General features: G+C 39.7%; 2 protein-coding genes across 2 annotated transcripts in view; one reads left to right on the forward strand and one right to left on the reverse strand.

The window, feature by feature from the left end:
• Window positions 1-16,914: 16,914 nt before the first annotated feature.
• On the forward strand, window positions 16,915-59,235 carry atp8b3 (ATPase phospholipid transporting 8B3). The gene is made up of 28 exons (XM_047373803.1): window positions 16,915-17,284; window positions 17,768-17,833; window positions 18,229-18,320; window positions 18,425-18,538; window positions 19,141-19,239; window positions 19,833-19,894; window positions 24,950-25,022; window positions 25,268-25,338; window positions 27,097-27,188; window positions 27,281-27,439; window positions 31,039-31,127; window positions 31,217-31,410; window positions 33,025-33,233; window positions 33,903-33,934; window positions 42,686-42,842; window positions 43,187-43,375; window positions 43,465-43,577; window positions 46,940-47,107; window positions 47,298-47,409; window positions 47,535-47,610; window positions 47,717-47,840; window positions 51,118-51,304; window positions 51,408-51,631; window positions 51,733-51,816; window positions 51,900-52,124; window positions 54,495-54,633; window positions 54,886-55,016; window positions 58,022-59,235. The coding sequence occupies exons 2-28, from the start codon at window positions 17,806-17,808 to the stop codon at window positions 58,214-58,216; spliced, it is 3,438 nt and encodes a 1,145-aa protein (XP_047229759.1). The 5' UTR covers window positions 16,915-17,284; window positions 17,768-17,805; the 3' UTR covers window positions 58,217-59,235.
• A 6,537-nt stretch (window positions 59,236-65,772) lies between these two features.
• The window catches only part of onecut3a (one cut homeobox 3a), a 20,860-nt gene continuing 14,543 nt past the window's right edge, over window positions 65,773-72,089 (reverse strand). Inside the window, exon 2 of the mRNA XM_047375522.1 lies at window positions 65,773-67,289. Coding sequence (XP_047231478.1) covers window positions 66,997-67,289 — 293 coding nt within the window. The 3' untranslated portion in view covers window positions 65,773-66,996. The remainder of the gene's footprint in view (window positions 67,290-72,089) is intronic.

The following is a 72,089-nucleotide window of genomic DNA, read 5'->3' on the forward strand; positions in this document are numbered from 1 at the left end:
ATATTTTGAGAAGGACCTGTAGTCTCCTAGCTTCACCTGTATTTATACTCCTCTGTTCTGTTCATTCCTCACTGGATCATTGTCTGTATTACTGTCACCCATGTCAAGTTTGTCTAAGGTTGTTGCTACACCAAGGCCTTGGTTTCATGTTCAGCCCTCCTCATGTCTGCCTGTAAGTTTTTTATATTTATTAAACCTTTTAGTTTTACCGATCTGCTCCTGCCTGTCTTCATTTGGGCCCTACTCCTGAAACCACTCCAGCAGCAGTTTTCCATAGTCCTTGTAGGGTGACAGCAACCATGTGGTAGAAGCCGCCGTGGTCAGAAGAGACAACAGCAGCAACAGTTTTGTCTATGTACAAAAAGCTATCTGTGGTGGAAAACTAGTACACACTGAACACAACCTCCTCATGGTGAAAGCATCATGCTTTGGGGATGCTGCTGGTAACCTCTTAAGCCCAAAGAGGTTTTGTGAAGTTTGAGCTCAAAATAACGTGCGAATTTAACTGAATTTTTCTGAGAACTGACATACGCTATCTAAACAATCATTATGTTAATAATTATATTTTTTAAATTGGAGTGATAATTCTGGCCTTCCTTTGCTGCTGGTTGAGTAAAACCTGAGTGGATTGCGACAAAATGTATGTTTTGGAATCTGTGAGCTCTCTGCTTACAGCAGACATGCTGGTTGTGTGTGTAAAAGCCGTGTGGCGAACAGCTGAGACCGAGTTTTGTGGTTACGTCATTTTGTGGAGTTTGTTTATTTTCTGAATTGCCTTTAGTTTCAACTGTTTTTGGTGTTTGTAGAAATGGCTTTTAGCCAAGATTCTTCTATTTTTGTGGATACCACATATGTTTATGTTTAACTAATTGAACTCTGCATAATCCAATTGGCAAAGAAGAATGAGCAAAAACTAAATGGCAAAGCTCTAAATGTGCAAAGCTGGTAGAGACATATCAAACAAGACTTGCAGATGTCAGTGGGAGTGACAAGTGATTCTATAATGTATTCACTCATAGTGGGCTGAATGCAAATGCACCACACATTTTTCCAGTTTTTATTTAGACATTTTGGAAAATCTTCTAACTTTTTCATTCAGTTTCACAAGTAGACATTGTCTTTGTCTATCAAGTGAAATCCAAATTAAATATACTATAGACTGTGGCTGAAAAGTGGAAACTTGTCCATGCAACTGTTTTATGCCAACATATAAAGCTGTTTTAAGCCAACATCCTCCAATGATTGCTTTCCAACAGTGTGTTCGGGTTCTTTATTGTCTGCATGGTAAAGATGATTCTCGATCAATCACTTGCAAAGCGCTTTCATCTTCTGGTACAGGGTCCATCACTTCATCACTTGCATCCCTCATAGCTTCTCATCATTTCTTGTGTAGAGTTCCACTTTGCCAAAACAACAAATTAACGCATTTTGAAGAGCATTCTTTAACATTTTAAAAATGTTAAATGCTGTTTTTCTTCCTTCACCTCTGGCATAACAGACTTTTCTCCCAAGTGACATAACCGGACTAAACAAAGCCACCGAAATGGAAAACCACAGTGCATCGTACCAGCTCCTTGTGCAGTTTACACAGTGCATCTTGTGGTTCAGAGCTTGGGGGCTGTCCAGATCAACGGAGGGGTACGGGGAGGGGTTGGGGGGGTGTTGTATCAGGTCTGTGTTTATAGAAAACTCCAGCAGATTTTTCAGTCTGACTCACTGTAACCACACAGGCCACATTCAGCCTTGTTTCAACAGTCAGGTTTTGTCTTTTACTCAGAAAAGACGTCCCTTAGATTTTTAAAGAGGCAGTCCCAAAGGAGGCTTGATGACATGAGTTTGTGGGAAAATTACAAAACAAGAGCAGACTGTGATTGAAGATATAACATCAAGTCCAGCTCTTAACAATAGAAATGTGTCGTTCTACTGCGGCCCTCAAGTAGTTAATACTACGGTGAACATGGAATAAATATCTATACTTTAACAGTGATTCAGGAGTACTTTACTACATTACTCCGGGCTGAGTTGAATCCATTCTATTTCAGGATGTTTAATGACAATGTTTACAAAAAAAAAAAAACCTGTTCAGAAACCTTTGTGGTAGTGGGTCTGCATGCAACACCCACATCCTGGCTGCATGTTGCACGTGATATCTTTAACTGGATGACTGATCAGGAGCTCTATATGTTTTAATAGCTTTATTAAAACATATTACTAAGAAAATCACCAGTTATTCTCTACAGATAAATATAGCCAGGTGTTTTTAATCTTTTTAACATTCAGACACTCGTTAAGCTAAAGGCCTTCTCACTGTAACTGAGGAATCAAAAGATAAATCCTGGTTCAATCAGTGTTACTTATTTTATATTTATATGTAAAAGTTTGCAATTGCATGAAATGCCATTAAGACAGTGAAAGTACAACAGCATGGAACTCTTACTGCAAGTACTGCATTAAGAATTTATGTCAGTAAAGGCAGCAAACTTTGCAGAAAATGCAGAATAAGCCACAGTGCTGGACATTACAGTGAAGTAGCCTGCGATTTAATCCTGTTCCTTGAAGAAAAAACTGCTCCAGCATCTTTAAAGTTCATTGTTTCAACAGTTGCCTTTCAGCATTTGTTAAACCACTGCAGTATACTACTCAGATTCATCATCTCGCTGACAGGTAAACCACATTTTCTTTATAATTGCCTTTCACCATTCCTTCCGTCAAAATTAGAATTTTGACTAATTTCCTGCCATTATAAATCATCCAAACAGTTTGTAGTTCCCGCTTCATTCTCCAACACTCAAAACATTAAACCTGTTCATGTACTGCTGAGCCCCTCAGAACTCTTCATAAACAAATGCCCAGAAAGAAGACATAGCAACACTGAATGGAGGCTAAAAGGCAAATTCCTTCACAACAGCATGAGAACCTGATCAGCTTGTCGAGAAATTATTTCAAGTCACTGCGTATGCAGAAAATCCAGACTCTGTCTCCACAAGAGAACTTCACAGATTGTCTTCTCAGTTGGCTGCATTTGGGTTTCAAGTCTCCTCTTGCTACCTGTGAACGAACCTGGCTCACCTTCCACCGTGCTTCCCTCCAAGATCATCCACCTGGTGCCACCTCCACCTCAAGTGCAAGTAAAACAGAATTACCTGGACCTTTCACTTACCCGACACACTCCCGGAGTATCCATCATCTACCTTCTCCTCCCCCCTGGCGGATCTCCTAATCACCCTCTGTAAGCAAAACATATCAAGATCAACAACCCAGAATTTTACCTGTCACTTACCACTGATCCCCTCTCCACACAGCGGCGAGTTCCTGTTTCTCCAGCAGTCGAAATATTTCTTAATACATTTGTTAAAACCTTTCCTGTTTTCCTGAGTGTATTTCTGCATGTGGGTCAAAGCAGATAGAAAAACGCTGACAGAACACTCAGGCCAATCTGACCCAGCAGATACACTCAGGAGGACTCTTTCAGATCATAGCCTCCAGATCCAGTCCCACGGAAACTCATTTCAATCACTCCTGGAACAACAACGCCACACAAACCAACACCTTGAACAGATGTCCTCTTTACTCCAGCATGGTCTGAGCAGTCTTAGCCCCGCTGCACCAGGGGGCGCCGCTGAGTCCACCGTCTCACAGCAACGTCCTCATTTCCGTGACGTCATTTTCCCCAGTCCGGAGAAGTTTTCCGGTGAGGTTGGTAGTTGTGGAGATTTCCTCCTACAGTGCTCCCAAGAGTTTAATTGCTCTCCACAATCTTTTCTCCATGACGTTAAAATCTCTTTTATTTCAGGACTCTTTTCTGGAAAGGCACTAAGATGGGCTGAGGCTTGCTTTACCGATCACTTATAATGATTTTATAAGTGAATTCAAGCAGATTTTTAAAACTGAGTTACACCAGACCAATACAGTCCGCCGCTTGTGGGCGTTAAAACAAAGAAATAAACCAATTTCTGAGTTTTCTATAGAATGTTGTACACTAGCTGCAGCTTCAGGTTGGGATACCTGCACTCTTAAAGCTGCCTTTTTCCAGTCCCTTGACGAATCTTTGAAGGATGAGTTAGTTTTGCTAGATGAACCCAAGACTCTAAATGAATTCATAGCTCTAGCTACTCGAGTTGATAATAGAGAGATAGAAGAAAGTCATGTTTTGAAAGGTTTGCTGTGAGATCACAGGCACCTCAGAGCTCAGCTGCAGCACCTCGCCCTGAACCACGTACACCTTCTCCAGAACCTATGCAAATTGGTCGAACTCGGCTCTTCCCGGAGGAATGTCAACGAAGAATGGAATCCAAACAGTGTTTATACTGTGGCACACACGGACACTTCATCGCCTCTTGTCCAGTGCAACCAAAAGAGAGGGTCCGCCAGTTGTAAAGGGAACCTGACGGACCACCATTTCACCCCTACCAATAACCAATTCACCATACCGGCAACCATCTTGTTCTCCAAAGACTCACTCCATTTATCAGGTCTCATTGACTCAGGAAGTGAGCAAAATTTAATCACCCAACGTCTGGTGGAACAGGCTCAGAGGGACACTGAACTCCTTCCTATCCCTCACTCATGGAGTTTTGACGAAAATTCAGAATGAAAGACTCACCTTCACCGCCTCCACCTTCCAGTGACTCTTCGGTGCGTCTCCCAGCCTTCCAATCAGCATCCTGTCTGTCTGATTCTCCATCCAATCACCTTCCAACGCCTTGCTTTTAAAGGAGCTTCTACAGTGTTCATCTTCGCTTGTCAACTGAGCTCATCCCTCCTCCACCTCACCTCCACCATCTTCCTTTACATCTACTCCTGGCTTCCTCACTCCCTGGGCGCCAATCCACCACAATGTCGGATCAGGGGGAAGACATATTTAAATCTAAGCCTTACAAATGATCATCTTAGCTCATATCGTTCTCATCATTCATGTCTTCCTCCCAGGTCAGAGCGCCAAAGAAATAACTATGTAATTTCACATCAATAAAACTTTTCTAATTGCCATCCCTTTTCTTTGTGAGTCTTCGTACTCATACTCGTCATCTTCCGCTTTATCCGGGACCGGGTCGCGGGGGCAGCAGACTCAGCAGAGACGCCCAGACGTCCCTCTCCCCAGACACCTCCTCCAGCTCCTCCGGGGGGAGCCCAAGGCGTTCCCAGGCCAGCCGAGAGACATAGTCCCTCTTTGGGAGTCTTTTCAGATTGAATTGTTTGTTGCATTGTCTCCTTTTTTCAGTAGTTCTGCTATGGTAACCTTTCAAGGTTGGGACAGTGTTATGTCATCAGTTCACACAAATCTGTCCAAGAACAAGCAGCCAATAGTGAAATATAATGTGTCAACCATTGATTTAAACAAATAAAGCAGTCATTTTGTCAATGTAAATTAAAAATACAAACAATAATCTCTCATTTAAGATGTTTTGACCCTCCAGGAAAGTGGTTCTAAAATATGGTGGCACTCAGAGATTTCCAGTTTCTCAAGTTGTTTTAATTTTCCTGCATTTAGAAGCAAGGGCAAAACACTTTACACATTTAGAATGATCTGCCTATTCATACAACAAAGATTAATACTTTTTTGGCTTTCATTGTCTGCCATACATTTTGCACAGTCCAGCCATGCTCTGGATTCAATATCTACAGGTTCATTTAGGTTACAAAACAAAATCATCAGAAAAAAAGATACATGAAAGAAACCTGGAATCGGTCAATTTCAGCTTCAAAAACGAATGCGACATACATAAGTGCTGCCGGGATGACAACCCTCTTTATGGTGGATGTCACTAAGGAGTGAAGAGGACCCAAAAGCCTCTTTCACAAACAATTTCTGTCGTAAACCTGCAAAGAGTAGACGCCTCTAAATTCCCTCTGGCACTTTAATAAATTTCAAGTGGAGATGGCAAAATCCCACAGAGCTGTCAGTTTCAAAAATACAAAGCCGGCAGTACAGGACAAGAGCTGTCGTGCGATGTTGACATAAAAACTGTGTAAAACATCGGTGCCATGCATTTCCCCATATAATTCTTCAAATTTAAACTTTATGTCTTTCTTACTCATGTCATCAATGTTAATTTGGAGTCTTGTTTATGCTTTTAAATCCTTAGCTGGCTTGTCACACAAACCAAATCTCTACATCACTCCCTTGACCTGCAAAGCTGGCCTGAACACTCAAAAAAGTGGACCAGGGCAGTTGTCCACTTTATGTTACATTTCATTTCCTGTTAACACATAAATAATGTGCTTATTAGGTTAAATTGATGTATTCTAGTAATTATAATGTCATATAGTAAGATTAACTCATCTTTTTTGGTTTAAACTAACTAAATACAGTTATGTGGAACCTTTTATGTGTAATCTGTTTCATAAAATTTTTTAAGTGAAGCTCAATGCTGTAAGAGAGTCTCATATTTTGGTAGTGAAGGACTCACTTGCAGAACAGAACAGAAATCTGGTACTTGTACTTGTCGTCTTCCACTTCATCCAGGACCGGGTCGCAGGGGCAGCAGACTCAGTAGAGACACCCAGATGTTCCTCTCACCAGACACCTCCTCCAGCTCCTCCAGGGGGAGCCCAAGGTGTTCCCAGGCCAGCCGAGAGACATAGTCCCTCCAACGTGTCCTGGGCTGTCCCCTAGGTCTCCTCCCCATGGGATGTTCCTGGAACACCTCCCGAGGAAGGCGTCCAGGAGGCATCCGGTATAGATGCCCGAGCTACCTCAACTGGCACTTCTCGATGTGGAGGAGCAGCGGCTCTACTCCGAGCTCCTCCCGGAATACCCAAGCTCCTCACCCTGTTTCTAAGGGAGTGCCCAGCCACCCTATGGAGGAAGCTTATTTCAGCCGCTTGTTTCCAGGATCTCGTTCTTTCAGTCATGACCCAAATTTCAGGGCCATAGGTGAGGGTAGGCACGTAGACCGAATGGTACATCTTTTCGGCTCAGCTCTCTCTTCACCACAATGGACCGGCACAGCATCCCCATTACTGCGACAGCCGCACCGATCTGTCTGTCAATCTCCCGCTCCATTCTCCCCTCACTCATGAACAAGACCCCAACATACTTGAACTCCTCCTCTTGAGGCAGGAACTCCCCTCCAACCTGAAGAGGACAAGCCACCCTTTTCCGGTCGAGAACCATGGCCTCGGACTTGGAGGAGCTGATCTTCATCGCAGCCGCATTACACTTGGCTGCGAACCACCCAGTGCATGCTGTAGGTCTTGGCTAGAAGGGGCCAACATGACCACGTCATCTGCAAAAAGAAGAGACGAAATAAAACAAGACCCCTTCCGGCCTTTGGCTGAGCCTAGAAACCCTGTCCATAAATGTTATGAACAGGACCAGTGACAAAGGGCAGTACTGCTGGAGTCCAACATGCACTGGGAACAGGTCCGACTTAGTGCCGGCAATGCGGACCAAATTCCTGCAACGCTTGTAGAGACACCGGATGGCCACCACTAAAGGGTAGACCTTACGGGCAGCAGCGTCGACAATAGATGCAAAGAACATGGTCCACTTGGACTCTATGTCTCTTACCTCCCCCGGAATCTGGTCAAAGCTATCCCAGAGGTGGGAGTTGAATACATCCCTGGCCAAGGGCTCCTCCAGACGTTCCCAGCAGACACTTACTTTGTGCTTGGGCCCACCAAGTCTGTCCGTCTTTCTCCTCTTCCAGCGGATCCAACTCACCGCCAGGTGGTGATCAGTGGACAGCTCAGCCCCTCTCTTCACCCGAGTGTCCAAAACATGCAGCCAAAGGTCTGAAAACACGAAAACAAAGTTGATTATCGACTTCTTGCCTAGGATGTCCTGGTGCCAAGTGCACTGATGAACACCCTTATGCTTGAACATGTTGTTCATTATGGACAATCTGTGAATAGCACAGAAGTCCAATAACGAAACACCACTCGAATTCAGATCGGGGAGGCCATTCCATCCCGCTCACACCCCTCCAGGTGTCACTGTTGTTTCCCATGTGGGCGCTGAAGTCCCCCAGCAGAAAAATGGAGTCCCCGGGAGAGCAACAAGAAAACCCACCCCAGCTTGTCACCTCTCCCCGTAGGCTACTCCAGAGTAGAAGAGAGTCCAGCCCCTCTTAAGGAGATGGGTTCCAGAGCCCACGCGGTGCGTGGAGGCAAGCCAGACTATTTATAGGCGATATCTCTTGACCTCTAGCACAAGTTCAGCCCCCCAGCGAGGTGACAATCCACAGAAATCTGGTTCAATACTTCAATAGTAAAAATAAGAAAAACTTCAAAACAGCAGTCTTTCACAAAGAGGTGAAACAGGCAGCACTGGAAGCACAGAGGACAATGAAGCTACAGCATGAAGTAAACAGAAGGAACCAGTGAAGAACAAAAAAACCAGTAAGTAAATATACTGAGGCATGGGTTAGAGATTGGCAAACCAGTTGAACTAATTACAGGGAATGAGTTGCAGCTGAGGCAGAAAGAAGGCAGAGCAATCAGTGGAAATATGGAGCAACTGGGGCATAAGAAAAGAGCAGAGCAGAAACACAAGAGACCTAGGGAATTATCTAACAGAAAATTCCAAATGTGTAAAAAAACAGATTATAAGGGTAAACTAATGTGACACGATAACAACAATAAACACAGAGAAAACAGGAAAGTTATCAAAACATAAACATAATAGAAAACCAAAACACAGATGCTCAAACATCATGACAAGAAGCTGTTTAAAAGGAAGCTTTATTTTCTGTGATATCTAAAGATATGTCCGCAGTTCACTTGGGCTACGAGAGAGAAAGAGAAAGTAAATATGAGTATGGGTGAACAGAGTACAGCAAAGTTGCAAGCTTTTGAGGTTTAGTTATCTATCTGTTATGGATTAAGCTGGATTTAGAAAAGCTGGCAGCTTTTGGGAATGCCAAGAGAATCCCCAAAGACTGATGATTTTGTAATGCCAGTCGCACTAACTGAGCAAATCTCTAATATGCTAAAAACACAGCAGAGGTGATGAAAAATTAAGGCAATTAAAAAATTATTTTTAATTATTATTTTTCCTTATATAAACAATGACAGGCCCCAGCAGCAAGGCTGGATAAAAAGGTTTTGTATGCTGTTCTTACATTGTAGATCCTAAAAAGAATCAGCATATCAAAACTGTGCAAAATCTGGTGATTGGAAATCAACCACACCATTGCACCTATTGTTAATAAACTATCTAAGTTTATCCTATTCCCCTCATTTTCACATAGATTCCACACTTAGTCATAAACGCACAGCAGGGCCTCGAAACTGATTTCTTAATTCTAACTTGTTTATGTTCACCCACAAACTTCACTTAAGAAACCTTCACCAGCAGGTGACTCATCAAGGGTGTTTAGTCAGATCACTTTGTTCCTGTAAATTTTGATCTTGTGTTACCCACACTCCTCACACAAAAAAACTCCCACCTTACCTATGATCTACTTTGTACAAACAGCCCTTTGCTTTCATTTGCCTTCATCTTAACCTATTTAAGTGTGTTTGCCATATTAAAGCAGGTTCTTCTGTGAGCCCTTTGAAGAAGGTCATTAGGGAGGACTAATTCCCTTTCCGTAGCTTGCAGCTCAGCTGCTAACCACTTTTTACAGGAAGCTAAGCCTCAGACACCATGGAGGATATTGCTTCTTTGCTCACAAGTGCAGTGATACCTTTGTACACAGTCACATCACATGCTTACAGTAGCAATGTATGTAGGCCCCGAGAAGCTGGAGCATTGTGTAACTTCCAATAGACAGGGCCTTCTCACACTCATTGCATCCAAGAAACAGCTTCTCTGAAGGTCCTCCTGTGAGATCTAAAATATGCCATCTTGCATACCAACATCAGGTGTGTATGTGTATTTGTCATAGATCTGAGCCACCTTGAATAAAAACGGTTCAGTTTTGAGAAGTCACTGAGAACAGTGTTTACTACTCAAAACTTTTTGTTTAGGAAGATGAGTCAGATCTCTTATTTTTGTCATGTTAAGTAATGTTACTCACCACAAAGCTGTTTTCTTATTCAGTAGAAAAAAACCTTGAAAAGAATTGACATGTCTTAGACTGCGTCAAAACGTTTGCTAAACAAATGACTATGAATAAACAACGACAAAATACATGTATTTGCTGATAACACATTGGCTGACTTAATTCTTATTATAATACAATCAAACAAGTAGCATCCTGGTTACTGTAGAAGACAATGTAATCTTAAAGCCACATTATAGGGTATTTTCATTAGAAAATGGAAGTTAAACATGACACCTCTTGTGTTTCTCACTTTATCTTAATGAGGCAGCAGAAGTGTGAATCATAACTAGATACAAATAAAAAAGTTTGAATTGTGTCCGCATGTGTAAAATGACATCCTTGCTAATTTGGGACTTCTAAGAATTTGTGAGGCGTCAATGTAAATAGACTTCTTTAGTGTTTGCAACACCAAGGTTCTATTCACAGCTGGCACATGAACTGGTTTCAATGATTCCTATGCAATTTAGGCATCTGAAAGTGATTTATATTTAGTGCTCATGTGGTACCAAAGATTGTTTTTTGTATGACTGCTTAAATTATAATACACCAGGCTAGTTCTATCTTCCATTTGAGGAAAGTGTTGCCCAATCCAGCAATATGACTGTTTTATTATCTTTAATTATTCAATATCAAACCTCACATTCTTTAAGGTTTAGATCAAGACAAAGGCACTGGCACCTAATACAGACTACACAATAACCTGACATTGATTACAAAACCAATATACTGCAAAAGAATCCAAATATCTAGTACAATCAACTAATCTTAAAATTACAGACCTGGTGTGTAATTTAATCTCAAAGTGACTTTAGCTGTTCTGTGAAAGCGAACAAACATCACAAAGACCAAGAAAAATACCAGACAAGTTAAAGATAAAGTTGTGGCATTTAAAGTTGGGTTAGGATGTACAAAAATTAGCACCATCTCTTAACATTTCTTGAATCACTTTTCAATCATGTAGAAAAAGAATTAGTATGGTACAACCATAAACCTGCCGAGACATGCCAATCCAACTTAAGTGAATGGCTAGCCAAGGAGAACATTAATCAGAGAAGCACTCTAAAGATCCAAGGTAACTCTGGAGAATCTGTCCAGGTGTACCCTGGACAGATGGTCAGTCCATCACAGGCACTCAGTGCAAACATTTTAAATATAAATATTTAAAAAGAGAATCAGAAATAAAAGTTTTTTTGTATATATTTATATAAACGCTGTTTTTACAAAAAAGGTAAAAGACTAAAGTCTGTTTCTGCAGATTTAACTCTTTCTTATAGTTTGGACCTGTCCTGTTTTGTGGATGAGCCAAACCACACACTGATGGACGAACACAGGACAGACTGAATAATGGCAGTGTAGAAGATGACCAGCAACTCCTGTGGAAGGTTGTACTTCTTGAGTTGCCAAAGGAAGTACTGTCTCTCCACTGTGTTGAGCGGGTTAAGCTCTAGGTGGCTCCAGGTGGTTCTGACCGCTAGAGTGGAGCAGCTGATCAACCTCCTGTTTGTATGGATCAGACCAATAACAGTGTCGTCATCTGCAAAATTCAGGAATTTCACAGACGGGTCCGCTGAGGTGCAGTCATTTGCATCCAGAAACAACAGGACTGGGGAGAGAACACACCCCTCGGGGGCACCAGTGGTGATGGTTCTTGTGCAGGAGAAGATGTTCCCCAGCCTCTCCTACTGCTGCCAGTCAATCAGGAATATGGTAATCCACTTACAGGTGGAGGCCGGCACTGTGAGCTGTGTGAACTTCTGATGGAGGATGTCTGGGTTGATGGTGTTGAAGACCGAGCTGAAGTCTATGAAAAAGATCAGGGTGTGCATCCCTGGGTGGTCGAGGTAGTGCAGGACAAGGTGTAGTCCCAAACTGACTGCACCATCTGCTAATCTGTTTGCCTGGTAAGCAAGCTGCTGGGGGTCCAACAGAGGTCCTGTGATATCCTTCAGATGCTTCAACATCAGTTGGTTAAAGGATTTCATGACCACAGATGTCAGGGCGTTGAGTTTGTAGCCATTTAACCCTGTGATGGTGCGTTTCTTGGGGACTGAGATGGTTAATACCTGACACCACATATATCTTATATTAGTTCATAGGTTTTTTTGAAATCTCACTTAACAGAAATTTTTTACTGTGGTAGCTCAATGCTTATGTGTCCAATAGAGCAATAATAATAACAAATTAGTTTTAGGGAAGTGTGTTTTACAGGAATTTACAAGAATTAAATCAGAGGGTGTTGTCATTTTATGCATTTTACAGAGAAATCCAGCTTAAAGATTTCTGACCCAGAGTGAATTACAAATGAGTTTTGTTTTGTTTTTACCTTGCAGAGTCATCTCATTATCTTTCCAGACATTTGTTATAAAGGATCTGTTTTTTGTGCGGATAGAGATTTTTGACATGTGGGTCTATTTTTTCAGGATTGTTTTTTTTTGTCATAATACGTTAATTGGGACAAACAGTGCCATGCAAAAGTATTCATTCCTTTATTTTTTTCACACTTCATCACAGTTAAGCCTGTGTGAAAAAAAAATAAAAAACGGTTTTCTATTTTTTTTCCAACTAAAAATCTGAAATGTGTGTCATGCATTTATATTCAGCCGCTTGAGTCAGTACTTTGTAAAATCACATTTCAGTTGCAAGTCTTTAGAGAATGTTTCTGTTTAACTCAGTTTAATTAAGTTTTTTTGTATAAAAGCAATTCAAAACAAACTTCGTCTCAAGGCACTTTACAAACAAACAAATCTAAATTGTTTATACGGAAATATTCAGTCCATTAAGAGACAGATTCGGCATCAATTACATACATTCCAATTCAAACTTAGTTATTAAACAATGAATGAAAGTTTGGTTTATTGTTTTAATTGGTAAGAAGTTTTCCATCTAAGGAAACCCAGCTGATTGCATTGAGTCACTGACTCAGACACTGAACGAGCACATGGCAACACTGGATTGTTGATTGCATGGTGCTGTTAACTTTGCATCTATCTCTCATACTGAGCGTGTACAGGTCCTTCTCAAAATATTAGCATATTGTGATAAAGTTCATTATTTTCCATAATGTTATGATGAAAATTCAACATTCATATATTTTAGATGCATTGCACACTAACTGAAATATTTCAGGTCTTTTATTGTCTTAATACGGATGATTTTGGCATACAGCTCATGAAAACCCAAAATTCCTATCTCACAAAATTAGCATATCATTAAAAGGGTCTCTAAACGAGCTATGAACCTAATCATCTGAATCAACGAGTTAACTCTAAACACCTGCAAAAGATTCCTGAGGCCTTTAAAACTCCCAGCCTGGTTCATCACTCAAACCCCAATCATGGGTAAGACTGCCGACCTGACTGCTGTCCAGAAGGCCACTATTGACACCCTCAAGCAAGAGGGTAAGACACAGAAAGACATTTCTGAACAAATAGGCTGTTCCCAGAGTGCTGTATCAAGGCACCTCAGTGGGAAGTCTGTGGGAAGGAAAAGGTGTGGCAGAAAACGCTGCACAACGAGAAGAGGTGACCGGACCCTGAGGAAGATTGTGGAGAAGGGCCGATTCCAGACCTTGGGGGACTTGCGGAAGCAGTGGACTGAGTCTGGAGTAGAAACATCCAGAGCCACCGTGCACAGGCGTGTGCAGGAAATGGGCTACAGGTGCCGCATTCCCCAGGTCAAGCCACTTTTGAACCAGAAACAGCGGCAGAAGCGCCTGACCTGGGCTACAGAGAAGCAGCACTGGACTGTTGCTCAGTGGTCCAAAGTACTTTTTTCGGATGAAAGCAAATTCTGCATGTCATTCCGAAATCAAGGTGCCAGAGTCTGGAGGAAGACTGGTGAGAAGGAAATGCCAAAATGCCAGAAGTCCAGTGTCAAGTACCCACAGTCAGTGATGGTCTGGGGTGCCGTGTCAGCTGCTGGTGTTGGTCCACTGTGTTTTATCAAGGACAGGGTCAATGCAGCTAGCTATCAGGAGATTTTGGAGCACTTCATGCTTCCATCTGCTGAAAAGCTTTATAGAGATGAAGATTTCATTTTTCAGCACAACCTGGCACCTGCTCACAGTGCCAAAACCACTGGTAAATGGTTTACTGACCATGGTATCACTGTGCTCAATTGGCCTGCCAACTCTCCTGACCTGAACCCCATAGAGAATCTGTGGGATATTGTGAAGAGAACATTGAGAGACTCAAGACCCAACACTCTGGATGAGCTAAAGGCCGCTATCGAAGCATCCTGGGCCTCCATAAGACCTCAGCAGTGCCACAGGCTGATTGCCTCCATGCCACGCTGCATTGAAGCAGTCATTTCTGCAAAAGGATTCCCGACCAAGTATTGAGTGCATAACTGTACATGATTATTTGAAGGTTGACGTTTTTTGTATTAAAAACACTTTTCTTTTATTGGTCGGATGAAATATGCTAATTTTGTGAGATAGGAATTTTGGGTTTTCATGAGCTGTATGCCAAAATCATCCGTATTAAGACAATAAAAGACCTAAAATATTTCAGTTAGCGTGCAATGAATCTAAAATATATGAATGTTAAATTTTCATCATGACATTATGGAAAATAATGAACTTTATCACAATATGCTAATATTTTGAGAAGGACCTGTATGTAATGACTGTGGAAAGGAGAACGGCGTTACTCTACTAGCTTTGCAAATCTACTGATTAAAGTTTTTACCTCTTATTTACAAAAATAGCTCAAACTCAGACTGGATGAAGATCATCTCAGACCAGAAATTGTTTGGTTCAAAATTTAATTGCTGCCACAGTTTCTCAGGTGGATAAAGAGCTACACTTTGACAGGATCATTCCAGCACATGATCAGGTTTTGGTGTAAGACATTCCATGGTAGCTCTACCTGTATGTTTAGGGTCATTGTCCTGTGGGAAGGTGAAGCTCCTTCCAAATCTCAAGTGGTTTAAAGCCTCTAGCGGTTTTTTTTTCCAGAACCTATCCTGTATTTTGCTGTATCTTTCCATAAACTCTGACCAGTTTCCCCCATTGAAAATAGCAACCACACATCATGATGCCGCCATGACCATGTTTTGTTATTGAGATGGTGTGTTTAGGGTGATGTGCCATTTCATATTTCTGTCAGTTGTTTTGCATGTAGGCCAAAAAGTTACTTTTGGTCCTATCTGATCAAAACACCTTTTCCACATGTTTGCTGTACACTGCAAGACTTGTTGAAAACTGTAAGCATGACTTCTTGTAAAAGTTTTAAAAATGCCTTTCCTCCTGTCACTTATCTATAACTGCCAGAATGATTGAGTGCAGACCCACACTTTTCCTGGGAACAGATTCTATGTAAGACTTTCAAAGCTTGGGATATTTTCTTATAACCTAACCCTGCTTTAACCCCCTCCAAAACCTTATCCCTGATCTGTCTGGTCTGTTATCTTGATGCTGTTTGCTCACTTATGATCTCCAACAAACTTCTGAAAAACTTCTGTATTTATACTATAAAATGCACACAGTTGAACTCTGATTACCAGTTAGGTGGTTGCATTTGATTTTATTTAGGGGCATCAGAGTGAAGTGGACTGACTACATACACATTTTCATTACCGAAAATTTTGAAAACAATCTATCCTTTTCATTCTATAGTTTCACAATTATACACTAATTAGCATTGCTTTGTTAAATAAAAAGAAACAACAAAATACATTGACATTTGTGGCTGTAAAGTGACAAAATGTAAAATATTCAAGAGGTTTGAAGGATTTTCCAAGGCAATGCATACATTAGAAATGTGATTCTCTGAGTCCTACCAAGTAACGGCATGGCTATGATACTGTAACCTATATAGACAGCAGGTATTACTTTAAATAGACTTCAATTTACTGCAACCCCTCCTTTCCTCCAAGTTCCATCTGCCCACATTGTTGCCACTGTACAGTTCACACCTTGTCCATCAGTTGTGGGGTTTGGCTGTTGAGTCGGGCGACAGTTAAACTGTGTAGGGGGGGGGAAGTTTGGCCTATCGACTCTCATTTGTTTGCGAAGGCCTGAGAGCACCAGTGCCACACCACTAGCACGTTACCCTAACCACTCTGCTGCAAAACCCAGCTGTAAAAATAGATAGGAAAAGATTGCCCTAGATATGCACGCGCATTCACCTGCAGACACATATAACACGCAAGATGCACACACATTCAGGTGTTGGTGTGTGGCCTTTGTGGGGTGCAACCTCAGTCAGGGAAAAGAAATGAGACAAAGAGATATGAAACCACAAATACTACATTTAACTGACATTTAGTGCGCATAAATTCAGCAAACAGCTTTTTAGTTCGCCGTTGTCATTGTTTACATTTTTACCCTTTTTGACCCCACTTTGATAGTTGAACTGCAGTTTGTGCTTACCTCCACCAGGTGGCATTAGATTCATGAAGAAATCAAAATGTTTACTTTGAGTGTCTAACAGGCATTTCATTTCAGAAAATAAATTGAGCTTTTTAAATAAGAAATATTGCACCTGTGAAACATACTATACCAAACAAAATAGATTAAAATCTTGTGTTTTTCCAGCTGTTTATTCTGTTTTATTGCTTTTATGTGAAAATATATAGTGACAAGGAGTCAATAAGACTTTTCCTATTCAAACCACACTGTGTTTAGTCTAAAAACCCAGGCAATAAACTATAACTAATCCAGGTTAAGATTTCTATGTTCTTTTTATAGTTTGTACTGATTTTGATGAGATGTTAGGACCAGGTTAATGTACAGTTTACTGTAAATATACAACAACAAATGGTAAAATCTGTAAGCAGGAGCAAGGGTTTGCCATATTACAAACTTTCACAGCTTTCACATACCTGTAAACCAATACTTCCAGTGCTTCTACTATACAAAAGCACCATTATCGCAGTGCCAGAAAAACTGTCAGGGACATTTCAGAGATTTAGGTAAGTTAATAGTCACTGATTGTGCTTTAAAAACGTGATTCTTTCAAACATGCAGTTGGTTCCCAGTTAATTTAACATGTCTCCTGTTGCATTAAAAAGTTGCATCAAACTAAACAACACTGTGATATCTGATAGGTTAACAGTCCCCGGGCTCCTCCTCGTTTAGCCCGCCTTTCCTCAGGTGAATGGAAAGTACATTATGTAATCCTGAAGTGTGCACCTAGAAGGACACAACAAAGGTTTGGTGAACATGATGTTGAGAAAAGAAAATGATTTGTATTAAGCAAAAGAAGATTGAGGATTGTTATGACAAGAATTGTGTTAATCTCTCTCACCCTGCAACCGGAGTGGAACAAGGAATTTAGCAAACACTCCAGGTAAATTATCTCATATTATCTGTCTTATAAAACAACAAAGTTACAATAACATCTGTAAACAGATCGTTGTTATGTATAAACCTACTGCAATTTTTCATGTAAATAATTCACACGTTTTGTGCTGATTGATCTGTCTTTAGTTCACAGGTTAGATTTTAATGCCTGACGCTGAGCTGCTTTTTTCTTACATTTCTTTCATGTCCTTTGAGTTGAGATTGAAGGAGAAGGCTTCTGTATTTCTCTGTAGTCTAACATAGAGAGGGCAAACACAGGTAAGTCTTTAGTTTAGCATAGTAACGTTATGTTTTCCAAGTAAGTCAACCAAGGAGCTACAGTCACTGCTGGAAATGGAACTCAGTGGCACCATCCTTCTGTTTAATATGCTATAGTATAGGTAATAATGTTAAACAGATGGAATGAGGTACAAAACCTCAAAAGCATCCCAGATTAGAGGAAATTTAATCAGTTTTCTACTCAATGCAGCATTACCAGAGTGGAGTAAAGGTCTGACTCTGCAGAGCATGATGGCCAAAGAAGATACTGAATCAGGTACGTCTAGTTTGATCTCAAAACTGAGTTGTTTCATGTTTCACACGACCTTTGACTGTTTTCTTTTTCGCTAAATTAAAGTATTGTGCGTTGACAATGAAAAGTCTAGGTTGGTTTATTCAAACCGATTGAATTGTTTACTTGTAGGGGTTCGTATTTCTGCAGCATTTATTTGCATATCAGCCATGCCTTTATGAAAACAAAGGCTCAGTTAAACAGATGAAAGTCTTTATGGAGTCTTTATACTTCTTGTGATTTAAGAGTTCCTTAAAACATATGATTGTGCATGTTATTTTTCAAAAGAATTACATGCATTTATATGATGCTTATGAACATCAGACTTAAAGAGACAGTATAAAAATGTCTCTGAGCTGAAAAGAATATCCATCCAACAGGCTTCACGTGGGAGGTGAAGGCAAACTGCCGTCACCACCACAAACACAAACAGAAGAAATCCTTCCTGTGCTTCACCTGGGGACAATACTCAGTAAGTCTCTGTTTCCACTAGGCCACTGGACACACTGTTCCATGTATTCTGATTCATGTTCTTTGCTGTCTAACCCTGTGTTGTTCTTCTTTTTCTGTTGCCAGGACAATGTGGTGCGCAGCCACAAGTACTCCCCCCTGACTTTCTTGCCCCTGACACTGTTTGAGCAGTTCCAGCGAGCTGCTAATGTCTACTTCCTCCTCATGGTGGTGTTGCAGGTCAGATGAAGCCTCTGCTGTTCTCTATCACTCCATTTTGAATCTAAATGAAACATTCTGTTGTGAGCTGGGCTTCAGACTTGAATGGACGGTAATATTCTTTACATTACATGTGATGGTAATTTACAGTGCCTTGCAAAAGTACTCAAACCCCTTCAAGTTTATATTAAATATTATAATAGTACAATCACAAAATTCATAGTATTTTATTAGAGGTTTTTGTGAAAGATCACCACATAATAAATTATAATTGTTTCAAAACGTTTTGTGATAAAAAGTCCACTCATCTTTTTGTTTTAGTCAACTCTGGGTGGTTTCCCTGTCCCTGTTGCAGAAAAGCATTTAAACAGCTTGAAACTGCCACTATTCACTTTCCATCATACATAGTCCTTTCCATGCAAGTTAAAAAAGTTCTGTTTTAGTTTTGCTGTCTTTCACGTTTGTTGTTTTCCCTGCATGGCTGTTTTCAAACATTACACAGCTCTTTGGTTTTTTTTAATTTATAAACCACGTATAATTTCCCTTACATTGCAATAATTATAACAGAATTATATGTGTGGATTTCTTCTTTATGACTGCTCATGCTCTACTGTTGTTCCCAGTGTGTCCCTCTCATCTCCTCCATACCTTGGTACATCACCATCATTCCACTCTTTATTGTTCTCTCTGTGAGAGGACTCAAAGATCTAGCCAGTGACATGGTGAGATGAACAATCGACCCTCAATCCTTAGTTGAATGTTTCTGGTCCAAAAATAATGCTAGTGATTGACAAAGAACACTGCACTGTATTCTCGATCAGCCTCATGCATCTATTCTCTTGATACTCAAGCTTGCGTGTCCTCCTTTTTCTCTCCTTCAGTGTCCTCATTGACTCCTTGTCCTCTCCTCATTGACAAAAGCAGTCATCCTTGTGACATTAATTTTCTTTCCTTTCATTAAGGCTTTTTCTTTTAAATGCAGGCGAGATGTTTTGCATGGAGAATTCTCTGGTTAAGTGCATCACTGAGTTACGGTCGTTAACAGCTCTGGGTGAAACGCTTGCTTGACCCCTCTTTATTGACTAATCATTTAGTGGAGGGTGTAAATCTCCCAGCTGGTGTCACTGTAGAGCCTTGAAATGGCATTTCTCCTTTCTCCTTTCTCCTGTTCAGCCTTTCATGGCCGCCCTCATTCCCTCTCACTTGCTCCTAGTCCATCACTCTGAACTCATATCATTGTCACCAGTCTCAGACTTCTAAATGCTCTTTTTCACTCTTCCCACCTGTCTGTGTGTGTCTCTCCACCATGGTGCAGGCAAGACGACGCTGTGATTCAGAGATTAACTCCAGACCCTGTGACATACTCATCTCCCAGAGGTGAGAACAAAGGCAGTGGGTTATTCTCGCAGGAGTCAGTGCAGCATCGCTTTGAACAGCCCGCTAATGAATCTCTAATGAAGCATAAATTAGTAAATTCCTAAATTGTTCCTTCATGAATCAGAGCAGGCAGGTCAAAACACAAAGTCATTTCCAAGAAACTCAGAGGACTACGACAAAGATGTTCTCTTACAGTTCTAGTGAAAAGGTTGCATAAAAAAACGTAATTTGCAAAAAGTCATATTTTGGGATCTTTAAAGATCCATTTGAACTGTTGGTTTTTGAGGAGCAAATGATCATGATCAATGGTGGTGACCAAGACAGAAGCCATGTGGCTCAACTGAAATCTGCAGCTGTCCACATGTACAAGCCAAATGGCTTCAGACAGTTATGGTCAGACGACACAAAAATTGAAATATTAAAGTCAAGGTGAGACTTTCAAACCTAAGAATACTGTAGCAACTGTGAAGCATGGTGGTTCCAGTATCATTTTGTGGTGCCTTTTTGCTACCAGAGGTAGTGATGCATTGCTCAACCTGGCTGGACTAATCTCCAGAATCTTCAACTTCGCTTACTGACTAAACAACTAGATGGTTGAAACTTGGACACAATTGTTTTTTTAAACTGGACAATCGTCCAAAACACAAAAGTCATTTTGGAAAGGATAAAGGATAAAGAAGGCTTACATTAGGCTTTTCGAATAGAACTGACCTCAGACCTATTGAAAACGTGTGGAATATGTTTAATAATTGGGTCAGGAAACCAACCAATGTCAAGGTCTGAGGTTGTTTTGGACCAAGATGCAAACAGTCGCTTGGGCTCAGCATGTTGAAAACAGATCTCTTTAATTCAGGCTCAATGGCAAGCACTTGCAAAGTCGTAGGAGATTCACAAGCGGGATATCTCAGGCAGCATAATCAAAAGGAAAGATGTGACAACATGACGAGCATGAAATGAGGAACCAGTGAAGAATAATTAGAGGACCCGGGTATAAAAGCAGGGAGAGAAGGAGATTGGACCAATGAGGGAGAAGCTAGGTTAATCTGAAGAGAAGTGGAAGCAGGTGCGGGAACTGGCTGTGGAGACTGAGGGAATGAATGGTTACTATGGTGACAAGAACTAGGAAACACAGGGACACGAGGGAACTAAACTATAAGAAAACCAAAGGGAAACTAGAATTAAAGGATAACGTTGTGTGATAAGGAAGAGCAGGGAAGCGAAGACCTAGAATTACTATAAAGTAAAACGTAAACAATAAGTGGAACTAAGCCTCGTGAGGAAACAAATAACTATAAACAATAACCTGTTGGAAGGAACTTAAACAGTAGAGACTAATACAGAGAACTATACTAGAAATAAGGCTGGGGAGAACTACTAATATAAAAGGGAAATGAATGCTGAGTAAATAATAACTGTAGGGGATCTACTAGGGGAACCGCAAAGAGGAAAGGCAGAACAAGGTAAACAGAAGGAATCAATAAACACAGCTATTAAACCAATAGAAACATTAAACATAAACTAAACATAAATAGTAACTCTAGAGAGAACTAAATCTAAGGACATGTAAACAAGCACAAGAATCTAAGAAAATATAAACTAAACCAAGTAAACTACTAATCAAAGGAACAGGGAAAATCTTTAACGGCAAAGTAAACAAAAACAAAGAACAAAATAGCAGATCCTGACAATCAATTTAAATGATCTCTAAATTTTGACAAAAAAGAGTGGATAAATATCCAGGCAGAAATATATCAGATGCTTAGCTACAAAAAGTGTTTGATCGAGTTGTAGTTTGCTAAGCCACATTTAATCTTATTTTAGTGGCGGTATATTTTAATACACTGCTTAAAAATATGTAACAAACACTCTTTAATCAGTATAATATCAAGTCAGTTAAACTTTAAATTATTAACAAGTGCAGTAAAGGAGCAAAAATGAGAACCCCAAAAACAGGAATGGTTTTGCAGGTGGAGGCCAAATACATTTTTTCCCTCCTTGTTTTTGTTTTTACTGCTTTTCAGTAGTTTTGCATTTGACCGGGGTCAGTGTCCCTACTAGTAGCAAGAGGTGATACCTGGACCCTACAGAGTTTGCACAGGGAGTCCAACAAGCAGGACCGGGATCTGCTCCTTTGTGCAAGGAGAATTAGGATGAGTACTATCCGAGCCCTAGAAAGTGACCTCCAGCGGGTCACTGTCTTGAATGTCTCTGACCAAACCACTGCCTGAATTCAACTGCCATATGCTAGAAAACACTGGAATTGGCAGGTTTGCCACGGGCGCCCTGTTGTTCTCTCAGATGAGAGCAGGTTCACTCTGAGCTCATGTGACCGATGTAAAAGGGTCTGGAGAAGCTGTGGTGAACGTTATGGTGCCTGCAACATTGTTCAGAATGATCGGTTTGGTAGTGTGTCAGTGTTGCTCTGGGAGGCAAATCCATGAAGGGACGCCCAGACCTGTACAGGACACACAATGGCACCCTAAATGCCATTAGGTATTGGGATGAAATCCTTAGACCAATTGTTAGATCCATTGCTGGTGTAGTGGGTCCTGGGTTCCTCCTGGTGCATGATAATGCCTCATGTGGCAAGTGTATGCAGGCAGATCCTGGAGGATGAAGGAATTGGCCTCCACATTCCTCACCTGAATTCAATAAAACATCTCTGAGACATCATGTTTAGGTCCATCAAACACTACAGGTCCTTCTCAAAATATTAGCATATTGTGATAAAGTTAATTATTTTCCATAATGTCATGATGAAAATTTAACATTCATATATTTTAGATTCATTGCACACTAACTGAAATATTTCAGGTCTTTTATTGTCTTAATACGGATGATTTTGGCATACAGCTCATGAAAACCCAAAATTCCTATCTCACAAAATTAGCATATCATTACAAGGGTCTCTAAACGAGCTATGAACCTAATCATCTGAATCAACGAGTTAACTCTAAACACCTGCAAAAGATTCCTGAGGCCTTTAAAACTCCCAGCCTGGTTCATCACTCAAAACCCCAATCATGGGTAAGACTGCCAACCTGACTGCTGTCCAGAAGGCCACTATTGACACCCTCAAGCAAGAGGGTAAGACACAGAAAGACATTTCTGAACGAATAGGCTGTTCCCAGAGTGCTGTATCAAGACACAAATCAAGGTGCCAGAGTCTGGAGGAAGACTGGGGAGAAGGAAATGCCAAAATGCCAGAAGTCCAGTGTCAAGTACCCACAGTCAGTGATGGTCTGGGGTGCCGTGTCAGCTGCTGGTGTTGGTCCACTGTGTTTTATCAAGGGCAGGTTCAATGCAGCTAGCTATCAGGAGATTTTGGAGCACCTCGTGCTTCCATCTGCTGAAAAGCTTTATGGAGATGAAGATTTCATTTTTCAGCAAGACCTGGCACATGCTCACAGTGCCAAAACCACTGGTAAATGGTTTACTGACCATGGTATCACTGTGCTCAATTGGCCTGCCAACTCTCCTGACCTGAACCCCATAGAGAATCTGTGGGATATTGTGAAGAGAACGTTGAGAGACTCAAGACCCAACACTCTGGATGAGCTAAAGGCCGCTATTGAAGCATCCTGGGCCTCCATAAGACCTCAGCAGTGCCACAGGCTGATTGCCTCCATGCCACGCCGCATTGAAGCAGTCATTTCTGCCAAAGGATTCCCGACCAAGTATTGAGTGCATAACTGTACATGATTATTTGAAGGTTGACGTTTTTTGTATTAAAAACACTTTTCTTTTATTGGTCGGATGAAATATGCTAATTTTGTGAGATAGGAATTTTGTGTTTTCATGAGCTGTATGCCAAAATCATCCGTATTAAGACAATAAAAGACCTGAAATATTTCAGTTAGTGTGCAATGAATCTAAAATATATGAATGTTAAATTTTCATCATGACATTATGGAAAATAATTAACTTTATCACAATATGCTAATATTTTCAGAAGGACCTGTACCAGGTTGAACCTTAGAGAATCCAGGAGTGCAGAGATGCCTTGGTCAGGATCTGGGAGGAGATACCCAGGACACCTTCTGTCATCTCATAAGGAGCATGTCCCGATGTTGTGAGACATAAATACAAGCATGCCGGGTCCATAGAAACTACCGACGACCATTTTGAGTTGCTGCAATGACATTTCAACAAATTAGACTAGACTGCCGCATCAGTTTTTCAGTAAAAAAATTCTCATTGACTTTGGATTCAACTCCCTGTGGGTTGATCATTTACATTTTCATCAAATGATGTGGCACCCTATTGTAACAAATAACACATTACCTGTTCCATGTCAGTATGAATATCCAGCATGATTTGTTTTCCAATAGAGATCTGATGTGTTTTCAAAGTGGCCCTTTATTATTTTTGAGCAGTAAGCCTATTTGTATTTACGAGCATGTGTAGATTAATTAAAATTCATAATAAATCTAAACTTGAACAACCAATTCTTGTTTTTAAATCCATTGAAGTAATTTATAGCATAACCTGAAAAAAGAACCTTTTAAATGGAACGTTCAAGGCCCAAAATTTACAGACTGTAACTTTTCTGTCCATATTGAGTGTATATAAAGTATTCATCAGAACTGTATCTTTGTCTTTTTACTTTAGATTGTGTCTCTCAGATTTCAAGTGTTCTTTGAGGGAATTTACATAGTGAGACAAATGTGTATGACCATATTTGCTCTAAAAATTTGGATAAATGAAAAATAAAACAGTCAATAAAACGGGAACAAAATATAACTTTATTTTATCTCACTAAACATTTACATCATGTAAGGATGTATTATGTGCATAATTGATATAAAAAAAAAATCTTTCCCACTAGAAACGATCAACTTATTGCTTTTAAAATTTAAAGCAGAAGCTTTATGGTGAACTATAATAACTTATTGAACTTCAATTTGGCTTAATTGTTTCATCCATCTTTCCATATCTCTTTAATGCTAGTAGGGTTGGGGGGTGGTTACTTATGTCTGTAACTTTGGATGAATTTATAAGCAAAATACAATTATAAATTATATACATATTATAAATTTAAAATTTTTCTTTCAGTTTCATCACAGCGCAGTGGAAAGACCTGTGTGTTGGAGATATAGTGCGGATCAGCAGAGACCAAGTCATCCCTGTGAGCCTGTGAATTACTGAAAAATTAACTGAAATTTGATTTTAATTTTGTTTTTAATTTTTTTAAAAGCATTTGATTTGCTGGTGGTGCAATCAGAATGTAAAATAAATGCATTCATGTGTGGTGAGTTTGTGCAGCTGTGTTTTAAGTTATGAGTTGAGTCTGTGTAAATCAGTTGTGTTTTCTGCACCCAAACACTTCTATTTGCTTTTTAAAAATATGAATATTTTCTTCATTCTTCCCAGGCTGATCTTCTTCTGCTTTCCAGTTCAGAGCCTCATAGCTTGTGTTATGTGGAGACGGCTGATATCGATGGGTAATAAAATGTAGAAAACCAATAAATTTGTTTGCTAAAGATGCTGAGTAACTCTGAGACATTTTCTGACTTGATCTGACTATAACAGAAATGTTTGCAAGGGAAACAAACAAAACAATGATTGATACACAGCGCTCTCAACGTTTGGTCTTCCTGCTAAGGACATTTAGTTCATGGAGAAGTATAATCTCACTAATGATGGGAAGTTATACTTGCATAATACGAACTTTGCAATGGTAGGAAAGACGCATCTTTTTTCCAGGTGTGCTGCCGAAACAAACGTTTGTACCTGCTGGAGTGACAAAGATTTTGACAAGGTTCAAATGGTCTTTGGAGAAAAACAGGCCCACAGCATCACAGATTATCCACTATACTTATCAGTGGGCTCCGTTCAACATATTCATCCTGGTGCCTGGAGTGTTTGTTACTGAAAAACTCTTAGTCTTAGTCTCACCTGACCAAAGTAAACCAATCAATTTAAAGAGCATGCATAGAGAGGCTTTGGGCCTCAACCAGACTGTCCCCTGGTTTGAGTCCCAGCCACAGTGACCTTTGCTGCATGTCTTTCCCCTCTCTTCATCCCATTTCCTGTCTGTCTATTTTCAAGAAATGACCAAATAAAAGCTACTAAGACTGCAACAACAAAATCTAAAGAAAAAGGTTCTTTCACAAGCCTTACATTTATGTTTTTGAATTTATTATAAAATGTTAGGTTTTTTTTCTGTCTTGCTATGCGTATGTTCTCTCTGGGTACAGCGGCTTCCTGAAGTCCAAAAAGATTACTGTTAGGTTAATTGGTCTCTCTAAATTGCCCTTAGGTATGTGTGTGTGTGTGTGTGTGTGTGTGTGTGTGTGTGTGTGTGTGCAAGGTTGTTTGTCCTGTGTGTCTCTGTGTTAGACTGGTAACATGTTCATGGTGGGTGTACCCCACCTCTCCACCTCTCGCACAGTGACCCCGCTGGACAAAGGCACCAGCCTCCCGCAACCCCTACATGGACAAGTTGGTAGACAATGGATGGATGCCTCTCAAAGGGAGAGCTGTGGAAATTAATTTACTGTGCTTATTGTCCTTCTCATTATCCCTTTTGGCATAAAGAACATGGACCCTTGTCCAGCCTTGTTTGTGACAGTGACATTATGAACAAATAAATCATTGCTCTGACTGTAGATGTGGGTGAGTAGCTATTTCCTTGTAACTTTTTTCTGACTTTGAGGATCAGCAGCTATTTCCCTTACTTGAATGGTATGTTCTCTTGTCTTTCCTGTTTTGAAGCATGTCTAAGAGATGCACCTCTGAGTCTTATTTATACCCCATGAAATTGGAAGTCCTGGATTTCTGAAGACTCTATGATCAATTATAATAATGAACAAATGATACTTTGGTTGAATTTTACTTAGCAAGAATTGTTTGGTTGCCAAAAATTGTTGCACAGATGAAACTGTAAAAAGACAAAAAATATTTTTCCTTTATATCGGATTTTATCCCCTTTAAATAAATGTATTTAAATTTAAGGTTGGGTTTTCTGAAAGTTTCAGTCTACCACTATGCCATTACTATGAGAAATGAATTTCTTTGAATACTTTTCACACATCTTTACCAGGGATGTCAATTAATGTGGAGGGTGCTGTGTTAGCAACACACCTTTTGTTACCACTGGGAATCTTTAAATTGGAAATATTTTAAAGCAAAATCCTGAATATTGCTTGCTTAAAGTTATATGACTTAATTTTTAAAGAACTACTTTTTTCTTCTTTAAGTGAGACCAACCTTAAGTACCATCAGGCACTGAGTGCAACGCACAATGAGCTGACCTCTCACCCCTCAGAGGAGGCCCTTGGAGCATTTAATGGTGAATAAATGCTTTCTCTTTTGACTGCATGTTCACGTTGTTCTTGTTTGAAAGAAGAGTGAAATTTAATCAGTGAACATGTAATTCTATAGGTGTTGTGCTCTGTGAGGAACCCAACAATCGCCTGTACACTTTCAGAGGTCAACTACATTGGCAAGGAGAGTGCTTCTCCCTGGAAAACGAACACATCCTCCTGAGGGGAACAGTCCTACGCAACACAGACTTTGCCTACGGCCTGACTATATACACTGGTAGAAACCATGTATTAAGTTTAAAGGAATACACACAGTACTGGTAAAACTGTGCATTTACTCACCTTGGAATGAACATCATATCAAATAGACCTTTTCTTTTTTTTATGGTGAAATGATGATAGCACAAACAACAAGGTTTTTAAAAGCAGAACGAGCTGCACAAGTTAGATTTTTTTGCAGATTTTGTCTAATCTACAGATTGGAAGAATTATACCTACAGGCTCAAACATATGGATGCATCACCAATTGTATTTGGTTATAATCCCAAATATCCTGGTCATTCTAAAATGTAGGACAAGTTATTTTTTTATATAGTACCATTTATAGACAAGGCAATCCAAAGTGCTTTACAGGACATCAAATAAAAGACTGAAAGAAAGCATAAGCATAAAAGCATGGTGTACAAAGAAACATGTTAAAATAGAGATAATAAAGGCATAAAGGGAAGCTAATGCAGTGATTTAAGAACTGGTGTGAAATGATCCATTTTCATGGTGTTGGTCAGGACTCTGGCAGCCGCATATTTTTGGATGAGCTGCAGCTGCCTGTTTGAAATTTTAGAGACCCTTAACTACACTGTTACAGGAATCTAGCAAATCGGTTTGTCTGTGTCCCCTTTAGACAGGAAATCTTTTATTATGGTAATGTTTTAAAAATGAGAGTAAGCTCATTTTGCAACAGATTTTATGTGGTTGTTAAAATTTAGGCCTAAGTCCAAAAATCCACCAAGGTTCCTCGCATGTTGTGTGATTTTTAGCCTCACTCAGTTAAGTGCCGATCTCAATCTTTGCATTTTTCAGACCAAAAATAATGGTTTCTGTCTTATCTGCATCATGCTGGAGGAAATTCCGACCCATCCATTAATTTTTATTGGTCAACCTGCTTGATCCATTCTGAAACCAGATGTGACGTGCCTTTGGAAACATGGACCTGCTGAAACAATTTTTCCATCTAGTTGTTGACCCACAAAATGCATGCATCATTGCCATTGGAGGCTAATCAGACCCTCAAAATACAGGTCCTTCTCAAAATATTAGCATATTGTGATAAAGTTCAGTTATTTTCCATAATGTCATGATGAAAATTTAACATTAATATATTTTAGATTCATTGCACACGAACTGAAATATTTCAGGTCTTTTATTGTCTTAATACGGATGATTTTGGCATACAGCTCATGAAAACCCAAAATTCCTATCTCACAAAATTAGCATATCATTACAAGGGTCTCTAAACGAGCTATGAACCTAATCATCTGAATCAACGAGTTAACTCTAAACACCTGCAAAAGATTCCTGAGGCCTTTAAAACTCCCAGCCTGGTTCATCACTCAAAACCCCAATCATGGGTAAGACTGCCGACCTGACTGCTGTCCAGAAGGCCACTATTGACACCCTCAAGCAAGAGGGTAAGACACAGAAATAAATTTCTGAACGAATAGGCTGTTCCCAGAGTGCTGTATCAAGGCACCTCAGTGGGAAGTCTGTGGGAAGGAAAAAATGGGGCAGAAAACGCTGCACAACGAGAAGAGGTGACCGGACCCTGAGGAAGATTGTGGAGAAGGGCCGATTCCAGACCTTGGGGGACCTGGGCTACAGAGAAGCAGCACTGTTGCTCAGTGGTCCAAAGTACTTTTTTCGGATGAAAGCAAATTCTGCATGTCATTCGGAAATCAAGGTGCCAGAGTCTGAAGGAAGACTGGGGAGAAGGAAATGCCAAAATGCCAGAAGTCCAGTGTCAAGTACCCACAGTCAGTAATGGTCTGGGGTGCCGTGTCAGCTGCTGGTGTTGGTCCACTGTGTTTTATCAAGGGCAGGGTCAATGCAGCTAGCTATCAGGAGATTTTGGAGCACTTCATGCTTCCATCTGCTGAAAAGCTTTATGGAGATGAAGATTTCATTTTTCAGCACGACCTGGCACCTGCTCACAGTGCCAAAACCACTGGTAAATGGTTTACTGACCATGGTATCACTGTGCTTAATTGGCCTGCCAACTCTCCTGACCTGAACCCCATAGAGAATCTGTGGGATATTGTGAAGAGAACGTTGAGAGACTCAAGACCCAACACTCTGGATGAGTTAAAGGCCGCTATCGAAGCATCCTGGGCCTCCATAAGACCTCAGCAGTGCCACAGGCTGATTGCCTCCATGCCACGCCGCATTGAAGCAGTCATTTCTGCCAAAGGATTCCCGACCAAGTATTGAGTGCATAACTATACATGATTATTTGAAGGTTGATGTTTTTTGTATTAAAAACACTTTTATTTTATTGGTCGAATGAAATATGCTAATTTTGTGAGATAGGAATTTTGGGTTTTCATGAGATGTATGCCACAATCATCCGTATTAAGACAATAAGAGACCTGAAATATTTCAGTTAGTGTGCAATGAATCTAAAATATATGAATGTTAAATTTTCATCATGACATTATGGAAAATAATGAACTTTATCACAATATGCTAATATTTTGAGAAGGACCTGTAGTGCTACCACCACCTGGCTTGACAGTTTGTGAACAGTCCTCAGGTTTTAGATCATCTCCTTGACTCATTTAAACTTACTTCTTGTTAATGTGGCCAAACAGATCAATCTCTGGTTCATCTAACCACAGACATTCCTTCAGAGGGCATTTGGGTCGTTCATATGTGCAGCTGCAATTTTCAGTCGACCTTGAAGGTGTCAGATTTGGAACAGAAGCTTTGATTTTGGTCGGCATCCTCTCAGTTCATTGAGAATACTATATTCACTGTGAACAGTGGCCTTGGTGTTTTAGCATCTTTCAGTTTATGATAAACTTTAGAAGTGGTGGTTAGTTTGTTAACATCCTTACCAGTCTTATTTTATCAGAAGGCAATAGTTTGGGTCATATGGTCGAAACTTGGTTGGTACAGAATAATGGTCATGAACACACAATGAAACTGGTGCGGACTGGTGTGGTCAGAAAAATAACCAGATTTATGGCAAGGAAAGAAAATTGTTAATGAAATAGACTTCAGCTACCGTCAAACTGACCAGTTTCTTTCAGACTACCTTGTGCTGTGTTTTTTATGCTTAGTTCATATTACTAGGCCAGGCAGAGGTGCCATGTGACCCCACCAGTTGCTGTTAAAGGGATCATTCAATCAAACCTTTTTAAGAGATGGGCATCATGCCAATCATCAAAAACTGCCTATCGGTGTGCCTGATCATAACTCTGACCAGCCTCTGAACCACTGGACATAATCTACGTACCTAAACTTTACCCGGACCAAAGCTCACATAGTTACAACTAGTTTTCTGGCCTTGAACGATTGTATCGTTTTTTTTTCAAATTAAGTTAAATGTCTTTAAACAGTTCAGTTGAGTCTTAGAGAATATCTCTGGAAAACATAATGTTATATTTTATTGATCCATGCTAGGAAAATTCTCTCTAGCCCTGACATTTCTTGCATTGGGGTCACATGTCCCCTGAGGGTTAAAGAGATTTAGCATTTTGGTCAAGGGTACATCAGCATGGGCTTGCTGACACAAGGCCTTGAACTCTATCCCTGCGGCTGCAGAATGGTGTTCCAAATCGGCGTGCAGATGACTGCTGTTTTTTTTTGTTTTCATGCCAGGTGCACAGACGAAGGTTATGAGAAACTGTGGGAAACTGAGAGTAAAAAGGACGCAACTGGAGGAAGTTTTCAACAAAGTGGTAATCGGGGTGAGTCCTCAAAGAACAGGAGGATGACAAGCAAGTGGCACCTTGTGGAGTTCTCATAAATATTGTTTGCCTTTATTCTGGTTTATCAGATTGTCCTATCGGTTCTGCTGGCTGCTCTGCTTCTTGCCATTGGTGGTGGCGTATTTTCATATCAGGTCATGAACCAAAGAGGGTTCTTGTCCGTTCTGGTTGTTGACAGCAACCCAGTCTACAGTGGATTCCTCGTCTACTGGAGCTACATCATCCTTCTCAGCCCAGCCATGCCCATTGCACTCTACATCACGTTAGTACCATTTGCATTACTGCAATACTAAGTGGGTAGCCAGTTTTGTTTGTACATATAGCATCAATACGTAGAGAAAAATAAAATGTCATTAATGCTTACGAACAAAGCACAGGGTTCCATAAATGGGGGCGCATTATGATTATGTCAAAAAAACAGTCCAACAACAAATGTCTCAATGTTTCAGGAGGCAGAAGTCTAACCTAAAAACATCAATGGAGTGTTAATCCATTTCAAATGCCATTATTTAAAATGTAGTGATGTCCATCAAAATAAACATGCATCTACAGTTTATTACAGCAGTTTCATAGTCAAAAACATTGTATTTGGACATGGTTTAACCATTTTAGGATCGTTGTTTGCAGGATAAAAGATTTGTTCAGCTCCGGATACAGATATTGTCATGATGAAGGGCTCTTTAACAGTCTTGGTCAGTGTGATATATCTGCAGTATGTAAACTTTGAGCTTTTCTAATGCTCTACCTTCCACAATAAAAAGCAAAACTACCTCCTCAATAACTTTAATGTGCTAAAAGTTAAATGGCATCTCTCATTGTTGATTGCATGTTTAACACAATTCAGATTTTTTATTTGTGATTCGGTTGAATATTTTATAATCAAACTAATGCGTATTTCATGGACAATAAAGATCCTTAATTTATAAATTTGTCGTTGCACCTTTAGCCACATTATTTGTCAGGAATATCTCTTTTCCCATCAGGCAAAATATAGTTTGGCCCAACTGCAGAAGCTGTCTCAGTTAACATCTCCACACAGACTTTTTTTTAGATGCTTTACATACGTAAAACATCTAGAACATGTTTTTCCCCAGACCTTTTGTAGTGCTCATAGATCATTATTCTGATGGAGGACCCATGGCATTTACCTAAAGCTGAGCTATATAACATTTAGTACTATGTTATACTCCAGAAAGCCTTTGTAGTCTTGAGATGTCATAGACTTCATGTTCCCAGTGCCAGATGCATAAAACAAGCCTCCAAACAAAGCCAAGCCTCTTCGATGTTTCACAGCAGATACTGGTTTCTTTTCCTTGACAGCTTCTCTTTTATTTCTGAAAGGTATGGTTTCTTTGGCTCTTTTTCTAACACCTGCATGACATTTGCTTACCTATTCTGGGGTACAAACAACAATAAAATCTACCCAGCAGTATGTTTGTTCACTATAAGCAGACCAGTTGGCTGATGAAAAGCTTGAAGGCAGCTGAGACACTAATTAGGTATAGTGACTATGATGCACAGATTGATAATGTAGCAGTACCAAAAAATCAAATAGTTTTTTTTAAGGATTTTATTTGCCTTTTCTATCAGATACTGAAACACTTTTCTGGAGAATTTAAGCATTGTTTCACCAACAAATATGTTCATGTTCTTGCATGCTTTTGTCTATGTTTTTATGATGTTTTTAGTGCTAGTGGCCTTTGTTTATTGTAGCTTGGCAGGAAGAAGGGCAGAGAGGCAGCTGCCTCTTTATACAGTAGGTGCCTCTTTATACAGTAGGTGCCTCTTTATACAGTGCACCTACTCTACCACTGAGCCACACGGTGCCAATGGAATTTTTTTCATACGTTCATCTACTCAATGTGTGTGTCTTCAGGTTCGAGGTGATACATACAATTCACAGCAAGTTCATTGGCTGGGATTTGGAAATGTATTGGCAGCAGGCAGACAGACCTGCAGAGGCCAGGAATACCTCTCTGAGTGAGGAGCTCGGCCAAGTGGGTCACCTGCTCAGTGACAAAACTGGTACATTAACCCAGAATCGCCTGCTCTTCCGACAATGCTGCATCGCTGGAGAAATCTACGGTAATGATAACTAGCCCTCTGGTTTAGGTTCACAGGTTACAGATTATTCATCCCTATTTCAGTGAAAATATTACTGGATTTTTTGCAGCATTTTTATTTGATGTTTCAGTTTAGGGATCTCAGCATTTTGACTACATCTGTAGATGTTGTAAAACTGATGTTACAAACACCTCATTTTTTTGTTGTTTCTTTCCATACTTGTTCAGATTTTGAAATGTAAAAAGACAGTCATGTTTCCTTTTACTGGAGCTAAAGTTAATAATCATCATCTTAAGTTACTCAGAATTATAAGACTGAGTAGTGTCTAATTTTCATAAAAATCTGAAGATTGCTTCAGAGTCTGTGTCAAAAAGTTTGACTTACATGACTAACATGGTTTCCTTTGGAGAAAAAAAAAACTCATGTAAAAAGACTCCAAACATTAAACTATTTCCTAAATGTTTAACAATGGCTTTAACCATTTAACAGACCACGACCAATAGCTTGTTGGAGTCACACAGTATGTCCATCAATTCTTGGCAAAGACCATTTGTCTATTTTCCATTTTTTTCTTTTTTTTTTTGCCAGTATTTAAAAAAAAACCACAGAAAGTGGTTAATTTGACAATTTTAACATGAATTCTAATGATATTTTTAATGAGTTAACAAAGTATATTTTCTACTTCCATAGGTGATGCCTCAGTCAGAGCAGAGGATGTAAAGGTACAGTACAAGTGCACTTTTAGATTTATTTTCAGTCTCAGCTTTTCCAAAATGTTGTGTTGTTAAAAAATCGGCCTGGAAAATAAAAAAGGGAGTCATGCATTTACCTCCGTGCAAGTTAGTAAAGAAAATTCAGGTTTCCTGGCACAAGTCCAGCTTTAAATTGAGTTTATTTAGAGGATCTATAGCAGGTGTGTCAAACTCCAGTCCTCGAGGGCCAGTGTCCTGCAAATTTCAATTGTCTCCCTGGTCCAATACTCCAGGATCAAATAGTTGAATTGTCTCCTTGAAGTGATACCAAGTTCTGAAATGATCAAATTATTTGATTCAGATGTATTGAAGCAGAGACACATCTAAAATTAGGAGGACACCACCCCCCGAGGACTAGAGTTTGACACTGCGGATCTATAGACATTTTCCAAATAGGACTGCTCAATGATCCCTCTCTCTGTAATTTTAAGAGATGTCCTGTTGTCTGTTGATAAAACTAAAATTGTAGTGTTTGCCTAAAATTCCCATTGTTACATTCAGAGAAAACAGGGAGAAGCTTTCATGCCTGGGCAGATCACTCCAACTGTGAAGTGTGTGTTGTGGAATTTTCTTATCAAAGTGGGTAGAAGTTGACTCATAACAAGAGAAAATCCGGACTTTGTCTTATAAGTTTTATTCAAAGGCATTCAGCGTTTGAAGACCCTGACACTGAGGTTAGTCAGTGAAACAGAGCCCCGATCAACATTTACACACAGTATTTATACCAGAACATGACAGTGTTATCTCAACTGCAAAGAGTTTTAGAAATATGGCCCCTAGACCCTCCCCGGGTCAGAGTTAACAAAGTTATTTATGAGGGCACCCATCTACCTTCCCTTGAAATATACACTTCAGCAAGTGTTAACCATAAAACTCTCCAGCATTTGAATTTAGAGTTCATCTGCTAATAAAAACAGAACACTAATCAAACACAGAGGTCAGAGGTGAGAGGTAGATGGAAGGTCACCTGTGAGTGATACAACACAGAAACAAATGAGAGAGGTGAAGGGAATATCAGAGCATTTTAAAAGAATTTTCCATCACACTCCTTTCTTCTGATTACAAGATAATCACAAAACTAAAAGAAAATTCTACAAAACCATCACCCAAGGAAAAATGACCTCCACCAACCGGTTATCTGGAAAGAAAGTAGCTAGAGCATAAGTAGTATCAATAGGAACTGGTACCAACAATGGTTGATCATTAATAGCACGTGGAATCAAACAACAAACATAGCAACTATCATTTCTTATCTTCCTCACGGTTTGATGCATCAGTTGCCACCAGACATTATCAGCATGATCATAGTAGTCAGAAAAGTGATGAATCTCTCTTCGAATCCGCTGATGAGTATTATTAGCACAATTCCTCAAATTAGCCTTACATTGTCTTTGCTGTACCTTTTCCCAAATGAACACAAGAGTTATAAAAATACTTGAAATACCAATCATTAGCATCAGAACAGACAATCTTCCATTTAACTGCATCGTGACCTTGAAGTGGAATGTCCTTTCTTCTGGTACTGAAAGCAAACAGTTTTTTCTCAAAGAAAACAAATTATAAACAACTTTTAAAAAAATAATAATAATAAAAAAAAATCCTGCTGCCTCTCCTGAGTGGCTTCTGCGCTTCAAGCTGCCCTGTTACCAGTCTGGTACAGGTGGGCGGTCGTAGGAAGCTCCTCTAGAAATATATTTAGAAACAGGAACTCTAACCTGCTTAAGAAATTAAGGAGAATAAGCATCGTGGCGCATATTTGACTGTCTCTCTGTTGCAGGCGTCACCAGTTCATCATCCAGAGAAAGGTTATGTGTAAATGTGTAGAAGTCTTCCCTGTATGTTTCCTATGTGTCTCTCACTGTGGTGTGTGTGCAGTGAGGCAAATGACCTTATGACTTCTAACTTTCAGGTAATGCGATGGCCTTAAGTAGATTCTGAAAAACGTGGCACTGCCCAAGGGATTATTGTGCCCTTGTAAGAACAGTGTTCTTCAACCACCTCTTAAATCACTCGCCAGTGATCAGCTTACAGTTCTTTGTCTTGTGGTGGTCCGCTGTCCTCACACCTTTCAGCCGTGGATGATCCAGTTGGAAGATGACTCGTGTCCTGGAAGCCAGATGAAGCTGGAGGAGCTGGAGCTTTCCTGCAGCTTTCCTGGGTATCTAGTAGGATCTGATATGGGCCATTCCAGCCCTGGACTTCCTGTGTTTTCTCCTAGATTCTCTGACCAGAATCCAGTCGCCAGGAATAACGGACTGGAGGGTGGAAGTGGCTGTTTCTGGTAATGCAGCCTTCACCGTCTGTGAAACTTGAGAAAACACAGTGGACAGGTTTTGACAGTAAAACAACATCCTATCTTCACACAAAGATGTGGAAGAAAATTATCTTGGCAATATCCCAAATAGGAGACCTGCCACACAGCACTTCAAAAGGACTGAGATTTGCCTGTGTCCTTTGTCTCAATCTCATATAAGTGAGAACAGAGCCTTCACAACGCTTGGCTAATTTTCAATTCAAAGTCCCATTCTCAAGCCTAAGTGCTTAACTACATGAACTTCATCAAAACATCCAACAAAATCCAAAGAATTGATCTTCTGACTTCACCTGATATACTAGCAGTGACCATCAGCTAAATATTCTGAATATCAAAAATGTGACATGATGTTTGAGGTCAACATTTCATAGTTTCAGAAAACCCAAAAAGAATTTCAAAAATGGTCTAATCTGTGGAGATATAAAATTTCACAAACGAATCAACACCATAATTTCAGACAGGTTTTCAGAATGTGGTCTTAGGGAGCTATGCACCATTTATATAAACAAAGTACAACGTCTCTCTCGCATTGTCACTAAGTCCTCACTGGAGGTCTGAGCTACCCTTTTTCCCATGAGTGCTAAAACGTTTGGAACCCCATGTTGCTTTATTCTGACATTCCCCTCTTCTGGCGCAGGGTCCAACCCATGCGACAATCCAGCAAAAAGTTTGTACAAAAATGTTTTAGTAACCAAGATCACATTACATAGAACCAAAGAAATGAATTCTGACATAACTATGTGTCACTATGAATTTAAGAAAAGCAACATAAAGAAAATCCAGATGTTTTTAACTGCAACTCAGTTCCATCAACAACTAAACACAAACTTTAGTTATTCACGTCATCAATGTCTCACTTAGAAATTAGTCACACATCATCCTAATTTGTCTTGTACAAAGATGAGTATTAGATTAATGGACATCTAATGAAATTCAGATGCATAAACCCTACAAATTGAATCAAATAAATAATTCCCAAGTATAAAGGCATGACTCTGATTCTTTATCAAAAATATATTCCTTACTTTTGCATATCTTGAACTGTCAGCTAGCTTAATGGCACCAGGGAAACTTTCAATCTAATAAATCACCAATGATTCTGCATGCAAAACTAATTCTTCAAACTAGTTTAAACTATTTCATTTACCTTTTAGTAATAAAACACATAAATCTAAAAGTCATGCTACATCCTTAATCATTATACAAAAAAAACATGTTATTAAGGCAACAATCACTACAAGCATTTTGATTCTATTGTCTCTTAAACAATGTTAAAACTCAGGAAGGGAGGTGCTGAGCGTTACCATGACAACAAAGGCATGAACCAACCTAGTAGGTGGGCGGAGTCAGGCAGAACTAACCTCTGATTGACAGCCTATGGGCGGAACCACAGTTTCTTCATCCCATCCCACATTAGTGTAACTTAAACTGCAAAGCTATTAACATGCACCTACCTCAGAAACAAGCTGCTTCTTAACTCTCCTGAAAACTCAAAGTTTTAATCAATCTGGGATTTAGAAACATTATTCTAAACATGAATTATTGTCATGCAACATATAAACAAACATTAATTCCAACAAAACAAAGACAAAACATCAAAGACAGACAAATGGCCAAATTTGAAGCTTCAAGAATTCAAAGAAATTTTTAACAATCTCTTTTCAGAATATGTTTTCTCAGCCATATCTTTTAATGCTATAATTGATCAATTTTGTTATGACAATCGTCAGGATCCTTTTTAAAAATGAGTGCACATAGTCCAAAGAGATCTCAAAGTATTTAGAAGCACAGCAACAGTTTTCTCTTATATGAATCCAAATTTACTGATGCTGAAACCTTTTGCTAATCCTTTGTACTGTAACTCTGTAATAATAACTACAATCCTGAGAGTTATTGTTACAATTCTCTTTTTGTTTGGCTCAATTTGATCGCAGCTGTATTGCAGAATTTCTAGTTAAATGCAAAGAAGTATTTTTTATTTAATTCAATTCAAATTCAAAGATATTTTATTGATCCCCGAGGGGAAATTAGAAAAGTCGGCATTGACATTTTTATGGTATACCCAAACTAAACAAAACTGCAGTGTTTGACTTAATCAGAAATTAAGATAAGAAGCTTGTCTCCAAACTGGACTTTTTCCCACATAGTGTTTAAAGAAGAACAAACATCATTTTCTTTAATTTGGCTATTTAAATTTTGAGAGTTGGGGAAAACTTATTACTAGAACCCCTCTTTTACAATCCAAATGCTGATAAATGTTTCAATATTTTATCTCTTAGTAATCTGAAATTACCTTGTGTACCTTTGTACTCCTATGTATTCCTTTAATCTTTAAACCCTAAGAAATCAAACAAGGAGACTTGAGTTTGAGCCGACCATCCTCTTACTGTTAAGAGAGCCTTTATTTCTTTTCTTTTCCTAAAATAAAGGATTTTACTTGTCTTTATTCCGTTATACAAGTCCTAACCTTGGTTCCAAAACTAAACTCTTCAACCCCAATCTGTGTCCCCAGAGTAGAAATTTTGAGTATTATTGCATTTCAAAGTCACCAAATGACTGGAACTCATCATTGGCTTAGATCTATTTTAATAGGTAATCAGCCTACCTTTAATTAAGTCTTATAATTTCATGGACCCAAAATCTATGGCTTACAGGCTTCAGGAGTCCAGGAACCACAAGTTGAGTACTACTGCATTGAACAATGATGTTAACTTTCTGCAGAGATTGAAGGATTGGCTAAATATATTATTTCTGCTTGGACCATAATCAGATTTAAAATTATTAGTTCACAGCTCCTAATTTACCTCAGATCATATTTGCTTCGAACCCAGTTCATAAGAAGCTTCAGACAAACATTATGCTAAAAAAACAAAAACAAAACAAAAACCAGATCTGTTTTAAAATAAAGAAAAAGCATGCTTAAAAAACTTGGTACTGTGGTGGAAAATAACTCCACGGTTCTGAAGGCCTTTTCATGCAGAGTCTTTTAGGAAGCATGAGATTAGTTTAATTTCTGTGTGGTACCACTGTCCAATCAGATTCTTTCTAAATAACCCAATTTTTTCATACTCATTTTAAAGGTTTGTTTTACCAAGAGAAATGTGTTTAACAAAGCCAATTACTCTCAAAAGTTTTAAAAGTTTTTAGCTGGTGATATCTTAGAAAACAACAAGTGTTTTAATATTTCTATGCAACACAGAACTGATCAGGTGTCCTTTCCTTCTCCAAAGGGAGAAAAAAGAACCTGCAGAACCAACCTTTCATAGTTTTTGTCAGGACCTGATATAAGGTACAGTGTAAATCAACACGCTGCATGAATCAGAAGAGGGAAGAAAAAAACCTAATATAACCTCTTCCCAGCAGCTGCTGTGAAAAACAATGAATTTGTACTTTACATAAGCGTCAGTTAACACTTGCGGACAAAAACTGCACCAAACTGGAAGTACTGTGTCAGAGACTGTATGAAGACCATCTGCAGTAGAACTAAGCCTGTTTTATTGAGGTCTCTACCCATTAGATTTATGGGATACAAACTCTGACAACAGAAAATAATATCTGAAGGAGAAACCCATCAGGTTTTACGCATGCGCTTGGTTTTAAAAATGCTCCTTCATGAGATCTGTCCTGAGAATAACATAGAAACACTTGGTTACTGCTGAGTTTTGGAGATGTTGTAACTTCCTCTGCATTTTCATAACTTTTAATAACTATAATAATTGATCCTGAATATTCCACGACAAAAGAGAACTTGTTTCTCTGAAAGAATTAACTGGAAAGTATCAAATGAGTTAAGTTATCACCCTTTTAAAGATACTTTTCTAACCCTAAAATAATATTTTAACCCGCTATATCTGTCAACGTCAAGCAAGCGTAACATGAGCAGCGGTTAATAAGCGTTCTTCGTTGCAGAAAATAGGAAAAGATTTATGCAAATGTGTGTGTTTGTACGTTACCCCCATCAGTTTCTTAATCGCTCCAGAGTCAGACTGTCATGGCACACAGTCCTCTATCAGTCCAAAAAACAACCAGGCCCTTCCCCGGTCTGTTGGTGAGACATTCAATCATTCTTTGTCCACTTTAACTTCTCCAGGAGGGAGAAAGAAGAAACTTTGCTCCGGTTTCTCTTCTGCCCGCATAAGATGTGCTTTCAATATAAATCCAGTGTATCACTCTTCTGGCTCTTGCAAACAGCATGGATCGTTGTCCATCTCAGTGGGTCCAGACTTCTTCTGAGTTTCGTTTTTTTTTTTCCTTGTAGAAAGTCACACTGCGATTTTCAACATGCAGGAAGGCAGATCTCTCTCTTTCAGGCTGTGCTGGAGAAGCGTCTCTGGTGGAGTAGCCATGGAGAAGGGCAGGTTTCTAAAATCCAGACTCAAAAACGCAGATGTTGAACTTAAATCCCATATATGTGTGTATTTGTGTGTGAGAGAGGCAAAAGAAAAGTTTAGTATAGGTTCAGATTTTGTACAAATACATATTATCAGTCAGTCAGTCAGTTGTCGCCCTGCCTGTCACTTCCTTCCACAACATGAACTATAATCCTTTCTAAAACAACTTTCTTTTCGCATCTCTAATGTCCCTTTTCAATTTTACCTTCTTTTCCGACTGATCGCAATATTTAAGACAAACAAAACTTCTTTCAGGAAAGTTTTAACTCTTTAACCCCTTAATTGATGCACTCTGTGCTTTGTAATCTTTTCTTATGTTTTTTTATTTATTTTTCCATCAACTGTTTTACTTGAAACTTTTTAAACTATTTTACTTATTTACACTCAAACTTCCACGCTGTGAAAAACCAAACTTATCTCCCAAATTAAAGCACATTTAACACAATCATCCCCACTTTTTCCTTTCATTATTTTATAAATCAGAGTATGAAGAAGGAGACACCCCTGATGCCTCAAGGTTCCGGAACCATTTTTTTTAACCTGTTCAGCGGCACGTCTGCCCACTGGCTTTTCTCCTTTATGAGGTGTAGAAAATTGCTAAAAACCACCCGCAAAACCCTGTGTTTTGCTTTATCTTATTGTTACCAATAAGAACCTCCCTGCAATTCCTTTTGCAGGGTAACCGGGCCCTCAGCTGATGTCCTCCCTCTCGCAACTCTGGAACCTAATTAATTAGTTAGGAGATGATGGTTAATGTGTAATAAAAATAATAATATACATTATATCATACAGAGCAACTTCTCACCCAGATATATTTGAAGACAAATTGTTCGGATCTAATCAGCCAGAAGCCGCAGGCGGACATGAGGACTCCCCTCCGTAAAATGGAAGTGGACTGAGGACAACGTCTCCAGGCTGGCCAGGCGTCCGTGTCCCATCCTGCGGTCTCCTCTGGCACGTTAGATCCTGTTCGTGACGCCAAAATTGTTGTGGAATTTTCTTATCAAAGTGGGTAGAAGTTGACTCATAACAAGAGAAAATCCGGACTTTGTCTTATAAGTTTTATTCAAAGGCATTCAGCGTTTGAAGACCCTGACACTGAGGTTAGTCAGTGAAACAGAGCCCCGATCAACATTTACACACAGTATTTATACCAGAACATGACAGTGTTATCTCAACTGCAAAGAGTTTTAGAAATATGGCCCCTAGACCCTCCCCGGGTCAGAGTTAACAAAGTTATTTATGAGGGCACCCATCTACCTTCCCTTGAAATATACACTTCAGCAAGTGTTAACCATAAAACTCTCCAGCATTTGAATTTAGAGTTCATCTGCTAATAAAAACAGAACACTAATCAAACACAGAGGTCAGAGGTGAGAGGTAGATGGAAGGTCACCTGTGAGTGATACAACACAGAAACAAATGAGAGAGGTGAAGGGAATATCAGAGCATTTTAAAAGAATTTTCCATCACATGTGGCAGTGGAAGCATCATGCTGCGTGTTTGTTTGTTTCAAGAGGGACTGGTGCTCTTCACAAAATAGATGTTATGAATAAGAAAAAAACATTATATGTAAATACATACAGGCAATACAAGCAACATCTCATTACATTAACCGGGAAGTAAATGCTTGGGTACAAATAGGTTTTCCAAATAGTCAGTGATATTAATCATACCAGCAAATTGGCTACAAAGTGTTTTAAGGACAGCAAGGTTAAAGTTTAGGAATGGTAACCAGAAATTCCTGATTGCTGTGCCATTGAAATGTTGTGGGTTGAGCTGTAAAGGTGTGTGTGTGAGAAAGGTGGACTACAAACCTAATGAAGGGGCCAAAACTTCTGGAAAACTATTGTGAGAAGCTTGAGATTTAACGTCAGACATTGAGAAAAATGGCCATGTTTTTATACAGTATCCATAAATTATTGGTTTCAGTGGTTTAAGCCCCCTGATTGTAAGGTATTCTGTGACAAATACCCAGTTTTTTGTTTGTTTATTCTCCCTAATTTTGTTTTCCAGCCCATGGATTTGAGCTGGAACCCATTCTCCTGTGGTGGTCTGCATATGTTCTCTCCCACACTCGTGGAGCGGCTCAGAGGACAGCAGTGTCCAGTCACCAGACAGTTTCTATCTGCTCTGGCTCTGTGTCATACTGTCATGGCAGAGTGGAAGGAGGGTAAAGATGCATGTCTGTGTTTATCGTTCCTACATCCAATAGACAAAAAAAGCTGATGCTGTTAGTCATCAGACTTAAAGCAGCACACGACTTCATTTTTATCAATAAAAGGTGCTCTATAAACATACTATACCTACTTTCTCACTTACTAGATATCACGACATCTCGCATAAAGTGTCTTTTTTATTTATTTATATTATAATAAAAAGTCGGTACACTTTAAATAATGACTTTAAAACATTATGCTGCAAGTGCAAACTGTTAATAATCAGTACCAATAACATGATACCATCCCACTAACAGTGTTTAAAGCTATACTTTGTGTATTGGCCATACTTTCCCAGGGTTCCCAGTTTACCAGGCTGCATCACCAGATGAGGAAACTCTTGTTGGCGCTGCCAGGGAGCTTGGCTGGGTCTTTCTTTCCAGAACAAGAGATTTTGTTGTTGTTTCAGAGCTAGGTGCCTCTCGCCAATACCAGCTGCTGGCATTGCTGGACTTTACCAGCAAAAGGAGACGGATGTCCGTCCTAGGTAGGAGTAGCTCTCTTGAATACAGTGAATTAGGAGTTTTGGAGTCTGGCAAATTTCTCATTTGGCCTAAAAAAAATTTTTTTTCTTAGTACGTGAACCAGAGGGTGGGCTAATGCTTTACTGTAAAGGAGCAGATTTAGTGATACTGGAGAGGCTTCAAAGGAACTGTCCACATCAGGAAAGCACTGAAAGAGCACTAGAGGTGAAGCAGTTTATTATTTTGGTAATCTGTCCCTAATTTAAGCATTTTACCAGCTGAGAGTTATGAAAATTTTGAACAACCATTTGTATTCTTTGTGATTATGTTTGCAACCAAAGTTAAATATACTCAGTGTGCAATATTCCCCATTGCTTTAGTTAATTATCTGATATTGAAAACTTTCAGATGCCGTGCCCCACAACAGTGAACTTATATTTTCTTGTGTTAGAACCACAAACTCTATAGTATTTTGTAAGGATTTTATGAGATAGACAAATAAAAAGTATTGCATAATTGTGAGTAGAAGGAAAATGATGTATGGTTTTCAAAATCTGAAAAGTGTGATGTGGAATTGCCCTGTATTCAGCTAAATCATCAGCTCTGACTCAGCAAAAGCAAAGCTTCCCCTCAGCATGATGCTGCCACCAGCGTTTTTCACCGTGGGAAGGTGTGTTTGTAGTGCTGTGCAGTGCTACGGGCCTGCGTCCATGTATAATCAAACTAACAGCAACACCCACGGCACTGTTTTTTGTTCATCCACTGTACAGTACATTGTATCAGAGGTAGAGTTTTCAAAACAACAAGTATGTGTATGTTTAGTTGTATTTTGCTAATACTAACAATACATCTAAACCTAAAACAGTAAGACACAAGGAGAAAAAAAAAACAAAGAAAGTTATGATGAGATTGTACAATGTGGCATGTGGAGATGGTGTTTCTACATTTACCCACCTATTTGTGCTCGGTCTGGAGTAGTTTGATAACCTTTGACCTCAGCATAGCACAAACTCCACCGAACTAATCGCATCTCCACAACGGGGTGGGTGCGCTCCACTGGCTCTTTGTTCAGTCCAACGAAAGACTGCACAGACCATCCAATAAAAATGAAGGAAAAGCAAAGTACAGTGGAACTGGTGCTGCAATAAGTATACAGGTCCTTCTCAAAATATTAGCATATTGTGATAAAGTTCATTATTTTCCATAATGTCATGATGAAAATTTAACATTCATATATTTTAGATTCATTGCACACTAACTGAAATATTTCAGGTATTTTATTGTCTTAATACGGATGATTTTGGCATACAGCTCATGAAAACCCAAAATTTCTATCTCACAAAATTAGCATATCATTAAAAGGGTCTCTAAACGAGCTATGAACCTAATCATCTGAATCAACAAGTTAACTCTAAACACCTGCAAAAGATTCCTGAGGCCTTTAAAACTCCCAGCCTGGTTCATCACTCAAAACCCCAATCATGGGTAAGACTGCCGACCTGACTGCTGTCCAGAAGGCCACTATTGACACCCTCAAGCAAGAGGGTAAGACACAGAAAGAAATTTCTGAACGAATAGGCAGTTCCCTGAGTGCTGTATCAAGGCACCTCAGTGGGAAGTCTGTGGGAAGGAAAAAGTGTGGCAGAAAACGCTGCACAACGAGAAGAGGTGACCGGACCCTGAGGAAGATTGTGGAGAAGGGCCGATTCCAGACCTTGGGGGACCTGCGGAAGCAGTGGACTGAGTCTGGAGTAGAAACATCCAGAGCCACCGTGCACAGGCGTGTGCAGGAAATGGGCTACAGGTGCCGCATTCCCCAGGTCAAGCCACTTTTGAACCAGAAACAGTGGCAGAAGCGCCTGACCTGGGCTACAGAGAAGCAGCACTGGACTGTTGCTTGGTGGTCCAAAGTACTTTTTTCAGATGAAAGCAAATTCTGCATGTCATTCGGAAATCAAGGTGCCAGAGTCTGGAGGAAGACTGGGGAGAAGGAAATGCCAAAATGCCAGTAGTCCAGTGTCAAGTACCCACAGTCATTGATGGTCTGGGGTGCCGTGTCAGCTGCTGGTGTTGGTCCACTGTGTTTTATCAAGGGCAGGGTCAATGCAGCTAGCTATCAGGAGATTTTGGAGCACTTCATGCTTCCATCTGCTGAAAAGCTTTATGGAGATGAAGATTTCATTTTTCAGCACGACCTGGCACCTGCTCACAGTGCCAAAACCACTGGTAAATGGTTTACTGACCATGGTATCACTGTGCTCAATTGGCCTGCCAACTCTCCTGACCTGAACCCCATAGAGAATCTGTGGGATATTGTGAAGAGAACGTTGAGAGACTCAAGACCCAACACTCTGGATGAGCTAAAGGCTGCTATCGAAGCATCCTGGGCCTCCATAAGACCTCAGCAGTGCCACAGGCTGATTGCCTCCATGCCACGCTGCATTGAAGCAGTCATTTCTGCAAAAGGATTCCCGACCAAGTATTGAGTGCATAACTGTACATGATTATTTGAAGGTTGACGTTTTTTGTATTAAAAACACTTTTCTTTTATTGGTCAGATGAAATATGCTAATTTTGTGAGATAGGAATTTTGGGTTTTCATGAGCTGTATGCCAAAATCATCCGTATTAAGACAATAAAAGACCTGAAATATTTCAGTTAGTGTGCAATGAATCTAAAATATATGAATGTTAAATTTTCATCATGACATTATGGAAAATAATGAACTTTATCACAATATGCTAATATTTTGAGAAGGACCTGTAGAAGCCCCTTTAGTTTTCATGTAGAGCAATAATTAAAATTTTTGTCGCATCTGACTGGAGCACCTGCACCCACATGTTTGCCGTCTCCTGTACGGGGCTTGTGGCAAACTGCAACCAGGACTTCTTATGGCTTTCCTTTAACACTGACCTTCTTCCTGCCTCTTTGCCGCAACTAGTCAGGTTTGCGAATTTGTCCTGTAGTTGTCTCTGTATGTTTCTCAAAGGTTGGGATATTGTTCCGTTTTACCCTTACACTATTTAATCTTCTCCACAACCTTATCCCTGACCTGTCTCCTGTGTTCCTTGGTTTTCATGATGATGTTTGTTCACTAATGTTCTCTAACAAACATCTGAAGCCTTCATAGAACAGCTGGATTTGTACTGAGATTAAATAACATCTAGGGAGAGTCTTTTCACTAATTAGTTACTACTAAAGGAAACTGGTTGCATTTGAGTTTACTTGGGGGTATGAGAGAAAAGGGGGCAAAAACATGTTCAGCGTACTTTTCATTTTCCATTTCATTTTCATTTATCAATCATTTTGGAATTATTTGTGTATCAGTTTCCTTCTTCACAAATATGTGCTACTTTTTATGTATTACATAAAATTCCAATAAAATGATTAAAAGAAAATCAAAGTTGGTGCTTACAATGTCACAAAATGTGGAAAACGTCAGCAGTATTTTTGTACTGAGTAGTTAAAGACTGAATAAAGATTACGTGTCCGTAATTTGTTTGGTCTTTACATATCACTTGCCTTATATGTCACTCTATGAATGATGTGCAGCCTGTTATAAACCTTATTAACTCATCTTCTGTCAGCTGTTTGCTGAGGCCTGTCTGAGGACGCTGTGTGTTGCAGTTCGATCTGTTCCCGAGGCATTATGGGAGCAGTGGAGTAAGACTCTGGCCCTGTCTGCTGCCATGGCGACCTGCGAGCGTGACACCCTGCTGGAGAAGCTGTACGATGAGATGGAGAGAGATCTGCTGGTGCCTCTATCTCTGTTTCCTTCTATTTTAAAACACGTTGATCTCTTTTAATTTTAGTTAAACAACTCCTATATTATTTTTTATTATTCTTTCTTTTGTAGCATTTAAACCCATCTTATTAAGCAATACTATTGTTATAATTTGAAATCCTGCATAAATAAAACAATGCTCAAGTAAAACATTGTTGTAGCTTCTGGGGGTGACAGCAATTGAGGACCGGCTTCAGGAGGGAGTTTCTGAGACAATTGCTCTTCTTCAAGATGCTGGGATTAAAGTATGGGTGCTCACTGGGGACAAAAAAGGTATTGTAACATTCTACAGCAGGACTGACAGACTTAACCTGTCTGATAACTCTTTACAGTAAAAGAGAAAATAACAGTATGTCATGTTTTTTCTTGCTCTTTCCTTCCTCCTCTGGTGCCATTAGAAACTGCTGTGAATATTGGGTACTCTTGTAAGCTACTGGACCCTGATAGCAGATTACTGGAATGGCAGGAACTGAGGTATGCATTCATACACAAAATATAAAATAAAAGCAAATAGCCCAGAAACACTCAAACTCCCATTCTCTTTGTATCCCATTGATCATTGTTTGTTTTGTTCATGCAGGCAGATCCTCCAGTCTGCAGACCCACAGGTTAGCTTCTTCAAAGCCAAGCAGACAGAGCTGTGGGCTACACACAAGCAGATGGCAAGAGCAAAAACTTCTGTGGTCCTCACTGGATCTGAACTGGTAAACTGCAGCCTACACAGTAAATAACAAACATAATGTTTTCAGGGTTATGGCTGATCATTTTTTCCATGATTTTGTTTTTAAACGTGCATTGTATTAGAGACCTGGGGGTTTACAGACATGCAGATTTTAATACCTTGCATCAAACCTATTTCAAAGGGAATTTGGAAATGTTCTTAATTCCAACAAACGTAATATTTTTCAATGCTTAAACTTTTATTTACCACAAATAACCAAAACAAACACTGATTTCAAGGTCTTCCTTGATCTGGTACTTAAAAAAGCCATTGAATAAAAAATTAGATTTCAGCAAAACAACAGCAAGAACTGAGATAAGGGCAGACAAAGACACAAAAAGTAATAAAAAAGCACAGTTAGCATAATTGGGGGATCAACAGAGAGGGTGGTCAAGCTTGGGGGCACAGTGAGTCAGCGAGAAGAGTAGTCATCTTGCAATCCGAAGGTTGTGGGTTCCATTCCATTCCATTTCTTGTGTCAAATGTGACCCTGGGCAAGGCACTTAAGCTCAAGTTGCCTACCTATCGGTGTATGTGAACATTTGTGTGATTTGTTGAATGTAGTTCAAGTGTAAAGTGCTTTAAGTGGTCAGTGTGACTAGAAAAGACACCATTTAAACTCAGTCCATTTACCTTTGATCATTTGGATATAAACAAACATTTACAGAAACATTAGTGTTTAAAGACAAAAAGGAGCTTTGGTTTACCAGTTCATGCAAAACCTTTTATCACTCTTATTTCAGACACAAGGTCCCCTATTATACAACAAAAGACTTTAAAAGTGTAAAACAAAATGCAACTTAATAAGCATAAAATGCAAACATTATATGTCAAATGGATGCAGCCATTATAAAACTTAGAGACACGTGTTCCAGCGTTTCCAGGAGAATACCGTGATACTCTGTATGATTACAGTCAGAACCCTTATTATTATATTTTTGGAATCAATCAAAAGGCACTTAAAATTAAATGTAAAATTCCTCAGCAAGGCCTGAAAATTTGAAGCATGATATGAGACAAACTGCACCACCAGTAAATTATATAAAAAGTATGTGCAAAGTATGTTACATGAGCAGAGTAAATCTCTGTCACGTTCTGGGTTTGCGGCGGACCAAAGCGCAGGCAAGAGCTAGGCAGCAGCATGTTTAAAGGATGGCTTCGTCTTTATTCAAAGCTTTCCAAAAAGGTAGCATAAATCACAGCAGGTACATGAGTAGAGCTCAAAACTTGCATGAATTTCCTGAGCATGAACGTAACAAAACTGAAGTTAATCAGGGGTAGTGAACGGAAGGAACCAGCGAAGAACAATGAAACTAGACCAACTAATATACAAAGGGTAACAAAGGACAGATAATCAAAAGAACTAGGAACAGGTGTGACATGGAAGCACGGAGGCTGAAGGAACAGGTGAAACTAATACAAAGACTAAAGCATGGGAGAAGGGACTAATAAACAATACAGTGAACAAACCTAAGCAAAACTATAGACAAAGATAAATAAGAACTAACAAAAGAAACCCTAACTATAAAAGTAAACAAACCGAAACCAACACTGACTGAACTAATTGAGAAGTAAGCAGAGAAAGCGAGGACTAGAATAATTGTAAATAAAACGTAAACAACAACTAAAGTTAACCTATAAGGAGGGACTGGAGAATAGAGATAAACTAGAGGAACTAAGCTAGAGAACTCTGATAATAATAATAATACTAATAATAATAAGAAAACCGTTCTAAGTCATAAATAAGGAAACAACAACTAAAGGAACTATGAGCGAGGAGAGAGAGAACAAAACTAAAATCAAAATAACCGAAGGAAGTAAACAAAACAACATTGCTAAGCCCAAAAAATAAAGATACCTAACTGAAAAGCAAAACAAACACAAAACTAAAACAAAGTCCAAAATGTCAAACCCTGACAATCTCTGCACATGTATAAGCTAGACACCAACAAACCTCCAAAGCAAACACTACACATCGAAATCATCACATAGGTCAAAGGTTATAATATAGCCAAAGTATTTTACTTTGCTTACCACATCTAACACTTGGTCTGTTATATAAAAACAAAAAATAAAATAGAACAAAATTATCTTCCTCATTTTTGGCCGATAAAGCCAATCAGAACATATGATTTTTTTTCACCACGAAAACTTAATAATTAAAAAAAACACAATCTCACAGAGTAAAAATTAATGGTGTTCATGCCTTTCAGTGTCTAAGGTGCTTGTAAGAGTTGCTGTAAAGACATACAAAGTCTTAAAAAGGTAAAAACCAGATCTACTGCAACATGTGTGTGAACCTAAAGCCTGAAGGCAGCATTGGATTGCATTGGTCAACGTAGCCACAAGGGCTTTTGGACATCCTTAGCAGAATAACACTTCACACATTGCATCATCCTGTCAATAATATAACCTATAAATTATGGAGGCTAAAAACTCTTAAAAAAAACAGCTGAGCATATTAATTATAAAAATAAAATATTACATTGGGGCTACCTTTCAAATTTGGCTGTATCCTATCCAAAATTTTACTTTGTGCTAATCTGAATAAAATAGACTGGGAAAGACAAACAGATGGCATCATATAGTCCTGTGCACAGATTTGACTTGAAACCTGATCACAGTTGTGCAATCAGAAGATAATATGTGCAACCAACAACATAATTATTAAAAACATAAGAGATTTAGATGTTTTTATGATCGTTATACTCAATTATCTTGAATTAAAAATGTTTGGGTCAGAAACAGTGATATGGAAAAAAGCCTGTACAAGCTGTAAAGAGCACAAAGTCACCATATTGTCATTTCGTTATGGATCAACTCCCTAAAAAAAGATTATAAAAATGTTGTGTTCTTCTAACGTGCGCAGGTTGTCAGACATAATAATTCCTAAAAATGTCCCTTTCTCACTATTAATGCTTCAATAAAACACTCATGTAATACACATATTTGCATGTTTCCTATAAAATATAAAGAGGCCTCTCCGAACATGAAAACTACTGTATTTTGTCCTCTGACTGCTCTGCTCCACCATCCTGAGCAGTTTTGCCTCATTTCCACAGCAGCTCTGCTGGAATATGAAATTTTAAAAGCATTTTATTGGATGCACCATTAGTGACCATACCTGAATACAAAATTAGACATCAATATTTTTCAGCCTTTTCATTACCTCAGACCTATAATAATCTTTGAAATGCTTTAGCTATAAAGTTTGCACATTAAAGTCAGTTTCTAAGCTGCTTGATTATGTTTGTTCCCAGGCAGAGTTTGAGCAGCGACCAGAGTGGGAAGCCTCCTTCATGAGACTGGCAGAACAGTGTCAGTCTGTGCTGTGCTGCAGGGTGACACCTGCTCAGAAGGCTGAGATTGTGAAGTTGGTCAGGAAACACACCAGCTCAATCACCATGTCCATTGGTGATGGTGCCAATGACGTTAACATGATCAAGAGTAAGTGTGTTGAATAGCAAAGACTTGATTGTGAAAAAAACCTGATACTCATTTTGCTTTGTTCATTTTACCATGCTGTTCCACTTTGCTCTACCTATACCAGCGGCTCACATTGGAGTGGGACTGGCTGGTGTGGAGGGAGGTCAGGCAGTGCAGAACGCAGACTTTGCAGTGTCCCAGTTCAGGTTTTTACAAAGGCTGCTGCTGGTCCACGGTCGTTGGTCCTATCGCCGCATTTCCCTCTTCCTTTGCTATTTCCTGTTTAAGACCTGTGGTTTTGCTCTTGTGCACATTTGGTTTGGGATTTTCAATGGCTTCAGTGCTCAGGTTAGAAACACACTCTTAAAGCTGAATGACATAATGCCTTAAAGTCACATCATAACTTGAAGTTTACCATGGAGAAACCATTCAGTCTAATTTCCCCACAGTCTCTGTACGAGACATGGTTCATCGCTCTCTACACTGTCTTTTACACGGCAGCGCCAGTGATGTGCATGGCAGTTTTTGAACAGGTCAGTCAGGTGATTCTATTAACCCAATAGAGCAATAAAAATGAATATAATTACAGCAAGGGCTGCATATTTTTGTGTTATAGGATGTGAGTGGAGGGAGCAGTCTGAAATTGCCTGAGCTGTACAAGAGTGGTCAGAAGAACGAGCTCTCCAGCCCTACAAAGCTAATCATCTATCTCCTGTATGCCGTCTACACATCGCTTGTTCTCTTTTTCATCCCATGTGGAGTTTTCTACAACACAGCCTATGATTACCAGACCATGGCAGTCACTGTCGCGATGGCGGCCACCTTCACTGCCACAATTGAGGTCAGGATCACTTTTTCACACTAATAAAAGTGACCTGCAATAAATTGCACCTCAATGTTAAACTCACCTAAAAGAAATTGAAGAACTGATTCTGTTGCACACATATAGTGCACTATCAAAGGTATTCGTGCTGAATGAAAAGGATAAAAGATGTTTTGTTTTTCATTATTTTATGTAAAAAGCATGAAATGGGTGCTATTAATTTGCATTCACCCTCTTTTTTTGAATATCCAGCGTAACTATTTGTCTTCAGAAGTCACCTATTGGTTAATAGAGTCCCACGTTGTGCAATTTAATCTCAGTATAAAACCAGCCTCAGAGGTTATTGAACAAACCTGCAGAATGAAGAGAGAAGAACACACCAGACCGGTCAGAGAGAAGGATGTGGAGAAGTTTAAAGCAGTTATCATTTAATGAGTTGTTCCTCTACAGCTTTCCTTGAACAGCACCAACCTCTGCCCAAACAGATGACAAAGCTTGAGTTTAGTTGTTTACTCTTTGATGTCCATGATTTGAACATTCAATGGAGAATTTGACATAAGTGGCAAATTTTTTTCATTTTGAGATAAATAAAGCAAACTGTCAGTAGCTTTGGGGTTACAGATGAAGCATGAAGCTGTCTACGCATATGATGCGTAAAGTCTGTAACCTGTTCTAGTAGCATATTTATCATTAGTTGCTACTTAAAACCAAAAGCTTTAAAGATCCAAGAGATCCCACAAAAGATCACTCGTTTTTCCTCTTCCTTCTCTTGTGAGTTATATGTTCTAATGTTTTGTTGGACACAGCTGTGTCCGGTTAGCTGCACACTTTTTATATTCTGAGCTTTGTGAATCCGGAAAAAGCTAATGATCCCAATGTTGTTTTTTAGGGAGATATATTGTAATGTGTTTTGGCCAAACTATGAATATACAGTACAAACCAAACGTTTGGACACACCTTCTCATTCAAAGAGTTGCCTTTATTTTCATGACTATGAATCGTGTAGCTTCACACTGAAGGCATCAAAACTATGGATTAACACATGTGGAATTATATACTGAACAAAAAAGTTTAATAAGTGGGATTTCAAGCCTTATATATGGGGTTGGGGTTGAAAAAAGCAGCTAAGTAAGTGTGAATCAGGCCTTCATGGTAAAATAGCTGCTAGGAAACCACTGCTGAGGACAGGAAACAAGCAGAAGAGACTTGTTTGGGCTAAAGAACACAAGGAATGGACATTAGACCAGTGGAAATCTGTGCTTTGGTCTGATGAGTCCAAGTTTGAGATCTTTGGTTCCAACCACCGTGTCTTTGTGCGGCGCAGAAGAGGTGAACGGATGGACTCTACATGCCTGGTTCCCACCGTGAAGCATGGAGGAGGAGGTGTGATGGTGTGGGGGTGCTTTGCTGGTGACACTGTTGGGGATTTATTCAAAATTGAAGGCATACTGAACCAGCATGGCTACCACAGCATCTTGCAGCAGCATGCTATTCCATCCGGTTTGCGTTTAGTTGGACCATCATTTATTTTTCAACAGGACAAACACACCTCCAGGTTGTGTAAGGGCTATTTGACCAAGAAGGAGAGTGATGGGGTGCTGCGTCAGATGACCTGGCCTCCACAGTCACCGGACCTGAACCCAATCAAGATGGTTTGGGGTGAGCTGGACTGCAGAGTGAAGGCAAACGGGCCAACAAGTGCTAAGCATTTCTGGGAACTCCTTCAAGACTGTTGGAAAACCATTTCAGGTGACTACCTCTTGAAGCTCATCAACAGAATACCAAGAGTGAGTGGAGCAGTAATCAAAGCAAAAGGTGGCTACTTTGAAGAACCTAGAATATAAGACATATTTTCAGTTGTTTCACACTTTTTTGTTCAGTATATAATTCCACATGTGTTAATTCATAGTTTTGATGCCTTCAGTGTGAAGCTACAATATTCATAGTCATGAAAATAAAGAAAACTCTTTGAATGAAAAGGTGTCTATACTGTACATCTAGAAATCAAATACACAATTTATTTATTTATTGTAAGACATTCAGTTGCTCCTATTGGCTGTCAAAAAATATAAATCTTGTGTTACGGTCACTGGCCCAGACGTCTGCAATCCTCTGCATCTTTAAATTTTACTCTATGCTGTTATTCTATTTAATGTGTTCTGCATTTTGGTGGTTTTTTATTATGCTGACCTTCCATCCTATGCTAAAATATTTGTTTTTTTAATCCTGTTATAATCTGTGCAATATTCTCAATATTCGTACAACAAAACCAGCTTTGCCATTTTATTATCAGCAGTAATATTTTCCAAAGAAAGTATCTTTGTACCCGTACACTATACATAAATCCATTTTATTACTCATTTTTCTGTCATTGTTTCTTTATGTCAGATTGTGATGCTGACCAGATACTGGACGAAATTCAGCATCGCAGCTGTGTGCATCTCTGTGGTTTTGTTCTTCTTATGTACCAGAATCACCCACAGCACCCGCCTTTTTCAGAGCTCACCCGTTGACTATTACTTCCTTGGTAATTTTCTTCAGTTTTCAATGTATCCTCATTATTAATTTAGTGCTTAATTATATGTGGTATTACACCTGAGGACCGATCCTTTGAACATAGACGCATTCAGAGACCGATGATGTTTACTTCAAAAAACTAAAAACGTGGTTATGCAGCAAAAACGTACATTTAAGTTATTCTTCAGTTCATGGATACAAAGGGGGTCTGATTTGTTAGTATTCCACTGGCCAGTTTTGATTCCTGTGTGTTTTTCCCCAGGTGTGTCTGAAAAGGCCTTCATTGATCCAGTTGTGTGGCTAACAGCTTTGCTCTCAGCTTGGACTGCTGTTCTTCCCTCAGTCACAGCTCACGCCCTCAATGTCATTCTCAGTGTGCACAATAAACACAAGGTGGGACATCTTTGGGTGTTTGTGAGAATACTTAGCGGATGTTTTAGTAACATTTTAGCAGACGTGTATCATTATTTTACAAATTTTCAGTCTGTGTTCGGCTTGAACAATATGAAAAAATAAAATTTAAGAGAAAGACCCCAAGCACACAAGAGCGAAGAACACAAACAAAAGTTGCCAGACAGTGATCAAATAAAAGAGTAACCACAGACATAAATACATAACACAATGGCCACTTAATAAGAAAACAATTGATAGTTAAGTCTCAAGCTACAATATAAGTTCATACCATGATTATTTGTAAGGTGGTTTGTCTAGTGTGAAGTTAAAGGTTAGACTCTATACACCAATGCCAGCAATCTGTTTTCTTCATACAGCTATCACTAGAATACGTTATATTAGCAAGCTGTGCAATATTTGAGTAAATAATGAGGGAAGCAGCTGAAAGTCTCTTTTCTACATATAATCATTTGTATTTGTACACATTGGGTTGACCTGCACTTGGAGTAATTTAAGTGTTAGAACGTTATTCTGAGGACCCCATCTTTGACAGCATTCAAGCTCTCTTAGCCCATCTACAGTAAAGTCAATTTGACTAAATCTACGCATCTTGTGGTTGGAAGGCAAGTCACAAAACTGATATACAACTTGTCATTCATTTGGCTCAAATACTATGGAAAAAAGAGGTGTGTTGCAGCTAATTATTTTTGGGTAAAAGTGCAGGAAGAACATTGGGAGAGACTGCTAATTAATTTATTAATAAAGTGATCAATGGATGTCAAAAGACCTTTTCATTTATTTTTATTTAACTTTTATTTATAAAGGTTAAATAAAAAATAAATAAATAAAAAGGTCTCTTGACATCCAAAAGACCTTTTTATTTATTTACATTATCCAGCTTCCTCCCACAGTCCAAAAACATGACTGTTAGGTAAATTAGTCTCTCTAAATTGCCGTTAGGTGTGAATGAGTGTGTGCGTGGTTGTTTGTCCTATGTGTCTCTGTGTTGCCCTGTGATGGATTGGCGACCTGTCCAGGGTGTACCCTGCCTTTTGCCTGTAGACTGCTGGAGATAGGCACCAGCTCCCCCGTGACCCACTATGGAATAAGCCGTATAGAAGATGAATGAATGACTTATAAAGGTTGCCTCATTGAGATCCAAAATCTCATTTACAAGAGACCTGTTTGAAAAAACAACAACAACAAAAGTTACAAACACAGTAGCAATAGAAATAATTAAAATGTTTAACTCAAATTAAACCAAATAAATTATGACTAAGAAACAAGGGCACATTTCATAGGAAGATTTCTTCATTTGTTTTATAAATATAAATTGTCCTAGAGCAATAAACATGGATAGTTTCATATCCTGCTGTAGATTGTTCTAAGTTGATGGGGCAGATTAAGAAAATGCTAAGAAAGTTCTGATCGTACTATAGAAACACAGAGAGATAAAGTCCTGACAGCAAAGTCTGTGGCTGGACTGTGTAAGTGACATGTAGGAATAAGTCAAGAAAAGTCCAATAGCTTTACAGTTGAAACTGTACCAATGCATGAGTCTATGGATGGATGATGATGGCCTTTCACTCGAGAATATAAAGTACAGTGGTGAGTGAGAGCTTTATAGCCTGTAATTAACTGTAATTCTCCATGATAGACAGCATCCAACATGTGCAGTTGTGGCAGGTGCATTCACACAAACATCATTAATCTAATAGAAATAGGAAAGTCATTAAGACAAGATGCTTCATTGCACTGAAAGAAAACCCCTTTTTATACCTTAAGCTTATTTACAACGTATTCAATATCTTACATACCTCACCCTTCGGTTGTTCCTTCCCTTGAAGCCATATTTCCAACTTGGCTTCAAGGGAGAAGTGTTTCAAACAGCACTACTGATTCAGTAGGGTAGGAACAATCTGCTTCAGTCGCCTGTTTTTTATTAATCTCACCCATCTTTCCTGCACTGAGGAAAATAACTGCTTCCTCATTGCTTTTCTGTGTTTCTGTGTGTGCAACCATCGATGAATTTGATATATATTCCAGTTTGGAAGTTTTATGATGTGGTTTTGTTTCCGGTTTAAAACAATAGACAGACTTGCTCCTCTACGCCAGACACACCATTATTATCTGTGTATGGTAATGGTGATTGTGTATTATAGAGGCATTTCCCCAGATGCTGTTTTGCTCTTGGTAATGTATGTTTTATAAAATTACTTACTGCTTTAAAGGGCAATAGAAAGGCCTATTATAATTAATTTGGGTTTTATATTTTCAAGATTTTTACATTTTAGGGCTCTAAATTATGAGAACATTGTCCAGTGAAATGTAGCAGTACTTGTTCACTGATGCTTTTCGACAAAAGACCAAAAGCAAAAATGCAGAGAGTTTGTACACTTATAGATTTGAATTAGGTTAAATCCACTGAAGTGTGTGGTACAGCACACCATTCTTTTTTATTCACCATCCTGTACATACAAACTTGTGAACAATTTTAAATAGTAACATTGTAAAAACATGCAAATGTGCATTCCTGAATATTTATTTATTTAACCGTTCACATTTAATTAAAATACCCATCTATATATACATTATATAATCAATGTTCTGCAGCGTAATGGTGACTATAACAGCTGTCAGATCGCCTCCTGTGCAACCGATTATCTGCCATATTGGACAATATTTCATTTTGTTGTTTCGTTAAACTGTTGTTTTTTGTTGCCATTGTTTAATTACTAACTTACTCAACAATGCATGACAAAAAAAAGCTGAACATGCAGGAAAATGCTGAATAATGAGTATTGCCCGAAATATTGTGATTTCCTGACATCTGTACAGTGATAAAATTTCAAATACAGGCAAAAATCTCTCCATTTTTACTGTTATCGTTATACTTCTTTGTATTCTTTTTGTTGTATACTTTAAATTTATGCAGGTAATTTTGGCTGATGTGCTCTTATGGGTGTTGTTGAAAAAAACCTGATATGATTCCTCTGTGTTTGTAGATACACAGCATGTCCCCTCCTCCAGTGGAGCTCAGGTCAAAGTTCAGAAGAGGGTCCTCACTCCGCCAGTCATCATATGCCATCTCCCAGGGTGCCGGGTCTGGACGCCTCATTATTTCGGCGACTAGCATCCAGAGTGCAGAGGTGTTGAAGGATGGGAAAATGACTACAAGTAAAAAATCATCTAATCTTTGAGGCCTGTGTATTAGCAATAGGCGTGTACATGGTGTTTTGCCAAAGTTCTTTCAAGTCATTCTATTTTGTGTCAGGTACAGGCTGAGTAGATGTCCTGTGAGATCAGAAAATGTTAAGGTGCATGTGGTGCCCTACAGAGGGACCAGGAGGACCCTTATATCTGTTACAGAAGACCCAGTGCAGGCTTTGTAGGTGAGCAGATGCGGAAGCTGGAATATACTTGGTGATGTATCATTGATGTGTGCTGCATGATTTAGACTAGCTGCTACGAGTGTGAGACCAGTCTATAGTCCTTCTACTGAATCATTGCAGAGGTGTGGATAACAGTAAGTCTCCAAGTAGGGTGCTGGTCATTTCGCTCCTGCCATTTTGCATGTTTGGAGATTTCTTTTCTTTTTTTTTTTGCTTTGCATCTGACATTTTGTGCTATGAAATGAAGCTGTCGACCTCTGAACTGTACTGACTATGCATCAACCAGTACCTGCCAGTGGGACTATACAGACCCACTTTAAAAACTGAGGATTTAAGGTTGGCTATATCTACCATCAGGGTGGCACTTAGTTTTTCTGGTTTGATTAGGAGTTATATTCCTGTTTTAGTTAATAATACAGAATGAAAGGGAATTATACATGTTATATTTATCCCTATCATGCATGAAAATACATAACTACAACTGATTGAATTATATAGGGATAAAGTGGTTTGTTTCCAGGTACAAAAGGGAAACAGAAAACGATAAAAAGCAAATTGACAAAAGTGTGATTTGACCTGGACCCATCCCTGTACCTCCTCTGCTCATTGGCTGGTTTGTTTTCAAGATGAAGATTGGTTTAAATCAAATTAACCAGCATGATCCCATTGTTCCTGCGTCAGTAAGGGTTTTAATTTCCAAATATATAGAAATATTAATTGTTCCTGTATACACAATTTATTTTCTGCATTTTAAAGGGAGTGTCTGAGATTTTAATATAATTTTGTATGGCCCTATTTTACTAATAAAGGATATAGTAGAAAATATACTTACTTGCTTTGAATCAATACATAAACAAGAAATCAACCGTCCCACTTTGTTTTACAATTGTTTTATTTGTTAATTTATTTCAAAACACGCAATTTACCCATATTATCCTTTTAAGTTTTTTTTATTTTTCTGTAACAGTTATTACTCAGGTTTTTTACCTTCTCGAGAGTCTTAACGAGAGTTAAACTAAAAGTCCTCCACAGGCTCTCCGGCTTCTGCAGTGGAAGGAGGGTGGGAGAGAGGCTCTCTGATCCGACGTGAGCAGGTTGCTTCCCCATTTCTACGCGGGTGGATGTGTGTGTGTGTGTGTGTGCGTGTGTGTGTGTGTGTGTGTGAAGGCTTACTCCAGGCTATGTGTGTGTACATGTGTGCGTTTAAGTGCAAGACGTGGAATGTCCACATGGCCAGGTAAGTCACAGGACCCGTAGAGCAGCCCAGAAAGCTGAATATTATCTTCCACGTTTGGCAGCCAGATTGTCAGACCTCTGATTTCATCTTTGGTTTCAGGAAAAAAAACACTTTCAAAGGGGCAGATTCGCCCTCTCCAGCATGTGCCTGTGTCTGTCTGTGTATCTGTAAGTCTGTCCAAGTGCAATATAAGCCACTGTCTTCAGACGACTTTGTAAACTTCAGTAAGAACAATGTTAAGTGTCTTTGCATTGATTGTGGCCCTTCCTTGGCGCTGGGGACAAAGACAGTCAAACATTGTGGGACAGTGGAGCCATGAAGGGGGAGGGTGGGGGTCAACTTGCAAACATCAGCATGGGCTCCATTTTGGCATCAGTGGCAGTTTGGGCTTTTGTGGTAAAAATAAGTGGTATTGCAGTGCCACTCAATCTCTGGCCAATCAGAGCAAAAACTGAGTGACAGGTGCTGCTTCACCCTCGTTTTGCTCATGAGACGGGTGGGGACGAAAAGAAGTGGAGAAGGGTCAAAGTGTGAGTATTAAAATGTGGAGTAGGAGGGGCCGGGAGTTGAGGGTTATACACTCTGACCCAGCAGCAACGATTAAGATTGGGGAGGGTCAGGTGTTTGCATAGTTCTCTGTGCAAAAGCCACCAACCGGAGCCATTTTTATTTCCTCGCGGCTGGCTACATCATCATTAGATCAGCAGGACTCAGGCGGTGGGTGATGGGAAGCATGATCTTTGCACCACAGGTCTCCGTTTTTGAGGCAGGAGATGAGGCAGAGTGAAGAGTGAGAGAAAGTGAAGAAGTGATATTTTTGCAAACAACTGGGTGAAAGATGAATATATCAGAGTTAATTGGGGGGACAGGGGTCAGTCGTTTGGCAGTTGCACATTGCAGCTCATCTAGATCCAGAAAGCCTCTCTTCCCGTGATTTTTGCTCTTCTATCCTCCCCTTCCTCCTCCCAACTGGCCTGCCCTCTCTCTACCTTTTTTCTTGTTTTGAAACTGATTGTCTTCTACCATCACAAAGACACTTGGTTCTGATTGATTAACAGGTAACAGAAGAGGGAGAGCACAGTGTGACTGGGGGTGTCTCTACATCGGCCCAGCAGAGTCAACCCGCAAAGTCCGTTTGAGACGTTACCCCGAGCAACTGCTGTTTGACAGCAAATGCGGGAAACGTTTCAGGCCGGACGCCAGGTTGCCACGTGGATACCGCTGTTGGTTGGTCAGTCAATTAGCAAGAAATGGTTTCAGATTTTTGCATGACAAATATTGGAACCCATAGCAATGGAACATAAAAAAGAAAAAACACTGTCTTCCACATAGGTACAAATGAACACATATACACAGATTGAAGAAAAAGCATGTAGACAAACATACAGGCATATTCAAGGCCGCTCGGATTGGCGTGTGTCCCTCTGATTAACTCCAAGTAAACAGCCAGTCTTTGGAAAAGCAAGACACACGTTCCGAGACCCAAGTGTGGAACACGAGCTGAGGAATGAAGATTGAATGCTATTGATTAGGGAGGAGACAAGTTTGACCTCCCCCAGCGCACACTGCCCCCTACTGTCTGGATTTATATACATCAAAGAAGCATTGGGGGGAAGGGGGGAAAGGGTTGCAACAACACATGCACACAACCAGTGAATCCAACAGTGACGGAAAGTCTAAAAACAACAACCCCTCCAACGCCTAAAACCCAAATACCTCCCACCCTCTGTTTTTTTTCGCATTTATTTTGATAACCAAAATATTCCCCCACCCCGTCTCCTCCCGCTCCCGAGTCTTACTATCCTCTTCCTCTCCCCACAAAATCACAGGTCATTCTTGTTGGTTTCTATACAGTTATACAATATCCATGCACAAAAGAAAAGAAAAAAAGGGCACCTTCTTTTCAACAGGAGGCGCGGGTCTTTAATTGTCTAAGAACATCAGGAGCACTTGAACACACCCAGGAACCTTTAAAAGTAACGGTCTCGTCTTTTTTTTTGTATTTCTTTTTCCCTCAGAGAAAAGACAACTAAAAGGCAGAAGAAAGCTAACAATGAATGTAAAGTTATTCCTCCTTTGGTTTAACATCAAATTTTTGGTTTATATTTCAGTTCAAATTTATTTTCTTTTCTTTTAATGTAGCCATTTGTCAGAGAGCTTACAACTACAGCACCTTGCAAAAGTATCCATACTTCTTGAACCTCTTCCCTTCTGGTTACACTACAACCTCAAACTTCAATGTATTTTATTTGGATTTTATGTCATAAAATGTAGCACATAAGTGAGAAGTGGAATTTACAACAATACATCAGTATAAAACTAGCTGTTCCGTGAAGGCCTTGGAGGTTTTTAAAGAACATCAGTGAACAAACGGCATCATAAATATCAAAGAGCACAACAGACAGGTCCTGGATAAAGCTGAAGCAGGATTAAGTAATAAAACAACAGAACATCTAACAGAGCCCTGTTCAATCCATCATCCAAAAATGGAAAGAGTATGGCAACATTGCAGACCTGCCAACATATGGCCTTCTACCTAAACAGACAGGCCAAGCAAAGAGAGCATTATTAAAACAAGCAGTCAACTGAACTTTTTGGCCTACACTCAAAATTGCATGTGTGGCAGAAAGCTAATACTATAACATCACTCTGAACATACAACCCCCACCAAGAAACATGCTGGTGGCAGCATCGTGCTCTTGGTATGGTGTCCTTTAACGGGAACAGTGAAGCTGATCAAAGTTAATGGGAAAAATAGAGGAAAAATAAAAGGGTAATTCTGGAGAAAACCTGTTAAAAGGCTGCAAAGGTCTTGAGACTGGTGGAGAAATTGGCCTTCCAGCAGGACAATAATTATAAACATCCAGCCAGCGTTACAATGGGAAACTTTAGGTCAAAGCATGTTCATGTGCAAGAATTGCCCAGCAAAAGTCCAGACATAAATTAAATTGAGAATCTGTGGCAAGATGTGGCTTTTCATAAACAATCTTTATCCAAAACTGACTGAACTTGAGCTATTTGTAAAGAATAATTGGCAAAAATACAGTCTCCACCTGGTAAAAGAATGAAAAGTACTGACTCAGATGAACTGAATAAATATGCAGCACTTTTCAGATGTTTATTTGTAAAAGTCATGTCTGATTTATTTTTTCCACTTCACAGTTATGTCCTTCTTTGTGTTGGTCTATGACATAAAATCCCAATAAAATGCATTAAAGATTGTGGTTGTAATGTCACAAAATGTGAAAGTGTTGAAGGGGTATGATTACATTTGCATGTCAATGTAAGCCTCTCTTTATCCTGGCCTTCACTTTTGTCTTTTCTTTTTCTCAGCTAGTCCTCCACAGAAACATTCACATTGTCTTTTCCTTTTAAGAAAACAGTAAGTACATGCCGTAGCAAAAACAAACCGAGAGAACGTACGAGAAAAATAAGCAAACAGATAAAAGGAATTTTTAACAGTATAAAGCTTCAAGTCACAAGTTCCAAAACTAACTATCATAAGTATCATAGTTTCATAATCATTGTTATCATTAGCAGTATTATTTTCAGTTTTAAATTACATAAAGTTTACATGAAAGGTTTTTGAGGTATTTCAGAATTAATTGTCAAACACACGCCTACCAAGTCTTGGCACTAGCCAGGGGGAAGTGTTGTCTGGACGGACGAGGTGGAGGGAGGAGAGTTTGAGTCTTCCACACTTTTCTAGTGCAGCCTCTGTGCTTGCACGCAGTGGCCTGTTGGTCATTCGAAATGCAGATGCTCCGAGTGCTTAAACCCAACAGCCTTTTTTAGGCCCCCTCTTTCTCTGTTACAAAAAAATATCTCTGATGCGAGAAAGCTAAAAACAGCTGAGAGCGTAAGCACGTCGGGTAAGAGAAAGCAAAAAAAACTAAGAAAGGCTGGCAAGCTAAAAGATGATTAACAATACAATATCAAAGACTGAAAGATTAAGGAGTAACACATAGGTTTGTTTCAAATAAATGGTGTAGAGAAAATGTTTTATAGACTTTCTACGTGATAAAGTGCTTGTATTCTAGTGTATCAAGATGGAAAGTCAATATGAGAGAAAATGCTGACACAGCCCCCACTTTGTGTCCCTCTTTTTGCACCCCCCTCACCTCTGTCAATCCAATTATGGGTGCATTGTCTGTTTGAGCGCATATTTGTGAGAGAGCATGCATGCATCTGTGTGACTGCTCATGTTTTGTGTGTGTGTGTGTGTGTGTGTGTGTGTGTGTGTGTGTGTGTGTGTGTGTGTGTGTGTGTGTGTGTGTGTGTGTGACCAGTGCAGTCCCACCCGTGGTTGAAGGGAAAAGGCACTCAACTCTGTCTGCAAGGCAACCACTTCCTCCTAAGTGGCACAATGCAGTCTGACTGCACTGTTAGAAACGAATGCAATGTGCGTCTTAAATATTTGTCAGTGTGTGACATTTTGGAGGGACAAAAAGAGGGGGAGGTTTCTGTTTTTTTTTTGTATTTTTTGGGTTGGGTCCCCCTAGGCAGTTTGCGACTGGTAGGCTGCAGTATCTTTGGTATTAGTGGCGGTTTCACAAACCACTCAGCTTAGTGAGGTAGCCACACTGGTTCTCACTACAAACAAATGTCATTTTGTCAGCTTCATAACTATAGAGCTGAGTCTATCTACCTACCTATGCTTACTGAATTGTACTAGTCGATTTTAGCTCATCTTCCTTTGGCGATATTGACTTGCTGCTTATAGCAGCATGAAATTAGTCAGTGCCCTTCCATCAACTCTTCTATAGTGACCAATTGTTATCTAATCTGCACTGCTAATCTGACTACATTGTTGGAAATGCTACAGTTGCATCTTAAGACCACACAGATAACTATTAACCCCCCCGACCTGTCTCCCTCTGACAGAGTAAACTGAGTCAGCCAGGACATTCGGAGGTCACGTTTCGTCCCCCCCTGTTCTTGAAGTTCATCTAGAGAGTAACACAGTTCTGACATGAAACGCCAGAAGAGAGAAAGCGTCCATCATTTATCTTTATTCTTCTCTGCAGCTCACTGTTTTCTCTTTTTTCCTCTTCTTCCTGCAAATGTCTCCAAAAATCTGCAAAAAAATACATCCTTCAGCAGAGCAAGTCCTTGCGTCCCCCGTTTTCATTTTTAAAAAGTCCTTCCTTTTTTGGTTTTCTGTTTTTTTGATTTATCAACAAGGTGCCTTACTTATGCACAACAGAGCACAATAGTAACAAGAAATAGAAACTTTGTGTCTATTGTACTAATTAAATACCCGCATCAATGTAGAGAGGAAGAGAGAAAGGGCGAGGGCCAATGGGGTTAGATTAGAGGGATGAAAAAGGAGGTAGAGAACCAAAGATTGAGTGAGAAATTTGTCCTGTTTTGTGTTGGAGACATTTTTTTTCCTGCTTTAGGTGTTTGAGGTTTTGGTTTGCCGTAAAATCCGATACTTTTTTTCCATTTGTTTTTACTAAAAAAAGTGTGTTTCAATTCAGTCAAAAGCTGATTTTAAGTTTGTTGCTATGGCACACACCGCCCATCATCAGTTAGGTGCACTGTAGAGTGTGTTGACCTTAGTACCGTATTCTCACATTAAGGCAGTAAGCATTGGCACTGTTTGTTGTCATGAGTGCGTTGGTTTGCTTTGGGTTAGCTACTGATTCATAACCATAAGGTTTACATTAACTTAGCAGTTGCAGATATTTTTTGCAAACAGATAAAATGAATGCAAAATATAAATCCTCCAAACAAAAACAAAAAAAAATTTGAACCTCCACTGAGTCTGCCTCGCCTTTCTGTTTCCCCCTGATGCACTTCTCTCTCCAGCATTTTCAGTAGTATGTTTTTTGTAATTTGTAAATTCTTGCCTACATACACTAATTCCCTGCCTTTGTTAAATCCCTGCGTTTTTTTCAGCATTTGTCTCACCCATCCCCACCGCCCCCCCAAGCTCCACCAGCGCTGGTTGGATGAGGAACAACAATAGGATAATGGTTAGCTATTGATCCGCCTTCAAAGAGCTGCGAGGGCCTGAATGTGTTGTGCCGTGACTGCTCCTCAGCATCTAGTGCAGCATCTCTGAATTCTCCCACCAACCACCCCCCACCCCCACCCTTTATTTTTGCTCTGCTAATTATGGGTCTCTGCTGTCAACAGCAGGGGGCACTGTTGCTCTGCCAGTGCAGACCAGGACGGAGTGATGTGCTGTTGGGTTGCTGCCCGCTGCTGTGGAGGCCTTTGTGTCGTCTTCCGTGTGCTCCTCTGCTTTTTTTAATATGCAGCTGTAATGTAGTTTGGCTGGATGCCCGAGCGTGTTGTTGTCATCGTTCGGTTCCCAGTTATTGATTCAAGCTCCCAGCAGAACAAAGAGCATGTCCAGACATCTCGCGGGTCTCTCCTTTTGGTCAGGGAAACTCAGACTCTATAGGCTCAGGCTAAGAGTAACAATAACATCTCTTCCTGCAGGCTCTTTGACATCTGTGCAAAAATATAACCTGGGCCTGGAAGAGGTGAGGACCTCCTGCCGAGCGTCTTGAGTTTCACCTTCAGGAGGCCGAAAGGGGGGTGGGGGTCAAGGAGCCACTTTCTCCGTCTGCATCGATTCATTTTTCAATTCATTAGTTTGCTGTATGATCAGCCTGAGCTGCTCTCTGAAATGGCTGGCCATCAGGGAATACCTTTGGCTGAGGAATGAGAGACTACAGGAGAAAAAAGGGGTGGAGGTGAAGGCAGAGAATTGGAAAGCCAAATTGTTGTTTTTGTTTTTTTTCGTAGACTGCACTGTTTTCTATACGACTGCCTTCTCACCATCTCTCTGTGTGTGAATGTGCAGGATGGGGCACTGATAATAAGGCTATGTGCTGTTGTCTTGTCAGATTTATTGCCGTTCCTTTGCCCTTGTTGCTTCCATAGAGAGGACGTGAATAGGGAGGCAGACACAAAGGAGGTGAGTTTTTTTTTTTTTGGGGGGGGGGGGGTTGGATGGTGGTTGAAGGAGGAGGCTGGCCAAGAAACCGTCCAAGAAAATGATCAAATCTTTGGTGTCTCTTTGCTTTGTCAGATGTTGTAAAAATTACTTAAAAACAAAACATAAAAAGACTAACTCAATGATTGTCCTTGTGTGAGTAAAGCAGACTGAACCTGACTTCACACCTCACCTCTTAGATTCTGCTTCTTTCAGGTGAGAGCTTGAGATTTTGACTGACAAGAATGATGATTGCATGGCACGAAGGGTTTGTTTTTCAGGCAGTCCAGGCCAGGTAGGGTCATCAGAGACAGGTTTCAAAGTCACCTCCTTGTGATGCCTCCTGCTCCAACCTGGTTCCCCAGCACTCTTGAAGGCCTCCTCCTCCTCCTTCTCCTCTCAGGCCTTGGAGAAGGTGGTGGTGGAGGTTCCTGGCTGCCCAGGGCTGGCGCCATGGTCATCGTGCCAGCGGTCCACACAGCGGCGGCGTGCGTTCATGAAGAAGTTGCTGACGGTGCTGAGCTCCAGGCCGAGCTGTTGGGAGATGGTGATCTGCATTTCCTTGGACGGGCGTTTGTTCTCCTTGAAGATGGCAATGAGCGTGCGACGCTGCAGATCTGTGAACACTAAACGCTGTTTCTTGGGCGCGGTGTTGCGGTCCTTGTGCTGCTCCTGTTCTTTGCGCTTGCAGGCTTGGTTTGGGTGGCAGCGGTGGGAGGGATGGCGATGAGAGCGGGAAAGCCGAGGAAGGAAAGAAAACAAACAAAAAAAAACAAGGTAAATACGCAGAAGCAATTGTTTTTAAGACAACAAAGCAAAAACAGACGGTTAAGGAGAATATAAGTAGCTACAGCGTATTCATGTATTCAGTTGAACTTTTTCACATTTTGTCATATTACCACCACAAACTTTAATGTGTAACTGATATTTTATGGGATTGAAAAGCACAATGTCATGCATAATTGTGAAGTGGAGGAAAAATTACACATGGTTGTCTATTTTCTAATGAATAAAACCATGAAATGTCTAGTGTGAATTTGTATTCAACTCCTCTGAGTCAACCCCTTGTCAGCAGTTGCATCTTTGAGTCTTTTGGGGTTTGTCTCTACCAGATAGCAAATAGCTCAATCTCAGTCAAGTTGGATGGAGACCATGTCTTAATGCCATCTTTTAAGTCTTCCCACAGATTCTCAATTAAATTTGGGTCTTAACTTATAACACAAGAATATGTTTTAATTAAAACCATTCCATTGTAACTGTGGCTGTATGTTTAGGTTCATTCTTCTGCTGAAAGATGAATTTGCGCCTTAGTCTCAAATCTCTTTTAGCCTCCACCCTGTTTTTAGCTATATGTATATTCCCATCAGCTCTGACTAACTCCCCTGTCCCTGGTGAAGAAAGGCCTCACCACAGCATGATGCTACCACCAGCATGTATGCACTGAGGATGGTGTGTTCAGGGTGCTGTGTTTGCTTTCCCCAACACACACTGTTTTGCATGCAGGTTATGAAGTTCTGTATTGGTATCATCTGACCAGAGCTCCTTCATCCACATGTTTGTTGTTTCCCCTATGTAGCTTCTGGCACACATTAAATGGGACTTCCTAAGACTTGCTTTTGACAATGGTGTTATTTTTGCTACCTTTTCATGTAGGCCAGATTTATGAAGCACAGCACAGCTAAAAGTTGTCCTGTCAACTGATTCCCAATTTTGAACTGTGGATCTCTGCAGCTCCTCCAGAGTTACAAGGGGCCTCTTGACCTCTTCTCTCATAAAGGCTCTCCTTGACTGGTCTGGCAGTTTATAAGGACAGCCATGTATAAGTTGGTCATGCCACATTCTTTGCATTTTTAAATGAGGGATTGAACAGTCCTCTGTGAGATGTTTAAAGCTTTGAATGTTTTTTCATAATTATGTAAAAGTTTGTGTTAGTCTATCATATAAAATCTCAAAAAAACAAGATTAAATTTCTTGTTGTGATGTGAAAGAATGTGAATACGTGCAATTGGCATGGAAACTTTTGTAAGGGACTGTATTAACTAGTCCTTAGACACATAAAAACTGGTTTATACACCAGCAGCGACACTACAGCTCCATCTCTATTGCCATATTAAAGTTGATTTAAAGCTAATCCATGCGTCCTGCCCAGTGGGAATATTCCTTCCATCCTGCGGAGTGCAGACAAGGAACCAGCCTGCGGTGAGAAAAAGACTGGGTGGGGAGGGCAAGACAGTGGGACTAGCTGTTGCCTGCTTGCTGGAGACACTGCTGTTTGATTCAATATTAATGCAGTTTGAGTCGCAATGGGAGACTGAGTGACTGATGCACAAAAGTAGCCATTTTGTGTTTCAATGTGTATGTGTGTGCGCTTTTGTGTAAATGAAGGACAGAGGAGACGGTGAAAGAATAGAGACATGAAAATAAAAGATGAACGAGTGAAACAAAGTGTGTGTGTGTGTGTGTGTGTGTGTGTGTGTGTGTGTGTGTGTGTGTGTGTGTGTGTAAGAACCAAAGATGGGAACTGAGAAGAGGAAGGAGAGCTGTTCATGTGAAGGAGAATGCAAGATATTGACCGACTTGCTGTAGGAATTGGGGGGGTTTTCTGTAGGGACTGAGGTCAGATCCCCCCCAGCAGGTCTACAGTCTGTTACTTCAAACAGAGCCCACTGGAGCCTACTCTATAGAGCTGTGAGAGGGTATTTATAAACCCTTTCACCCTCCCCTACCCCCCTTCTCCTGTCTTTCCCCAAACACAAACACTTGAGAGGTGCTTACACCGGCTGCTATGAGCCCCCTTCCCATACACAGAGCAATTTTCAAAAGAAAAACTGTGCACGCCTACATTTGGGAGGGGGTGAAGGAGATGTGTGCAGCTAACATAGAAATTAATAGTTAATAGAGTGCTGTATGTGGGTAAGTGTGTTGTAACTCTATGTATTTGAAGAAGACGTGTAGAAAGCAGCACACAGGTGGAAAGTAAAAGGTAGAAATGGAATAGGACTGTGTGTGTGTGTGTACTTGTACTTGTTGCTGAGTGAGAACCAATTTTTGTATTTTTATCGCAAAGTGAGGACATTTTGACAAAGTGAGGACATTTTGACAAAGTGAGGACATTTTCCTGGTCCTCACTTTTTCAAATTCCGTTCTTGGGACAGGGGTTAGGTTTAGGACTAGGGTATGAATTGAGTTATTGTTAGGGTTAGAGTTAAGTATTAACTGGTTAGGGTCAGGGTTAGGCACTAAAAATCAAGGAAAATGAATGGAAGTCAATGGAAGTAACTGAAAAGTCCTCATAAAGATAGTAAAACACGGATGTGTGTGTGTGTGTGTGTGTGTGTGTGTGTGTGTGTGTGTGTGTGTGTGTGTGTGTGTGTGTGTGTGTGTGTGGTTAAGGCTCCACCACTGCAGCCACATGTTACCCCGCTGACCAAGGATCGAATCCTCCCAGAACAGACCGTGCATCCCACTCAGCTTCCCCACTGTCTCAATTAAAAGAGAGCAAATCAGAGAGAGAGACATGCCATCCTAGTGGGGCCTGCACCTGCCGCCATTGGTATTGTCTTATACTTTCATACCTCCTTCAGTAAATGTCTCACTCTTGCGCTGCGGGGACGTGCGTCTGGATGCATTTAGGGAAGGATTTTTTTTTCTTTCTATGCTCTTCTTCTGTTTGTGTGAGTATGGGTGTGTGTGGCTGTGTGTGTGTTTTAAGGGTGGCTGTGAATATGCTGAAGTGGCTGGAGCCAAGCAGTGGCTCTGTGTGTCTAATTACAGTGGAACAGAGCCCATTGATCAGCCATTGCAGTCCAATCTGTTTACTACAGATGTCTAACCTGCACACTTGCACATCCATCATCTTCATATTTCAAATCAACACCGGTGCTAATGTGCCGCACTCGGATTAGTCCAAAAATATGCTTGTGTCTATACACTGCGCATATCATCACATATAGTGCTTTGATTAATTAAAGGCTTAGGAGCAGAAAAAAACAAAACAGTGGATTATTATTTGGTTCATATTACAACACTTTGGATAAAAGTTGGATTTCATACATTCTGAAATTATGTAATCTTTAGGGTTGCATGATATTAGAGAAACCTGCAATCACAATGTTGTTTTTGAATACTGAGATGACTATATTGGTTGTGATTAATCTGATGTTTCCTCACTCTTCTCTTTCTTTTTTCATGGTTTCCTTGAGTTTTAGCATCTCAATTATATATTAGGTGTTGGCATCAAAAAAGTCAAGTGCTTCCAGCTGACCAGACATTTTATCAATATGCAAAAAACAAATGCATCACCCCTTGAAATATAACCTACCAAAACCTATATCCAGGCAGGTTTTCAGCATATTGAGCAGTTCTAATTATGTTGCAGGAACTCTTGTTTTATTTTCTAACAAGCATGATTTGAACAGGTTTTTCCTCATATTATCAGTGACATTTAGCTGCAAGCATAGTTAAATACCACCTGCTAATTCAAAGAAACAAATACTACAGGGTAGTTTGTGCTAAGGATTTTTTTAGCACAGCAATTGATTTGTCAGTCATCAATATGGCAATAATCTATAATTTGATCCACTGCCAAAAAGTGTATATGTATATATATATATATATATATATATTTATGTTGTTTCATGAAGTCAGGCTGTTACTTTTACTATGCAGTACATAAAGTAGATAAAAAGCTTGTGCAACATTACACCTATTTTTCTGGTTTACTTAAACAATCTTTCATATCTTTAAATCTTTCATGGTGGTAACACTCTTAAAAAAAATCAAGATTGATTGAGGAAACATTGATTTTACAAATATCCAGAGGTGAGAATTTCTCTCATGCAAATTTTGGTTTACGATCACACTAATCTGGGAGAAATTACAGCTTGACACCATCAGAGACACACTGGACTATCTGGATCAAACTTGGAATGAAAGGGGATTTGTTTCCCACCAGGGCGGCGAGCCTGAACATACGTCACAGCCCGGCCGGGTCTGTTTGAAGTTCAGAAAGGAGCTGACATGTGACGTCTATTCATCCTCCCGATCTCTACATCTCTGGCAACAGTGGAAAATAGAGAACCTACTGTTCAGCTGCTCCAGAAGAATACTGGAAATGTGAATTATTATATGTTCTCTTCAGAAAAAAATTGAAAACATTTGAATTCTTGAAGTTCATATAGAAAACATGTACTATGTTTTTGAGTTTTGTGATTCAACACCTAATCCTGCTTCTCGGACAGCTCTCTTTATTTTGATGCAACGCTATTTTGAATATAGAAGTATTATTGTGCTTAATTAAGATGTTTTTCATGGGGCTTCCATTTTCTGAAAGAGCTGTTTTCTTTCATCCAGGGAGCTTTTGCACAGTTACATTCATAACAACACACACATAATGCTTAAATACAACTACTAATACAATGTGATTTTGTTCTCTTTATTCTTGTCTTTTGTTTATTACAATTAATCTAATTATTTGTACTTTTTCTCGTTAT

This window comes from Girardinichthys multiradiatus, chromosome 9, assembly GCF_021462225.1.
Source record: "Girardinichthys multiradiatus isolate DD_20200921_A chromosome 9, DD_fGirMul_XY1, whole genome shotgun sequence".
Lineage (NCBI taxonomy): Eukaryota > Metazoa > Chordata > Actinopteri > Cyprinodontiformes > Goodeidae > Girardinichthys > Girardinichthys multiradiatus.

Coding starts and splice junctions, on each gene's coding strand:
- atp8b3 (XM_047373803.1), top strand. CDS start 17,806: ATGATGGCCAAAGAAGATACTGAATCAG. Junction 43,376..43,464: donor GAGACGGATGTCCGTCCTAG/GTAGGAGTAGCT, acceptor TTTTTTTCTTAG/TACGTGAACCAGAGGGTGGG. Junction 52,125..54,494: donor CCTTCACTGCCACAATTGAG/GTCAGGATCACT, acceptor TCTTTATGTCAG/ATTGTGATGCTGACCAGATA.